This window comes from Solanum dulcamara, chromosome 4 (genome assembly GCF_947179165.1).
Source record: "Solanum dulcamara chromosome 4, daSolDulc1.2, whole genome shotgun sequence".
NCBI classification, from domain to species: Eukaryota; Viridiplantae; Streptophyta; class Magnoliopsida; order Solanales; family Solanaceae; genus Solanum; species Solanum dulcamara.
This window is the reverse complement of record NC_077240.1, coordinates 64,678,586-64,750,674: the sequence shown is the minus strand read 5'-3', so window position 1 is coordinate 64,750,674 and position 72,089 is coordinate 64,678,586. Positions and strand designations below refer to the sequence as shown.

The 72,089-nt window shown below is 37.8% G+C and overlaps 1 protein-coding gene across 1 annotated transcript; it reads right to left on the bottom strand.

Moving 5' to 3' along the window:
- Positions 1–15,564: 15,564 nt before the first annotated feature.
- Positions 15,565–31,535, bottom strand: LOC129884305 (agamous-like MADS-box protein AGL29). Its single transcript, XM_055958625.1, has 3 exons — positions 30,950–31,535; positions 24,194–24,291; positions 15,565–15,666 (listed from the first exon to the last, which is right to left on the bottom strand). Exons 1-3 carry the CDS (start codon positions 31,533–31,535, stop codon positions 15,565–15,567), a joined length of 786 nt encoding a protein of 261 aa, XP_055814600.1.
- Between the last annotated feature and the right edge of the window lie 40,554 nt (positions 31,536–72,089).

Here is a 72,089-nt window from a genome sequence, read left to right as displayed (position 1 = left end):
GAATTATGATGGAAGTGAAGTGTTAAATAGACAGCTTGTGAGATATTAAGGATAAGACTAGCTAAGAAGGGTAAGTAACCCATAGTAAGAATCGTGAGGAAAGTCAAGCAGCGTTATACTATGGGACTGAATGCGAATAGGATGCCATATGAATATAATGAAGGTCGTTATGAGAATAAGTAAAGCTTAGTAAGGAAGTTCTAATAGAGGCACCCAAGATAGACATAGGTAACTGAATATGAGGACGGAACGAAAGAAGAATGTATAGACATGGATTTAAAGGGGTAGTACAACAACATGGTGTTAAGGTAAACCTAGTATTGGGGCAAGCTCGATATGTTGTTGATAAAGTAAGCATCGGGTGTATAAAAAGGATGAAGGTTCATGAGGCATAAAGAAGTATTGTGTATACGTGACTCGAGTACCCACACTAAGACTGGATCGGCACCTCATGATTATGTTAAGATGTCGTACATGGGCAACCAAAGGTATGAGTGATATAAAAGAAGGCATAGATATGGTACAGTATACCAATGGTGTTGCAAAAGAATCATACGCATTGGAAAATTCGAAATAAGGGCGTAAGGTAGAACACAAACAGATAGTGACATAGGTACACCCTAAAGGGGGGAAGTGGATTCAAGTGAGATCCCATACTGGCACGTGTTGACAGGATTTAAAAGTTAATAATGAACGAATAGAAGCCATGGCACCGAAGATAGTGTTGAGAATTACTAGTAAGGACCTTGAATAGTATAACATCAAAGAATAGGTGCATATAAAGGGGATGAATACGACAAGGGAATCACAATGAGAACTTAAAGATATTGTAAGGGATAGCCAGGCTACACTTGACTAAAGGTCAGGATGTTGGTAACAGAGTTACTGGCCACCGGCATTATAAGATACAAGTAGCCAAAGAGAAGGGATACAGAAGCCTCTCCTATATTAGAATATGAGAAGACTTAAGAGTGAGTAAAAGAAGAGAAACAGGTATGACAAAAAAGGCTAGTATAGAGACGATAAGGAATTTTCTAGACTGCTCTAAGCACCTACACACGATTGTACAAAGATTAATATATGATGTGTGATAAAAGAACTAGAGAGAAGATCTGAGTAAAAGTACAGTATAACATGCCTAAAGTGTTACAAGCTGGGTTAAGAGGGATTGTACAATAGCCTTAAAAAGAACTGACCGTCAGAGGCTCAATAACCTATTACGGAGTATGGAAATCCCAACTCAGAAATGGAAAGTAGCTAATATGGATTATAGTGTAGGTTGACCTTGCATTCTAAGAAAGTATGAATTCATATGGGTGATGGTAAATAGGCTGATAGAATTAACCCAATCCCTTCCAGTTAAGAAGGCATATTCAGCTGAGGGTTATGCGAGATGACATAGGAAGGAAACAATAAGATCTCACGGAGTTCCCATACCTATTATTTGAGATAGGGAAATTTAAGTTATAGATAACCACTGGAGATTATTCTGGAAAAGATTGGGAACACATGTGAATCTTAGTACGACATTTCTCTCTTCGATTAATGGATAGGCCCAGAGAGGATCCAGTGAGTTATTGATGAAGTAAAGCTTATTTCGGAAAAACTACTAACAGCCCAGAGTTAACAAAAGTCATACGCAGATAATTGACGTCGATCTTTCAAGTTAAAGTAGATGAATGAGTATTTGTGAAAGCATCACCAAGGAAGGCTGTAATAAAATTCGGCAAGAAGGGGATACATTGCTCCTTACCGGATCATTTGTAGAATAGGCAAAGTTGCCTATGAGTTGGACCTACTATCCGACTGGAAGCAATATACTCAGGTTTTATGGATCAATGCTCCACAAATATATAAGCGACCCTCCCAGAATATTTTCTATGGATGAGGTCCAAACAATAGAGAAGTTATCCTATGAGTAGCGACCTATCACCATTTCGGGTTGGCAAATTAGAAAGTTGCAAACTAAGTACGTGACTCCCATAAAAGCATGTGATGAGACAAGGATAGAGAAGAAATATTCGTATGGGTTCCTTATATCTACAAGTAATCTAAACTCCTAAATCAATGGTATTGATGAGTAGGAGACCTATGGGGGACAACTGATATTGAGAATCCCCAAAGTCTCAGTAAGACCTTATAAGATTAAACAGCATTCGAGGACGAATATTCTAAAGGGGGAAAGGATGTTACACCCCACACTTTTAAACTTAGAATGTCTCTTAAGTTCCTTAGACATTATCATGTGAGTTGGATAATCTACGACACTATCAAATGACTCCAAGGAGGGGAGAATGTGATACCCTATAGTAGAGAAGGTTGGAAATAGAGTCATAAGAATACGGAAGGAATTGGAGGCCAAGTAATGAGTCGTAGGACTCGATTTACCTGCGTAATCCACTAATTTAAAAGTCTTACATACTTTATCTACTTTAGGACACACCGATCTTACATAGCATGGATTACATAGGCTCTTAAAATAGGACGAGATTACGAACCCAAGAGAAAGGGGAAAAGATGACACGTGATAGCCAATGAAGGAGTGACACATGGAAGCACCTCAAGCAAATAGGTGACCTACCTGCTTGGGGTCAAGTAGGTGAGGCACCTGCATGGGGGGAGGTGGGCCCCACTGCCACCATGGCAGCCCCTCCTTGAGTGCATGGATACGGTGGCCCAATAGGGGGCTGGACACGTGTTCCCTTTAGGGGATGACACGTGTCACCTCCTAGGACCACCTATATATGTATAATATGTGAATAATATTCAGGTCTTGATCCCAAAAACTTCAGCCAACAAAGAAAACAAAAACCCTAAAGTGAAGAGAAAGTAGCGACGGCTTGGAGAAAAAAATAAGGTAAGTCCCGATTTCGTTCTGTAAATTAATTATCTAGAGCATACCATAATTATATAGAGCTATTAGTAGTATAAATCATGGCTAGGTTCATAACAAATCATACAGTAAGCAGCCAAGGCATTTAAATCGAGCTAGAGAAATTCTGAGGTGCAATTTTGGCAAGTTTTGGCCAATTTCGGGAAAGGTAAGGTCTTTCCTTTCAATTTGAAGATTATGGTGTTTTTATGGGGTTTATTACACATATTTTGATACTTCTGGAAGTGTACGAACTTCGTAGAAATGCTCGACATTAGAAACAATTTAAATTAAATTCATCGTAGCTACATTAAAGTCGAATAGTGCGTTGTGTTGTGGTGCTGCAGCTGCTGGTTGTGTGGTGGTGTGTTGCAGGGACTAAAAGTATTCTAAAAGTGGTGTGGAGGATGCTGGTTTAATCCACATGACCCCTTGTTTCATATAGTTAAAGGTTTTGCAAAACGGAAACTAGAAACCTTATTTTTATATAGTAGTTTCGAGCGAGTCGTTTGGAGGTTATCTTGTATATTATTGATGTGAATTGTTAAAACGCATGCTGCAGGTTATTTTTGTTGGTTGTCTGTAGGTGTTACGAGTGTAATTAGAAATTTGGATAGGGCACATTATAGGGGAGATGCTGTCCGATTTTCGTTAACTCTTTAACTAGTTAAGGAAGTAGTTGAGAAGGTGAGCGAGGAGATGAGTTCTATAAATACTCGTGAGTAACCTAAGGTGCTGGAAAGCCAAGGGTTGTTAATATTCATATTACTTCCATGTTAAATAGGTTTGGAGGACGACGACGTGAACATGATTAAGAGAAGTCCGTAAAAGGTAGGTAAAGCTAACGTTTCCTTCTTTTGGCATGTTTTGGCATAAGTATGTAAAGCCTGTCTCTCTTTTTTTTGGGCATGTCTTAGATTTAAGTGGAAAATGATATGTGTATGAAGCCTGGGGTAATTCTATTCCTGAGCTCTGAACATGATTCATGATTCATAATTCGTGTTCACTGTTGAATGTTAAGACTCTTGAAGTAGTTAAGCTTCCATTCCTCAAGTCTTCTATATGCTGAAAAGTAGTGTATGAAAAGTTATTCTTCATCTCTTTTGGCATGACTTAGATATAAGTATTATGTATATGAAGTTTGAAGTTATTCCCCTCTTAAAACTCTGAGTGTGAGTTAAGGCTTTTGTTCACTTCCTACTTATTAGAACTTTTGTAACAAGTCGAGTCATTACTTTTCATGTCTTCCATGTGATAGGAAATGGTACATGTAGAGATTATCTTTTCCTACATCTAGAAAGACTAGATTATAGGTACTATAGAACATGGATTTGTATATAGCCCCATTTATAGATTCTAGATGTAACACATGACTTGTACCCACTTTTGAATGATAAGGGCCTTGAAGTAGTTGAACTACGACCCTTGAGCCTCCTATAGGTTAAATAGTGTTGGGTTGTGTAAGGTCCTATACCTAGGGGCTCTTGAACATACTTTATGGTGATACCTAAGGGATATTTGATATGTTATAGAGTTTTACGTGCACGTATATGCATTATGATATATATGGATCAGGCAGAATGTACCTCGACACATTTTGCTATGTAAGGATTGGGTCGTACATTCTGCGGCATGTTGTGCGGTTTATGGATCGAGCCGTCATACCTTAGTATTATTATACGATATATGGATCAGGCCATCGTACCTTAGCATTGTTACACAATATATGGATCGGGCCATCATTCCCCGGCATTATTACATGATATATGGATCGGGCCATCGTTCCTCGGCATTATTAAATAATATATATATCGAGCCATCGTTCCTCGGCGTGTACTTGGTATATACATGGATCGGGCTATACATTCCACAGTGCTAAGGGTATATATGTTTTTATGATGACAAAATGATGTAGTTATTACACAAGTCCCCGAATGGGCCGGATACAGTATGTGATGATAGCGTGTATGCCTTTATTTTATAAGATGCAGGTACGATATATGGATAAATGTTATACTTGCCCCCTGTATCCCCATTTCAGTTGTTGTCTCAGTTATGATATTTTATGCTTTATATACTCAGTACATATATCATACTGACCCTCTTTTCCTCGGGGGGGGGGGGGGGGGGTATGTTTCACGCCCGCAGGTACAGATGTTCATTTTAGAGATCCGCCAGCTTAGGGTTTCCACTCAGCGATGTTGGGAGTGCTCCATGGTTCTGGAGCCTAACTTTTGATACTAGTCATTTAATATGTATATATTTATTTATCCAAGGGTACGGTGGGGGCCCTATCCCGCCATGTGTTGCTGTTACTATTCTTAGAGTTCTGTAAACATATGTATGTGGGTTGCTTGTGTGTTTGTTTCAATTGTGCCTATATGGAATGTTGTAAATATTTTTATGTTTCGCAGTCTTTTTAGCTTGCATTCCCTTTTATGATATGGTACGAATGAAAGAGGCCACACGTACACGAAAAAGTTTTAACTCATTAGGGTTTTTGTGAGTAGTATCACTTTGCTCATAGGTCAATTTGACTACAATTGACAGGTATGTATACGGGGTCCAGGTCGGACCCCAGTCGCGGCCTACGGGATTGGGTTGTGACATTATCATCTGATCAATACCTCTGTTAAATAAATAAGGTTTATCCCATATATAAAACTTTGCTGCATACATTACCCTCTACTTTTGTTGGGAGTTTTGTAACATTCCCTAAATATTATTGATTCATGGATCCTTTCTTTCATGAAGTCCAAATAAATTATCAAAGTTTTCTATTTAATTCAAGCATGAAACTTTATGGATTTTTCATATCATGATTCCAAATGCATAGGTTATTAAATATTTGAAATTTAATTACCTATCTTATATTAACTTATATTGGCTTTTAAATGCATTAAATTGTTGATTTATCAAAAGTCCTTATATGAATGCATGAAAAGATTTTGATCATGTTCTAAAGTATTTTGATCATGTTCTAAAAGTATTTTGATCATGTTCTCTCATGCCTAAAGATTTTGATCATGTTCTAAAGTATTTTGATCATGTTCTAAAGTATTTTGATCATGTTCTCTCAAGCCTAAAGTAATTTGGGCATAACTTTTCATAGGATAGTCCAAATTAGGTAATTCAAATTTTTGAGTAACCATAACATCATTACCTACAATTTTCATGAGAACATATCTTAAGATTCGGAGTTTAAATAGATCAAATAAATTAATCTTTGTAAGACATAGTGCTGTGACGGAATGGAGTATTTGTAGAATAAAATGCATAGCTCGATGTAGAATGATTCAAATTAGATGATTCTTGAACTAACTGAAACTAGACTTCTATATCTACAATTCTTATGAAGACATCAAATCCTAATAAGGAATTTATCTTATTCAAACGCAGCTTCGAAAATGGATATTCCGTTAAAAGAGATTTTATCTCACCTACCATAGAAAGATCTAGAACCATTTGACATCATCCATGACATCAAAATTCTCCATTTAATTTTCAAGATCATCTTTTATGATTATGTTTATTTATTGTTAGGTCCCTCCTCCACACCTATAAATACCCACCTTATTTCCTCATTTTATTCACCAAGCTTTCTTAAGCAACTCTTCTCTCTATATACTTCTTTACTCCTTCTCAAATATAGTTTTAGTTTTACTAGTATAAAAATACTACTCTGGTGATTCTTATACTCCGGGTAGTATACAAAACAAACCGGCGAGAAGAAAAGGCTAGGGGTCCAAGAGTGTTCCAATTCGAAGTAAAGCTTTCGATTTAAGGTATGTAAGGCTTTCATAGAATTGGATTGAGTTCGTCCATGAGCCCAATATTTAAATTCATTATAATTGAGTTATAGTTGAGTTTTATCCAAATCTTGAATTCTAAATAAATTAATTCTTCTTCTATTGAGTTTGATATATTTATGCATTAATATTATTATTGTTATCTCTCATATTATTGGAATTATTATTCATGGCTACTTTCCCATGAATCCTAATTGATTTGATGTTCATGAATATTTTTATACATGTTTTGAGTAAAGATGTTGGCTTTTTATTATTTTCATTGATAAAAAGAAAGTTATATGAATTAATACTATATATGTATTTTATTGAGTTTTGAAAGAGCAAAAGAGTTGAGTTTGAATGAATTTGAGCAAATGATATTTTGAGCAGGATGTTTTGATGAGATGTAAATGATGTTTTTGGAAGTATAATGATTGATGAACATGAAATGAGATGAGTTTGATGATTTAAATTAAAGTCCAATGAGACTAGATGATGAGTTTAATATGAGCACATATTTTGGGAGTAGTATTGAGCACCGAGTTGGGTAAGAGTTTAATTGACTCAAACCCCAGAACTACGTAGCCAGCGTAGGATGGAGGCTATGCCTCTTAAGTCCCAAAAAGAGGACTTTGATGAGTTGATCCAAGATGGTGATGTCCTTTACCCTGGCAAGGTATTGGACGGATGTGGCAACGACATCGCTTCGTTGTATCATCGCTAGCTCATAAGTGATGGTTTTCGGTTAGAGAAACTCCCAATTGAGTAAGCATTGCTTGTTACTATTATTTTTATTATTATATTTTAAACTTGCATTACATATTGATGTTGAGATGATGTTGAGTTCTGAGCTGAGTTTTCTTGAGAGGAGTTTCTTGATATTTGTCCTTACCTTCCTGCCATTTTACATACTTGTACATTCCACGTACTGACGTCATTCGACCTGCATCATTTTATAATGCAGATACAGGTGTTAGAGATCCTCAACAGGCGCTTCGTTGAAGATTATTATTTTTCAGCTATTTGGTGAGTCCTTCTTATATTCGGAGGAACTCTTTATCCTTTAATTATTGTTAAGTATTATGTTTCTTTTAAGATAGCCATGGACATGTCATGGCACCATCTAAGAGTATTAGAGGCTTCATAGACAGAGTTTAATGATGTAATTGGAGTAGTTCTCCTTTGAAATTACTTCTTCTAAAAAAAAATTTCTTCTTTCATTAGATGTTGTTAATGGAGAGCCCATATAAGTATTATTATTAAGTCTTCCGCTGATGAATGAATAACTGATTAGACCAAGTGGTTCTCTCAGAGGCCAGAGATGGTTTCTGAGTGCCGGCCATGCCTAGGGTACTGTAACGGGGTTAATTTTCGCCTCCGAATTCAACACAAAAATCTTCTCCGCTAGGCAGTCTACTCCGCCAATAGACTTAAGCCTACTTTCTGCTTACTCGTTTGAACTTAGCAACAACAAAGAACAAACACGCACAGCAACAAACAACACACAAAGATACGGGCAAAATGACCCAACCTTTATTAATCTCTCCCTCAGATTATTACAAAGGAATACACTCAGAAAATCAGGCTAGACTACAAAACTTTGGCTCACAACACTTAGAATATTTTCCACTCGTGACTGCCTTCACAAGGCCTAGGCAGTCCTCTATTTATAGACAAGCAAATCAGCAGCTAGGGGGTAGGGACGTGCAGTCACGTGGCTGCAATACATGGGGGAAGTCATGGGGGAACAGCCTTCATCGTGCCCTGAAAATCCGGAGATCATGGGACGTGGTCGCTGAACAAGTCAACCGGCTCGCGTGCCTGGCACGCTGGTCGTCTGCGCGCATGCCTCGCCTGCGCGCCATGCCAGCGCCTCGCCCACGCCCATGCCATGCCAGTTCCCATGCCTTGCCAGTGTCGTGCCATGCCAACGCTATGCCAAGCCAGTGCCCTCATAGCCATGCCAGCTTCATGCCAACACCTTGCCATCTTCGTGCCACCACTTTGCCATGTCCCTCAGCCTTGGCCTCAGCTCGCCCATGCCATCCTGCATGCCAACTGATGCCTTGCCCTTTGCCTGCACGCATGCCCGCCTGGTGCCATGCGTCTGCCTGTGCCCTGTGCCATGCGCCTCGCGCATGCCTGTGCCTGTGCCATGTGCCATGCGCCTCGCGCATGCCTGCGCCTGTGCCATGTGCCATGCGCCTCGCGCATGTCTGCACCTGTGCCATGCGCCTATCTCGCGCATGCCCTGGTGCCATGTGCCTATCTCGCACATGCCCGTCGCCAAGCTGCTTGCCATCATCCAAGCACCTTGCCTTGCCGCATGCCTTGCCATCAACCTGCAGCCTTGTACATTGCTTGCCACTTCCATCTAGGCTCGTGCCAAGGGCCAATGTACAAACCCTTAGCACTGCCCTCGTCCACCATACGCCATGTCCAAGCTTAGGGGTCTAACAAACCACCCCCACCAGTTGAACTCGGCGTCCTCGTCGAGGCATTTTTGAGGTAGTCCTCCAATTGCTTGTCGAACTGCCACAATGACTTAGTTTTTTCCCACGTAGCGTCGGCTTCTTGCTTTCCCTTCCAATGAATTAGAAATTCTGTCCTTCTATTTTTCTGAGCACCAAGGATCCGATGGTCTAGAATCCTCTCAATCTCGGCGTCAAACTGTGTGCGCACCACAGCCGGTGCCCTCTTTGATTGACTCCTGCCTGGATCATCAGTGTCCTCAAAGAAAGGTTTCAGAAAACTTACATGGAATGTCGGATGCAGCTTCAACCTTTCAGGTAGCTTCAACCGATATGCAACCTCACCAACCTTCTGGACCACTTCAAACGGCCCATCATACTTTGGAATTAAGCCGCGATGTCTGAACTTACTTGTGATTTGCTTCCAAATCTGGGGAGTAAGCTTCAGCAACACTTTGTCGCCCACATTGAATTCTAGCGACCTTCTATGTTGATCCGCATATTTCTTCATGCGTTTCTGGGCCTTGCGCAGGCTGTCCTGCGCCTCAGCAAGCACCTCTTGCTTGTCCCTTGCAAACCTGTAAGCAGCTGGGCACCTGCCCTGTGCCTTCTGCCTAGCAACATCAAGCGGCGTCATAGGCTGCCTGCCTAGGACCAGCTCGAATGGACTCATCTCCGTTGCCGATGACTTGTGCAAATTGTAACAAAATTGTGCACTATCCAGCAGCTCCACCCAGTTCCTTTGACTGGCCGTCACGAAATGCCTGAGGTATTCCTCCACCAAGTAGTTAATTCTTTCCGTTTGCCCGTCAGTTTGAGGGTGGTTCGCCGTAGAAAACTTCAGGTCTGTCCCCATCATGTTGAATAGGGCAGTCCAAAATCTACCTGTGAACCTTGTATCCCTGTCGCTAATAATATCACCTGGCACACCAAAGAACTTAACAACATTTTTAAAGAATAGCTCAGCAGCAACATCCGACGAACATACCACTGGAGCGGCAATGAAGACAGCATACTTCGAGAATCTGTCCACCACAACCATGACACTTGCCATGCCGTCTACCTTTGGGAACCCACCAATGAAGTCCATAGAAACGGACATCCATGGCCTTTCTGGAATAGGAAGTGGCTGCAACAACCCAGCTTCCTTCTTGCGTTCAATCTTGTCTAATTGACACACTAGACAAGTCTTGACATACGCCTCAATATCGTCTTCCATGTTAGGCCAATAATAAGTACGAGACAGTAAGGCTAGCATCCTTGCAATACCTGGATGACCAGCCCAAGTGGTGTCATGCGCCTCCTTCATGAGCTCCTTCCGCAAGTCACCACCCTGAGGCACAACGATCCTCCCCCCCTTAAAATGGAGTAGGTCGTCCTCGATCCAATAACGTCTCACAGTGCCATCCCTCACTTGATTCATTAGCTTAGCATACATTGAATCATTGGCAGCACATATTTTGATTTTATCAAGAAAATCAGATTCAAGCCTTGAAATAGAATATACTGCAGCAAGTACCTCTTTTCGACTCAACGCGTCGGCGACTTGATTGCTTCTGCCCGGCTTGTGCTCCCATGTGAAATCATATTCAGCTAGGAACTCCTGCCATCGAGCTTGCTTGGGACTTAGCTTGCGTTGCGTTTTGAAATATGTGTTTGCAACATTGTCCGTCTGGACAACAAACTTAGTCCCTAGCAAGTACACACGCCATATTTGCAAGCAATGCACCACTGCCACCATCTCCTTCTCGTGAGTTGAATATCTTTGCTCAGCATCATTCAGCTTTCGACTCTCAAATGCTATTGGATGTCCTGCCTGCACCAAGACACCTCCAACAGCTTTGTCTGAAGCATCAGTGTGTACTTCAAACGGCAATTCAAAGTCTGGCAGCCTTAGTATAGGCTCAGACGCAATGGCACCCTTCAGCAACTTGAAGGCACCCTCCTGCTTGTCTGTCCATGCCCACACTGCCTCCTTCTTCAGCAAATCCGTCAAGGCTGCTGCCTTCTTCGAATAGCCCGCGATGAACTTGCGATAATAATTCGCCAGCCCCAAGAAAGACCTCAAGTCCTTCACGTTTTTAGGAGCTTGCCAACCCGCAATGGCCTGCACCTTGTTGGGATCCATCCGCACCTGATTCTGGCTCACCAAGTGCCCAAGAAATTTGATTTCTTGCTGGGCGAATTCGCACTTCTCCATCTTAACAAACAATTGATGTTCTCGCAGACGAGACAACACCAATTTCAAGTGGCTGATATGATCATCCAGTGATCGACTATACACAACAATGTCATCTAAGTAAACAACTACGAACTCGTCGAGATACTCAAATAAGACATCATTCATTAAGTTGCAAAAGGTTGCCGGGGCGTTTGTCAACCCAAACGGCATTACAAGAAATTCATATGCCCCGTACCTAGTTACACATGTTGTCTTAGGTTCATCACCCTCAGCTATCCTAACCTGCCAATAGCCTGACCTAAGATCCAACTTAGTAAACCAACACGCTTTGCTCAGCCTGTCCATCAAGTCTTGAATCAAGGGAACTGGATATTTGTTCTTGATTGTTACCTTGTTCAAGGCCCTGTAGTCCACGCACATCCGCAGCGATCCATCATGCTTCTTCTGAAAAAGAACTGGGGCGCCATAGGGAGCTTTTGATGGCTGAATCAGTCCAGCCTCAAGCAACTCGTTGAGCTGCTTCCTCAACTCCGCCAACTCCTTAGGGGCCATCCTGTATGGAGCCTGCGCTGGGGCGATAGAACCTGGCAGCAACTCGATTTTGTGGTCAATATCTCGCCTAGGCGGCAAGGTCTTGGGGAGTTCGGGAGGCATAACATCTTTGAACTCCTCCAACACGATGGCCACCTCTTCAGGCACATTGACCTGCACGTCAGGCTTCAACTCAATCAAGGCAGCAAGGTAAGTCATCTCGCCTTTCTTCAGTCCTCTCTCGACTGTCATGGCCGAGATCGTTGGGGTCTTGTACCTCTGCACTTTGTCCGCTTCACCAAAGGGATGAACACCCTTTATAAAACCAGCCATATGTTCCTGCATCACCATCACACCATCTAAGTGAGGCATAGGAACGAAACAATACCTTCTCAGAAAATCGATCCCAAGGATCATGTCAAAGTCTCCGAGCGGTATCACCATCAAGCTGTGCTTTCCAGCCCATGGCCCTGCGCTGATCTTCACATCATACGCCATGCCTTCAATGAGCTGTGCGACTTGGTTCACAGTCTTCATGTAGTTTGGGCTCTTCGTCAGCTTGAGCCCAAACTTCGCAGCAATCTTGACATCAACAAAAGTATGGGTGGCCCCCGTGTCCACCATGGCCACCAATACTTGCCCATTCACTTTCATCTCGATGTGGAGCAGTGAGGAATGCGGGTTCTTAGAAGACTCCCCCAAGGCATTTACTAGTGAAATATTGTTATTCAAAAGCAAACCCAACGGGTTGGCTAAGGCAGCCACAACACCGCCCTCTTCATTCCCATTCCCTCCAGCAATCATAGCATTCACTCGCTCCCTATTTGGACAGTTTCTGGCCATGTGGTTGCCACCACAAGTCCAGCACCCTTTGTCACTGGGCGACTTGTTCCTCGAACCGCCCGAATCAGCCACAGCTTTGCCCTTCTCACCACTGCGCTCCTTTCTTTCATCCTTCTTCCACTCTTTCTTCTTCTCCGTCTTTTTCTTAGACTTCGAAGATGTAGGAGTTTCAGAGGGTACTCTCAACGAACGAAAGTCCACAAGAGAATCTGCAGCAGCAATCGCGCTTGGGAGGTCCTTCACGTTCTGCCTCCTTAGCTCATTCTGGGCCCAAGCCTGCATCCCAGAGATGAAATTGTGTAACTTGTCCTCGTCGGACATGTTTTGGATATCAAGCATCAAAGAAGTGAATTCTTTGATATAGTCTCGAATAGAACCAGTGTGTTTCAAGCGCTTCAAACGATCCCTAGCAACCCATGAGGCGTTGCTAGGAAGAAATTGATCCCTCAATTCCTTCTTCAACTTTGCCCAAGAATCGATCCTAGGCCTGCCAGCACCTTCATCATCCGCATCTCTAGTCCTCCACCAGAGTTTCGCATCGCCCGACAAATACATTGTCGCAATGTTTAGTTTGTCCCCTTCCGCAATGCGAGCAGTTGTGAAGTATTGCTCCATGTCCCAGAGGAAGTTCTCCACGTCCTTTGCAGATCGTGAACCAATGAAACATTTTGGTTCAGGCACTCGAACTTTAGAGACTTCCACAGCCTGTACTCCGCTAGGGCCTGTAGCCATGGCCCTTCGCAAAACAGTGACCTCCAAGTTCAAATTCTCATTTGCCTTCCTCAAATCCTCGATTTGAGCCAACGAGCCAACAAGAAATTTATCATATTCAGTGTTTTTGAGAGCAACAATCTCTCTAAAACGAGCCAACTCAGCATGTAAGTCCTGAATTTGACTTACCAACGTTGATGTGTCTCCAACGTTTTCTGAAATTCCAACTAGTGTTTCTAGGGCCGCCACCCTATCTTTTGTGTTACCAGCGTTTGTCATAGCGTTTCCAGTCAAGCAAAGCTCTGATACCAGTTGTAACGGGGTTAATTTTCGCCTCCGAATTCAACACAAAAATCTTCTCCGCTAGGCAGTCTACTCCGCCAATAGACTTAAGCCTACTTTCTGCTTACTCGTTTGAACTTAGCAACAACAAAGAACAAACACGCACAGCAACAAACAACACACAAAGATACGGGCAAAATGACCCAACCTTTATTAATCTCTCCCTCAGATTATTACAAAGGAATACACTCAGAAAATCAGGCTAGACTACAAAACTTTGGCTCACAACACTTAGAATATTTTCCACTCGTGACTGCCTTCACAAGGCCTAGGCAGTCCTCTATTTATAGACAAGCAAATCAGCAGCTAGGGGGTAGGGACGTGCAGTCACGTGGCTGCAATACATGGGGGAAGTCATGGGGGAACAGCCTTCATCGTGCCCTGAAAATCCGGAGATCATGGGACGTGGTCGCTGAACAAGTCAACCGGCTCGCGTGCCTGGCACGCTGGTCGTCTGCGCACATGCCTCGCCTGCGCGCCATGCCAGCGCCTCGCCCACGCCCATGCCATGCCAGTTCCCATGCCTTGCCAGTGTCGTGCCATGCCAACGCTATGCCAAGCCAGTGCCCTCATAGCCATGCCAGCTTCATGCCAACACCTTGCCATCTTCGTGCCACCACTTTGCCATGTCCCTCAGCCTTGGCCTCAGCTCGCCCATGCCATCCTGCATGCCAACTGATGCCTTGCCCTTTGCCTGCACGCATGCCCGCCTGGTGCCATGCGTCTGCCTGTGCCCTGTGCCATGCGCCTCGCGCATGCCTGTGCCTGTGCCATGTGCCATGCGCCTCGCGCATGCCTGCGCCTGTGCCATGTGCCATGCGCCTCGCGCATGTCTGCACCTGTGCCCTGCGCCTTTGCCATGCGCCTATCTCGCGCATGCCCTGGTGCCATGTGCCTATCTCGCACATGCCCGTCGCCAAGCTGCTTGCCATCATCCAAGCACCTTGCCTTGCCGCATGCCTTGCCATCAACCTGCAGCCTTGTACATTGCTTGCCACTGCCATCTAGGCTCGTGCCAAGGGCCAATGTACAAACCCTTAGCACTGCCCTCGTCCACCATACGCCATGTCCAAGCTTAGGGGTCTAACAGGTACCCTCTTGGGGCGTGACAAGTTTGCTCTGGGGGAAATACTCAACTCAGAATGTAGTTCACAATATCTGCATAGCATGGGACTTCTTGTACCTCTATTGCCAATAGTTTCTAATCCAGAAACTCTTCCTTTATCGACTTTTGGTCAGCTACATGTGATGAATCCTCTAATCTTTCTAGGTGGCCTGCTATTTGATTTTCGCATCCTCTCCTATGTTTGATTTCAATATCGAATTCTTGTAGTAGTAAGATCCATCTGATTAATCTAGGTTCTGCATCATTCTGGTTGAAGAAGTACCTTAGGGCTATATGGTCAGTATAAACAATCACTTTTGTACCTACCATATAAGAGAGAAATTTATCAAATGCATAAACCAATGTCAGTATTTCCTTCTCTTTGACAACGTAGTTGGCCTGAGTAGAGTCAAGAGTCTTCCTGGCATAATAGATAGAGTGGAAATTGTTCTCCTTCCTTTTTCCCAGAACTGCTCCCACTACTTTGTCACTTGCAACGCACATCAGCACAAAAGGCAACTGCCAGTCAGGAGTTATTCGGATGGGGGCTTTAATCATCTTATTCTTCAATAATTTAAAACCCTATAAATATTTATCATCAAAAATAAATTTTACCTACTTTTCTAAGAAGCTACACATGGGTATGGAGATCTTTGAAAAATCTTTGATGAATCGTCGATAAAATTCAGCATGACCTAGAAAACTACGGACACCTTTCACTGAAACCGGTGGTGGAAGCTTCTCAACCACTTCAAATTCAGCTTACTTCTCTTGTTGGCCATAATATCTTTGACAAACTTGGCATATTTTGGAAAGCCCTGCAACACATCAATCAAAGGTAACTTAATTTGTACCTATTTAAATTTCCGTCTAACATCCTTTACTTTAGTTTCCAATGGGTTTTCGATTACTAATTTATAGGGTTGATTTACAATTATGATCTTACAACCTCTGAATGCCTACTCTTGTTGACAGCTTAACTACATCGTTGATCTGGGATAAGCATGAACCAATAAAAATGCCTTAATCATATCATCTTGTTTAGTAAGAAAAATAGTGTATAGTTATGTGTCACAGTCATTCTATACACGAATTATTCTAGCCAATTCTAGGACACACATGCTCCCTATATTCTAGTGTTCTATCCCTTTTTGTCTTCCGAGTTCCTGGTGGAAAACAAATTTGTACTAATGGTGATCAAGCATTAAAACAATCAAAACAGGAATATAAGAGTAATCACATACAAAAACCCATTTTCAATCAAAGAAAATAAGATTTAAACCTTCATCTTGTGACTATAACGAAAGAACTAGGTGATTTAGTTTGTAACATAATTACATAAATTATTACTAATATAAAAGATTGAATTCAATTGAGAGAAAAGAAGAAAATATCACCAAAAGATGTTCTTCCTTCGTCCTCTTCAATCCTTTTCCCGACAATCTAATCTACTTCTCAATAAAGTATGTAAAGGTGTTATTTATATCATAAAAATGCGTATTTAAAGTAGGTGCACTAAAGTCCACAATATTGACTTGATTTAGATCAGTGTAAATTTTCATTCTCTGTGTCGGTGAAAATTTATTCTATCCAGAACCAGGTCTGCGACGTGGACCTAGCGCGCACCACACTGTTGAGTCGAATAAATTCCATGTTTTGGAATTAAATCACTGAAGCTTAGTGCGCGATGTGGAGACACTTCTTTATAGTGTATTTTGTTCATTTGTTTTTCCCAACTTCACCTTTGCACTCAATTTTCAATCGATCATATTTTGAATGTCCATTCTTTCTCAATTAGCGCTAAAAGTATTTAATCATGTTGGTTGGTTATAAAAATACACAAATATTAAAAAATATGAGCTAAACTCTAGAAATTTTTTCTGAACTTGATTAATGAATTATGGATTTTATTTGTTATTAGAAAAATAAATTTAACCAAGATCAACTCCCCTGAAAACTAGTTTAAAAGAGTAATAGTGTAAAACGATGGTTTCTCAAAATAGTAGTGAAAATTCAATACATGAACCGAGATCGTACAACAAAACACATCAAAATTCTCAGCCAATGCAATGCATGCTATCACCAACATAAAACCAAGGCTTACGCAATCAAAAATACAATACTAATCCTATACCAAAGCGGAGGGAACTAACCTAGTATCCAACTTTTCCTCAAACATAGCCTTTGTCCCAATAGTATAATAATAACTCAATAGCAGTATAACATGCCCAATAAATTATAACAAGCCTACCACTAATCGACAAGCGAATGAATCAAGATGACCTCCATAATCTATAAGGGAAAAACAAATAGGTCAAGGGTCGACGCCCTACTCCGAACATATCATTCCTGCGTACAACCAAGAATAACTAAGCCAAACCTATAGCTACAACGAGCAACTAAGGTCTCAAGTACTAGAACAAGGCACACCATCCGAAATAAGCCCTACCGAAAGTTACGCCTAGCTACAAGGGCAAGAGAAAACATGCTAAGGCATTATTATACTACTTGTCTTAAATACACCTCAAAATTAATTAATTATCATCTCAGCTCAGTCTCTTCAATTTGAATTCTATGTTTGTTCCCATAAATCATATTAACCTTTCACTGGATTACATGTTTAGGTATAATTGCGAAGGACAAAATTTGTTCATCCGACATCAAAATTGACAAAGCCTATCATTTGGTAAGTAGACTGTGTTGAAAAGACTATCATACACAAGAAGATGCTATGAAGCTTTATATGGCTATACCAAAATCTAAGGCTAAGACAAATTAGTCCATATAAACAAGGAATTTAACTCATCAGCTCCACATCTTATCTTTCAGTATGATTTACTCCTTTCACTTTGATTTATTTGTACGTGTAATCGAATGAAAGATGTTTTCATATTCTAGTAAGTGATTAATGAATAAATACAATACGTTAGGTTCTAAGTAAGGAAAGAAATTGAGAGAAATTCCTATAAAAAAAATTCCTAAATATAGCTATGTACATTACTAACCACCTTATAGTTTCTTGTATTTAAGATTGATAGACATGCAAGAATATCAAAAAAAGATAATCATAACATTCATGAGATGATGGAGAGGAAAAGGATGTCTCTAGGACTAGTGCAGAAACATGTGATTGAACCTGTGAGTAAGAGAATGGACCAATGCCAATGTAATCTAGGCAAACATGGTTAGAAACTGACAGAGAGTATTCTTGATTCCGAATTTCGTCGACTTGATGAGATTCAGAATACTTGGGATAGGCTATGAGGAACTGAGCAAATAATTCTTGATATGAAGGAAGGTATTCATGGTAAGTAATAATGAGTATTTGGGAAGAAGGAGGAAGTTGTGGCTGCAAGCTGCAGTTCTGCTTTTGAGCCTCAAGAAATATAGGGAGAGGATTGGGGAAACCATCCATGAATACCTGATACTTTCTCAGCCCCCTCCCTCAAGCCCTTCTGATATTTTTTCTTATTTGTTTTCTAAATAATTTGTTGAATTATCTTCATTCAAATATTGCTTTGTACTTTTTGGTTGTTTTTGTCTATCAAGTCAGCTTTCATGTTTAAATAGTGATATGCTGAGTTTTCTTGAAAATGACTCATAATCATTGTCCTTAAGCGCGTTTTGGGCCAAGTTTCTGAATGTGTGACCTTAGATTATTACTTCTATAGATTTCTTCTAGCTACTGTATTTGACATTTTCACCCTATTCAATAAGGGAAAGTTTTTACTTTTTACCCTTTTCATACCGATTGTAGTCTTTGCTTGCAATATCAGCTAAAGTTGACTCAGCTTTGCCAAATTGTAAAAGAGAAACATATATCTCTCTGCTAACTCTGTTTCAATTTGTATTTTACTGTCCTCTTTAGTAAAAGGGAATGTTACTTTTTAATTTTTATACTTATTTATAACTCTATAATTTAACATCTCACATTAGGCCAAAAAATTCCAAAAGCATTTTGACAATATATACATCTTTAGGTAAAGATCACAAAATTCAAGACTTTTTCATTCTTTTACATTTTATGTCAATGTATCAACCCCCTATTTTAATCCTAACAATAGAGATCCTGCTAAAAATAATTCAAATATCTATAAGAAGAGTTATATATTTATCTTATGAGACATTATATGTAAAACTTATAAGATATTTAGAGGGAAAATATTGATCAATAGTAAAATGTCAGAAGATGTAAGGAATATGATTAACATAAAAATTTATATATACACAGAATATTTTATTTTATTCAATTTTACATTTGCTTTTGTTTTGATTAAAGAAATCATTGAATTTCAAAATATATAAATATATAACGAGTCCCAAAATTTGACCATGGAAACAAGACTGTCTTAAAAAGGTTAAAGACAAGTCAAATATATACGGATGGAAAAAGGAAGGTCCAAAAATACCAAGTGATCACCCTCATCTTTCGTGCAGACTACAGCTGGCCCGACTCAGCAATTGGTAATGAGTGCTTGGACCTGCATCACAAAAATAGATACAGAGTTTAGTATGAATACCCAATCAACAGGTACCCATTAGGCATCAAAGCTCGACTAAGCTTGAAAAGTAAAAGCAATAAGAAAATATAGAATTTTGAGATAAGTAACTGAATAAGATAGAAAATAAGGAAATGCACACGAGTTTAAGGAACTAAAAGAACTAAGTATAGCTAAATAAACCTAATTGGACTTCATAAGACCAGAAGGTACAATCGTGCGCAAGTTTAAGTAAAAACTCGAGAAGACGCCCATAATTCTAACAAAAACATAAAATTGCTAAAACTACTAAGAAAGAGAAACAGTGATTCCAGAGCTGAAGAGCGTAGCCTAGACCTCGAACCATGGTTAGCTTCCAAGTATCTAATACTACGTAGTAGTAATGGCCGATCTAAGATATCCAGCCCCGGACCTCCAATTGCAAATGGGTCTAAAAGGGTAAATTCAGAAGGAATCTTCAAAATAGACAATATGGACAGCCAAGTTAAGAAGTCCAGCATTTGGACCTCAAATCGCGGATGTGTCTCAAATGGTAAAGCGTCCATAACCTGGTAAGTCATTTTTGTAGAGGATAAGCGGACAGCATGTCTAGACCTTAAATCTGCGATGATAACAACTATCGAAATATATAATGTCATCTCGTCGTAATGAAATTACTGTGGAATTACTTCCACTTTTAGATAATCCATTCAATACTTCCAAGGTTGACCCAAAACCTGATCCTGAATTGCTAAATAAAGCCCCGAAGCTCAAATCGTCTATGAATAAGTCCTAAAAAGAGAGAGATTGGGTACAAGGTCTTCAAGCTAAGGTAACGCCTAATCTAAGGCTCAAACTACCTGATCCAAGTCTGTAATTTGAGTCTACAGGGATCTAAGTCATCCGAGTCGACGTCGGAGAAAATGCAAGGCCTAGGCCTCTAATCATCGCAAGTCTAAGCCAACATGCTCCAAATCAATAGAAAACAAGGCCACTAGGTATGGGTGATCAATGTAAAACTAACCACATGCTCACATGTTCCTCAAATTTTCCTAACATAAACCGAACATGATTTCTAAACACCTAATCATGGCTCAATAGCTATCCACCCCAAATTCGAATTAATCCATAGGTATTCATATAATCAAGTTCAATCTAAAGAATGGAAAGTCATAACCTACGTGTAGGCAGATCATACCTACTCTAAGTCACAGAACTAGAACTTTCCCCTTTCTATCAACCTCCATATGCTTCCATACTATCAAATATAGGTACACAATGTTAACACGTTCATTTTGATATAAAGATTACTAAAATCAAAGATGAATCAATTTTGGAGTCAAAAATAGGAACGCTAGACCTGCTCTATGAAAAGGTCCTAAATATCTCCCCAAACTAATATTCAAAAATGTAACACAATTCGGGGATCGAATTCACGAGAATTAAAACATACAAGACGTCATAATTAAAACCACAAAAATACAACTATAGTAGCAGGTCCTAGCCCAAATTTACCTCAAACAAAGACTCTATAACACATTCAGATCACTCTACTGAATTTTCCCACCAAATATCCAAAAGTTGGCCTTTGAATAACTCAATTCCACCAAGAAATGAGAGAGTTACAATAGTTTGAAATTTGGATAAATAACACAATTTCAAAATCAAAATAGACCTACAGGTCTCATAAAATTGACCTTGAAGATTGCTTAAGCGGACCCTATGAAGAGGCAGGCATCTTTTTCGTGAAACCCAATCTCTTAAGCAATCGATCAATTAAGTAACATCCACCCAAAGGGGCATGGTCACTTTAGTGATGCTAGAGATGGTGAAAAGGAGTTTTGGCATTGTCCAAGTCTCCAACAGGGTGCTTGGGATTCGATCGGAAGCCTCGGAAAGCGCATGAAGGGTTGTTCTAGATCAAACTTGACATTTCGGAAATAACAATGCATATGAAATTTTCATCCAAGAGCACTTTCTAAGAATGTTAACCAAATCAACCTTCATCCAAATTTCTAAGGCTACGACACCAAATGGCCCAAAATTCACATCAAATGCCTTAATATTCGTGTTGACCATGCGACTAGAATTATTTTGCCATTTTGAAGCATATTGAACCATCATAATTCTGTTCTAATATAATTTACTTGATGTTATCACCAAAATCTACTTTTAAAGTATTAAAAGATCCAAAACAGGAAAATGGGCCTAAAACACAAATGGATGACCAAGCTACCAAATAGTTAGTGTCATCAAAGAATAAATGACTTGGGGTCGCTATTAGAATGCTCTAAACAAAATAATGAATACTTTAACTAAAAAAATGACCTGGAGGATCATTACATGAATCTCTTCACCAAATTCAGTAAGAATCTCACATCCAGACCCATAGCCACATCCACACTCTTAGCTATACCCATATTATGTCAAAATAGATAGAATTCTTGAATTGAAGAATCCTAATAACTTAAAACTAGGCTTTACTATTAGGCAACAACTTGAATGCAGGGCTGGACCAAATAGCACTTTAGTGTGCACAAAAAAAGGCTTCATAACCCCATAGTATTAAGGAAAAATTCTATTAGAAAATGACCTCCAGATTTGTCTAAGGAACATGTATATTCTGCCTGTTCCTTTGCGGAATATAGGACTATGTTATGTAAAAAAGTAAAGTAATAACATAATAATTTATCATGGAATACCCCGACTCATAAAGGATAAAAAAACTAAGACCTACACCTCTGTAGGATTTAACTTCAACTTTACTAAACACCGAGCCTCAACAGTTTAAGATTCTAAACCTTTATAACCTAAGGAATTATAAACTCTAATTCCTATGAATCAATAATCAACATTGAATGTTGAATCTACTTCAAGTTATGGATTAAGATAACAACTCTTGCAATCCTAGAAACTAACTTTCATCCCTAACCTTCAACACAAACCTCTCAAGTTTTATATTCCTAAGTCTTCAAGTCACCCCCAAATTTAAAACTATATTCCTACTCCAGTTTATACCTCGTTGGATCTAGAAACCATTAAAGATACAACTCGATAAAATATAATACAACCAAACTTGACTTAAAAATTTATAAAGCATAAGCCAATAAATCAAGCTATTCTATCTTGTTTCCTTGCGTAGAATGCACTTGGATCTTCAATAAGATTTTTCTCAAATATGAACTCCTTCTATTTGATTGTGTTTTGGTAATAACTCTCTTTCAATGTAAGTATGAAAGGTTTGTTGTTAAGATCTTATTGCATTTATAGGCAAAATAGATGAGCCTGTATCACGAAAGTAGATGTACTCAAACCTAGTACTCAAACCTAGTACTCGAACCTGCATCACGAAAATAGATGTAAAGTGTAGTATAAGTACCAAAATAATAGGTACCTAGTAGGAATCATAGGTCGATTGAGCAAGGAAAACAAAATTAAATTTAAATGCTTGAAAATAAACACAACTAGACAAAGGAACAACAAATCAAATAGGCATATACATGAGCGTACTCACACACAAAGAGAAAGAGAGAAACTAGTTAAATCCATTGGACTCCCATAAACCTGATGTATACGTTCGTGCACAAGTCTAAAGTTAACAATCTGAATGGACTCCCATAAGCCCAATGGGAGAAAAGATAATTGAAATGAAATGGAGAAACCTAACATCATACCAACAGTGTCGCAATATCCCATGGACTTGAACCGAGCCCTTTTGAGAGCCTAAAGCTTGAACTAGAACCATGAAGAAGTTAAGAACTTGAACTGGATAAATATAAGAGGATCAGGATCTTGAACCAACATTTGGAATAACCAAGGACTTGAACTAAGGATAAAGATAATTATGGACTTGAACCACATATAAATAAGACCAATGACTTGAACCGAAGCAACAGTAGTTATGGACTTGAACCAAGGCTGATATGCAGCTAAGGACTTGAACCAAGGTTGTAGGCGGCGGTGTACTTGAACCACGACTATGCAAAGACAAAGACTTGAAATGAGGCTACAATACCAAGGCAAATACTTGAACCATGAGTAGCGGTAAATCGGTCAGAATTAGGATCAACAACCAATTGAGTATTATGGAGAGTACCCCCCAATCAGAGTACCATCAATAAATCACTCTAGCATGAACCATATCTAACCTGAATAGATGAATAGACTTTTAGAACAAAAAAATCAAGTGATACAGAATTGGTGAAATTAGGGAATTATGGACATACAATTCCAAAGGTGTGATACTTCCTAGTTAAGGCCTAGACTACTAGATTCAAGTCGGCTATATCGGTCTACAGGGTTTGAAGAGACTCTGGAGAAGTTTCAAGGCCTAACGACACCAAATTAATACACAAGTTTATGGCAATCACTAATTTAAGCCTATTCTAAGGCCAAACACGCTTGTCATGAAAAGTTCATATCAAAACCCCTGGTTCACTGGCCTCACTTGTACATAGCTAACTTCTAGTAGAGTTTTGTGGATCGGTGTGGAGATATTCATGACTTATCTTTGTGGGGCTAAAGGATGTCATTAGGAAGACTTCCTTTTTTGTTTCAATTTTGTTAAACGTGTTTCTTTTTGGTTCCTTGAAATCTTACTTGTTCCACTATTTTGTAAGATGGCTTGCATGTATTATGTAGAGGCCGAAAGTTATGTACCCGAGCTCATAGATTGAGCCCCAATTAGGGTTAAAGACTTATATAGAGGTCATGTAAGGGTTGCTGCACCACCTAGTTATACAGTAAAGACTCAAGAGCATGAGGAGGAGCCTAAGGTTGCATTTGTACCTTCACAGCTGATGAGGTTGGGACAAACGCAATAACCACCTACACCAGCTACATCTTTAGACCTTCATTCCAAGCTCACCCTAATTTTAGCTACTATATATGAGATGTAGCAAGCACCATCTCCAATTCCATCCCTAACACCAGCTCTATTTCCAGATCCAGCACCACAGGGTCTGCCTGCAGCATTATCCCCAAAGGTTCAGCCACTACAAATTCATGTGGCTGGATAGTTGGATTTAGAGGAAGAAGTTATGCCTTTCTTGGGACTGTTACTTTATGCCCAGAGTCTTTTGGTAATGACCTCTCTATCTCAATGAGGCAGTTGTAAGGTCTGCGTACACTCTACCCTCCCAAAACTCACTTGTGGGATTTCACTAGGTATGTCATTGTTTTTGTTTTTGGGTTATGCCACTATGCGAGAAGAAAATGCTTGGGGTATTTCAGAGATTGTCATCTCAATTATTTACTAGGATGATTGGGGAGGAATCTCATGAGTTCCTTACTATATACTAGGAACAACTTAAGTCATTAGTCCTTGTGGAGTCGAGAAGAAATGACTTTACTGCACATCAGCTCCGCATTCTAGCTAGGCAGTGATGGGGCTTGTACTTGTGGGTCAGTCCAGTTGGGTTGCCTCTTATATCTTGGGATGAGTACTCAGAGGCTTCCTTGTCCATTTCACACTATAGAGTATCACAAACAAGCTTCGTGATCAATTCTCCAGGTTAGAGCATAGCTCCATAACCATCTATAAGTATGAGGCGAGGTTCCATGAGTTATCTCACCACTCTACCATGATCTTACCCTTGGAGGAGGAGAGAGTCATTTGCATTGTGTGTAGGTTGCAGTACTAATTGAGGGTTGACACGAAGCGTCTAGTTTCTATAGGTCATTCATTTCTTAATGTGACCGATCATGCTCGGTCTATGGTGAATATTCATCACAAAGACCAAGGAGGAAGAGATCACAAGGATCACTACTAGGGCAGTTATAATGAGTCCCAAACTAGAGAGAGGGAATTTTATGATAGGCTCCACCATAGGTTCCAGCAGGGACAGTCCAACCATCTTGTTCAATTAGAATTACCTACTTCTGAGGGCATCCAACATCAGCAAAGTGGTCATAGTATGAGCCAGAGTTTGATGGGATCAGATGTAGGTTCTTTAGGTCATGGTGGTCGTATCTTTATGGGTCGATCTTCTCAGGGTTGTTATTATTATGGCAGTAGAGACCATTTGTCCAGAGAGTTCCCCTAGCTTGGGCGAGGGGCAATTTTACTAGCTCTACTTATAGCTAGACTGGTGATAATAATGTCCTATCGCTTTAGAGTCACTAGTCAGTATCAAGATCATCGGTACGGACGATAAGGTTCTAATGGTTGATCATGGGGAAAATGGTCAGGTGGTAGATTAGATATCTCGGGCAGAGGTTCTCACAGCCATTTATATGTAGCCCTAGTAGGGGCAGATATGGAGGCATCTAATGAGGTCATTGAATGTATGCTTCTATTATGAGACTAGCCTATTAAAGTTATATTTCAGTCAGGATCCATATTTTTATATGTATTTTATTATTATGCTCCCTGGTTAGATATGAGGTCAGAGTCCTTGGAAGAGTTAGTTCATGTTTCGACCCTAATTGATGAATCCTTAGTAGTGGATACGGTATTGTAATCTTGCTTAGTGACTATCAATCGTTATGATATTATAGTTGATATCATTCTTCTAGATATATTTTATTTTATGTGATTCTCGACATGGACTAGTTATCGCTTTACCATGCGGTCTTCGAATGCTATGCCAAGACCATTACCCTAGCCATGACTGGAATCTATCCTGTAATATCATAGGGTATTTATAGTCACACACAAATGTGGATTATACATTTTTTATGTAGGCTCGGTATTTGGTTTCTTTGGGTTGTGTATCTTATTTGTCCAATGTGTGAATGTAGTAGCCTATGCCTAGAGCTGGACGAAAGTGAGTGTTCAGCTTGAGTTCCTCTTAGTTAAGGTATTCTATTCCTAGTGTGTCACCGTGGAGGTTCTCCTATTCTGTTTGTGAAAAAGATGGATGGGACTTTAAGAATGTGCATTGACTATAGGTCGCCTAATAAAGTGACGATGAAGAACTATTACCCCATTCCTCACATTAATGACTTATTTGTTTAGCTTCATGGTGCTGTAATGTTTTCTAAGATTGAATTGAGATCTTATTACCATCATATTAGGATTGGGCAACGGACAACCCTAAGACTACATTTTGGAATCATTACGACCACTTTGAGTTTCTTGTGATGTATTTTGGGTTAACTAGTGCCCCTGCCACCTTTATGGACTTGATAAATTGGGTGTTTATACCATACCTTGATTCATTTTTCATTGTCTTCATTAATTACATATTGGTATACTCACAGAGCTGGAGTGACAACTAGCAACATTTAAGGAGAGTTCTCAAGAATTTTGAGAGATTACTAGCTTTATGTCAAGTTCTCAAAGTGCCAATTTTGGCTTGATTCTGTAGAATTCTCAAGGCGTGTGGTGTCCTAGGAGAGCATCATGGTTGATCCAGTGAAAATTGAGCCTCTTCATGATTAGGACATGCCCACTTCTGTTATTAAGGTTCGTACCTTCGTCACTTCTATTGAATAGATCAAAGCTAAAAGTTTGAAGATGAGAGTTTGAATGAGCTAAGAAAGTAGATAGTGTCAGTAAGGCACCATCTTTGGCTCTTGAGGAAGGTGGTATGCTCAAATTTAAGGGAAAAATTTATGTTCCCCGAATGGATGACTTGATATAGAAAGTGTTTTCCGAGTCTTATGATTTGAGATACTCTATTCATCCAGGTGTAACCAAAATGATTCAAGATTTGAAGCGGCATTATTTGTGGTGTGGAATGGAGAAAGACATAGCCGAGTTTTTGGCTAAGTATTAGAACTGTCAGCAGGTGATGTTTGAACAACAAAGGTCAGCCGATTTACATTAGATGATGCCCATTCCTGAATGGAAGTGGGAAAGGATAATTATGGACTTCATGGTAAGTCTTCCCAAGACATTGGAAAAGTTTGAATCCATTTAGGTTGTGCTTTAAAGTCAGATGAAGTCAACCTACTTCATTCATGTCAGAGTAGACTATAATGCACAAAAGTTGGCAAAGAGTTATGTGAAAGAGATAGGAAGGCTGCACGGGGTGCCCCTTTCTATTATCTCGGATCGTGGTATGCAGTGTACATCAATTTTTTGTGAAACATTAAATGAGGACTTGGGCACTCAACTCATTCAGCACAACGTTTTATCTACAGACTTATGGATAATCAAAGAGGACCATTCAAGTGTTAGAAGACATATTGAGAGTATGTGTAATTGACTTTGGGGGACATTGAGATAAATTCCTAGATTTGTGTGAGTTTTCCTACAATAATAACTTTTAGTCCAGCGTTGATATGGCACCATTTAAAGCACTCAATGGGAGATGATGTACAACATCCATAGGGTGGTTTGACTCTAGAGATGTAAAACCATTGGGGGTCGAATTGGTAAAGGATGTTAAAGATAAGGTAAGGAGAATCCAATCCAAGATTCTAGAAGGCCAGAGTCAACAAAAGGAGTATGCCGATCATAAGGTAAGGGGGTGATCCCAAGTAAACATGTCATTTCAGGCGGGTGAAAAAGTCATTTTGAAAGTGTAACCTATTAAGGAGGTGATGAGATTTAGAAAGAAGGGAGATTGGTAAATTGGTATCTACTGTAGCGACCTGTTCCCATCATTATGGATAAACCAAAGGGAAAGGAATTGAAGCCATAAGCTTATAAGTAGTGACTTGAAAATTTTGAGCCTAGGCTAGAGTTGGACAAAATCAGAATAAGTGAGGTATAGGGTAATCCGGTAATGGATGGGGGATTTAACATTGAGTTTAATTATTTGAGTTGATAGCCAATAAGATAAGAAGCATGTACGGCTTTTCAGAATCGAATTTGAGCGAGTAGAACATCTATAATTGATCTTGGCGTGAAGGGTTGAATTTAGAACATCATGTTTTTGGGGCCTATTGTAAAATGGGAGCTTGGGACACAAATATCGAGGTTTTGTTCCTATGCAACCTAGTTGGGCAAAATTAATCCTGTCAGGGCTGTATGGGGCCCGCCATGGCGGGATAGTCACGACTTAAATAGGGAAAGTCCCAAAAATATTTTTTTTTTGCAAACTTCGTTCTTGAGATATAAGGGACGAACTAGGGAAGTTTCTTACCAATTTTCTATGAATTCTTTCATCAAAGGTAAGTTAATTACTCCCCTAATTCATATTTTGATTCTTACAACCTTGATTCTTTGCTAGTAATCTTTGGGGGGGGGGGGGGGGTTGGCTTAACATTAATGGTGGAAAAACATCTAGTTGGTTATTAGGATCTTGAGTTTGGCCAAGAATTAGTATTTCGTTATTATCTGGGTAAATTAGGCCATAATTATTGATCATTTACATTAATTACTTGTTTTATCCAAGAACAACCTAAAAGATTCCAGAAAGGGAAGACTCAAATCTTGTAAGAGAATTTAGGCTTTGTTTCAAGGTAGTTGATGGTTTATTTTCCCGTCTGTGTCATATATGCCTGTTAACTGCTCCACTCTATAAATGTATGTATGTGAATAGGGAAATATGAAATGAACATAATGAAATGACTATTTTTGATCAATTGCATGCAATAAACCTATTACATGATTGTGATTTTGTGAGACTATTAGTTGTGATTGTGGTTGATTGGATTAGGTTTCATTTTCTGACACAAAATTGGATTGGATGTCACGTTCCAGCACATAATTGGAACGAGTGTCATATTTTGACATATAATTGGATTGGATATCACATTCAACCATAATATTGGACTGGGTGTCACATTCCGATATATTATTGAATCGTATGTCACGTTTCAATATACTAACACTTTGGGTGTAGGTTCCATGAGAGAATAATTCTTTGACTATTGCATTGAAATTGAGATTGTTAATCTGAGTATATGTATATGTACTGATTATGATATAATAAGTGGAATTGTGTTGTGGTTAGTTTTTTATATTTCACTTACTAGAATAGTCACATGATCATGCTTGTACATCGTGCTTTGTGTACTTATATTGCACTTGTTCTTTCTTTGTTTAGTACTAGGCATTTTCAGGAGCCTACTTAAAGATCTCAGTGAGGAGATCATTGATTTCCCGAGTTTAAGGATGAGCCAGCTCTTTCAGGATGCCATGATCTATCTTAGTTCATAGTCCATCCTTTCAGACTTAGACTTATTATGTTATGGCTTTCGGGGTTGTATCCCGTTTTCCTTATACTTGTTGGTTACTAGAGTTTTGGTACAGTGACTTTCAGATTCTAGGGGTTGAATTTCCACAGGTTTATGTTTTGTTTTGTTAACTTACTGAGTTTATGGAAACTCAGCTTTTAAACTGATATTTAAACATGTTTCCACATCTTTAAATGTTTGTCTCTTGTTAATATTTCTTAGTTGAATTGTACTAATGGTTGTCCCACCGGAGGGTTAAGCGTGGGTGTCAATTATGACGGATCAGGGTCATGACAGTTACGCTTCATCTTCTAGAACAGTGACAACTTAGTTTGATTCCCCTTTCCAAAGGCGCCACAACTCCTTCTATCACAACCTTAGAAATCAAGGCATTTGAAGCATCAGAATAAGGGGTGCAAGCAGTCTATGGGAAACTTAACTAAGAAAGACTTACGAACCACTTAGGAAGGATAAGAGCCGCAGCTACAAAGCAAAAGAAGTTGTCGGAGGCAGTGCAACGATATTAAACTCACCCTCTCTGACGACATTAGTTACCAGATTCATTAATTATATACACGAAAATTCTATTTATTTTACATTCCCATTCACCAAAATAAATAATAATATGAATATCCAAAGTGCGATGTCCATAATTCAAGTTTGATATAGACTAAATATTATTTTATTTTAGATACTGATATATTCCCTTTATTTTGCAGCATTTAGATGGGGGAATCTAATAAAATCAGAAGGATTATTACATTAAAGCTGTCATTTGAAAACTCTAACTAAAATACATTTATCGTACATGAATTTAAATATTTGATGATCTTTTAATTCTTTCTTTGGATTAAAGTTTATGACATATTTATATAATTTTATTTACCGCTAGATAATATGTCTAGTTGCCTTTTATTAACAATAAAAATAATAAATTTTCTATATGAGTAAGTTCGTACAATTAAAGAGGTCAGCCTGACTTTACTAATCATCATAATTTGATGTTTTTTTTTTATCACATGTGGATATAGATACACGTGATACTCCATAAGAACATAAATTTTTTAAAATTAGATGTTGCAATTCAAGACATCTGGCATTAGTTTCATTGTCTTATTTAATAGTCTTTTACTCCTTGTGCTTTCAACACTTATACATCAATTTCAATGTTAACAAATAACAAATTACCACATTCTCTCTTCATTTCAATTTATTTATTTAATTTTAACTTGGCATAAAATTTAAGAAAATAAAAAACATTTTTAAATTTTGTGCTTTTAAATTCAAGATATGTATTCATGTGTTTTAAAACATGACATATAAAATTAGAAAATAAGTGTTGCCAAAAAGAAAAGATACTATCTTTTTTAAATAGACCAAAAAGGAAAAACAAAGAAATTCAAACGATAAGTACTAAAATAAAAGCTTATTCCATTCCATGATAAAGATACTGAAAGATAAAATAGACTTAATCTTCCATAAGATATACTTAATTCTATAAGTACCAAATTATGTCATTGAATATTAAATAAAGCAAGAAAAATCTATTTACTAGATTCAGATGGCCCTTCATTGGAATCAGCCGAAGTGCTTTCCGTAACTCTTAAAGGAGCGAAAGCACTTCCAAGGGTCTGATATGGATATTCAATACCACACTCCTTATTTTGGCTCGCTACTCTTTCAAGTTCTTCACCCGCAGCTTCCAAGGCCTCACTCAAGCTTTTAAGGTCAAGAAAGCTGAGTGTTTCATGTGAAGGTTCTGTCCTCAATGCTTCAAGAGCTTCTCCATGTTTTCTTTCTTTTTCGAGTAAACTCTCCAAATTATTTAGCTTCCTATTGAGCTCACGAACATTGGCATTTTGATGAGCTACAATGATGGGATTTGGAGCATCACTGTCAGGTGGAGGATTCACTCCAAGAAATCTATCTATATTGAACTCGACCGAAGGGTGCCCACATGAATATACTTTGTTGCTAGGAGAATAAGTTATAAGAGTAACATGAGCACCACACAAAGTAGAGAGTTCACTTGCCTTTTTAAATATGCCAGTACGCCGTTTGGAAAATGTTACTTGTAAGTTCATTCGATTTTGCATCCTCACAATGTCAACTCTTCTGCGGCCATTAGGTCTTCTCATGGCTAAACTTCTTGTTTGAGAATATAAGAAAATGTGATGTTGGATATCTGTTCTAAATAAGTATTTATAGAGATAGAATCATCATATTATTTAATGAAAATAAACTCAAATAACAAGAAAGTAAAAATATTTATGATGATTCCTTATTCGGTAGGATTTGACAATCATCATAATTTAAACTATATTCCATTTTTGTTTGATCTTATCATTTTCAATTCGTAAAGATACGAATTACAAATGGATTATAAATCTAGTTATATTTATGATATTGAATTATTGGAAAAGTTTTTATCGTGTCATTCTTTTGTGACATATGTCTTAGTAAGTTGATATATAAATTGATGATAATTTCTAAGGTAATATTATTATTAATTTTTATAATATATGTATATTTTCTAAATTTACTCTTGTTCAAATATGTAATTTTCCTAATGTAGACATGCTTAATAAAATACTTTCCATTATAAGCTTTAACAGTATAAAAATATATTTTTTTCTAACCTATATTAACTTCCAAAAATATTTAAGCACTTCAATTTTAAATTATAAGTTATTTTTGTGTTTTCTAGAACATTTGCAAACTTGTAACTTATAAAAAGTGAGAATATCGTAATAGAAAAATCTAAATCCTAACACAATCTAATCTCGTCCACTTAATAATACATTTATAACTTTTTTAAATGATGCAAAAAGTTTTCTGTCTCTTTTTTATCAAACCACCTGATATTTGAATATGATATGATGCATTATAAAGCTTTGTAATAAAAATCAAAATAGATTATAAATTGCGAAGATCGTATGCTTTAACAACCCAAAAATATTTTTAAGCTAAAATTTGAACCGTACTATGTATGTGTATAGGTTCAGATCGGATTATTCCTACCTGTTCATGTGTGTTAAGATTCATTCTCAAGTATAGAAAGTGTATCGGAGATGGTTTAGGATAATTAGGGATCTCTAGCACTAAGTAGAGTTCAAAGTCTTTCGTACTCGCTATGTTTTTCCACGAAATCATGCAAGAGTCAAGTTCCATTGACGATATCTCTTAGAATTTGCATTGGTAGGTGACTCATGACCTACCAAATTAAAGGTCTACATGTTTTCTTGCTAACTCCACCAACCGTTCGCAAGTCCGAATCTTGAGTAAAACATTATAACCATTTTAAAAACAGACGCTCCAATCTGAAATACTGTTTTAGGTACCTCGAACTAACAATTTTAGACCACGAAATCATTTATAGGTAGTGGTTCCTTCTCGTAGAATTGGATCAGCTGCTCAAAATGTTCCTTGAATTCCATAGAACAAATACATGAGTCGTTGATCATTTTACGGGTCATATATGGTCCATAGATTATCTATATCACCCATATATCATGTATATCAACTCTATATCTGTCATGACCCTGATCCATCGTGAGTGGCTCCCAACTTACCCTCCGGTGGGAGAACCAATACCAACTCAACTACGAAATGCAATTAACAGGAAACAAGTAGTTAATAACTGGAAACAGTTTAAATTTAAAAATCTGAGTTCCCATAAACTCATTAGCATTATTAAAAATTTAGGGAAATTACCTCCCTAGAACCTGAAAGTCATTGTACCAAAAATCCATCGAAGGTCTAGAATAAGAGGATGCAACCTCAAAACTAGAAAATAATAAGTAAAAACCTAAAAGTTTGAGTTCGAGAATAAAGGACTAAGAACTAAGATGGATCCACGGCAGCCTGAAAGAACAGGCTCACCCTTGAACCCGAACAATCATTGATCTCCCAACTGAGATCTCTTAACGGCCGCCTCAATATACCCTGTACTAAATAAAGAATGAGCAAGTGCAGTATCGGTATACAGCCACAGTGTATTAGTAGGATCACGCGGCTATTTCCTGTAAATCAAATGTGAACAAGTAACTACAACATAATAAGACAACAAAATTCAATCAAATCACCATTATGTCAACTCTTGGATCGTTATAGAGTTAAACATTCTCAAGCACGATGCAAAAGTCAAACGATTGTCCTCTCATAGAACACATACCCAAATTATTAGTGTACCGGAGCAGTACCCATTCTAATAATCAGTGTACCGACGTGGTACCCATTCCAAATATACCGACATGGTACCTGATTCAATTGTATCGGCATGGTACCCAATCTAAAAGTACCAATGTGGTATCCATCCAACATGAATTCACACATCACAATCACAACGATAATGAATAAGCGCTCACATTTTTACAATTAAGTAATACATTTATTGCATGAAATATGATCATAAGATATCATTTCACTTCATGTTCTTTCCTTTTCCCTAATTCTTTTTCATGCATATAATACTAGTGAAGTAGTTAACATGCACATATAACACAAACAAGAAAAACACAACCATCACCTACCTCGAAACAAGCCTTGAAAACTTTTAAGAGCTCTAGCTTCCCTTTTTCCAATGATTTGGCTCGTTTTCGGTCTCAAAGAAACAAGGAATACAATTAATCAATGATCAATAGCCTACATTATGTGGATTATATAAAAATCCTAACCATTGGCCAATTTCATGATCATATCCCCAAACTAGTGCTTTTACCACTATTAATTTCAGGCAAAAATGTTCCCATAAGAAAATTCCTATAGATTCTAAGGTCTAATAATAGAATTACAAGTCATAGGAATGATCAACCTACCTTTACTGAAGAAATTGGTGGAAAATGAAAAGAAATAGCCCTAGGTCTTCTCTAGCCCTCCATGTACGAAGTTGTTTAAATAAAATAGTTTTGGGACTTTTCTGACTTAAAACCCCAAGTGTATCCCACTTAAATGAGACAAGCCCGCTATAGGGGCCCCTACCATGGTAGGATTCAGCTGGCTATGGAGGCTTGTTCGGATATGAAAACTCAAAATTTGTGTCCTTAGCTCCCATTTCACAACATAACATCAAATATTGACATTCTCAAATTACCCTTTCATGCCAAATCTTGTAAGTCCCTATGGATTTCTTAAAAACTTAGATACTAGCTCAACCAATTAAAACTCAGAAGGAACCACAATCCATTATAGGATTTCCCTAGACCTCATTTGTCTTAGATTTTATCCAAGTCTGGCCTAGTCTAAAAATTTCTAAGTTACTACTCAATAGTTTTCTGGCCCAAACTTATTCCTCATTAGCTTATCCATAATAATAGGAATGGTTTATTACAATAAATACCAATTTACCCGTCGCTCATCCCAAGTGATCAAACAGGAAAAACTGGGCTAAGGCAAGAGTAGAGTAGTATTTGAATCATCAAACAAGTGAGGGTACTTGTCCCATATATCCCTCTTGATTTCTCAGGTAGCTTCCTTAACTTGAATATGCTTGCATTTTACTTGTACATACTTGATCTCTTTAGTCCTCAACTTTCAAATATCATGATCAATGATTGCAATATTGAGTCCCACTTAATAACATAATCTGCATTCCTATAGTACTTTTTTAACATGGTTAAATCAAAATATGAGATGAACTCTAGATAGGCTAGGCAGTATAGCCAACCTATAATCCACCTGACATAAACAATGAAGAATCTCAAATGGGACAATATAGCGAGAGCTAAGTTTTCCTCTCTTGCTGAACCTCATAAATCCTTTTATAGGTGACACCTTCAGAAGTACATGTTCAGCAGGCTAGAATGTCATATCTCTTACCTTGTGATATACATATTCTTTATATTGACTTTGGGATGCTAAAAATTTAGCTTAGATACTCCTTACCTTATTCTGAGCATCCTTTACAAGATAAACTCCCAAATATTTTAAATCTCCAGCCTTAAATAGTCCAATCGGTGATCTAGATCCCCTCTCATAATGTGCTTCAAATACTGCCATGTTAATGTTTGAGTGAGTTGTTATTATAAGAGAACTCATAGAAGGGTAAGAACTTATCCCAATGGCCCCCAAAGTCGATCATGCATGCCCTCAACATGTCTTCTAATGCTTGAATTGTTCTCTCTAATTGAGCATATGTTTGTAGAGGAAAGGCTATGTTGAAAGTGAGTTGAGTTCCCAACTCCTCGTGAATTTTCCTATAACTTTGAAATAAATGGCATACCATAATCTAAGATGATAGATAACGGAACCCCGTACATGAAGGAGGCCCAAAAGTTGAAAATTTAGAATGTTGAGTTATAAATGAAAATTGAGGAAACGTTTAGCTTGAGGCTCGCCTAGTGGAATTGACGACTTGCCAATGGGCCTTGGCGAATCATCAGAAGGCAAGTAAGTGTAATATTTTCCCTTAATTCCTTCTTTTAATTGTGTAGAGGATTCTTACAGTGACTGTAAGTCATTTATGACTTATTGGCATTGACTATTTGGCCCGTTTATCTATTTTGAAACTTTTGAAACTTGAATAATTATCTTTAGTCAAAATGTTATTTAACTAGCCTCAAATTGAAATTATGATGGTTCCATCAGTTCTAAATTGCCCAAATTAGGCTAGTAGCATGGTAAACGCGAATCCCAAACTTTTAATGTGAGTTTGGATCAATTGACATTTTAGCCTTTGAAATTTGGTCTAGGGTTGAATTTTGTCAACATTCTTGGAAAACAGGCTTGGCTAAAAATTCCATCATCATGATTAGTTCTGAAATGTTGAGTTTGGTCTAGAACTGAATTTCGGGCGGCCCTTCTATTGACTTTGGGCTACACTTTATCTCATTTGATAAGTTTGAGGTGGGAATTTTAGGCGGTCCGTTGATACATTTTCCGGGTTATTATTTAGATGATTGATGAACTCTAGACATGAATCCAGTCGGTCCTTTTATTGATGAGCTCGAGGGTTATTCCGAGAGTTTCATGATACTTTTGGAGGATGTTAAGTCGTAACTACAATTCTAAATTTGTGCGTTCTTCCATTATTTTGTGAGTTGAGATTTTTGATGTGATGATATAATTTGTAGGAGTTACTTGATTATTGTATGATCTTCCCATACCCTTTTCCCCCGATATCATATATTTTATGCTTCTATGTTGTTATTAGTAGTATCATCATGTTGCTTATTATATATTTATTCCTTCTAATCTCGGTCGACTTATAATACTTACTAGTACCCCGTGTTTTGATACTCATATTTCACTTTTGCATATTTTTGATGCATCTCCCAGTTCGATCCACCCGAAGCACTCCTAATCATCCATAGCGGTGCAAGACTTGGATTGTGGTGAGATTATGGCATTTAGAGACTTGCTACTTTCCCTCTTTTGTACTGATTTATTTGTACTTTTGGATAGTCAGATTTGTATTGTATATATATATCTTGTCAGCTTTTGTACTTAGTAGCTCTTGTATAAGTGACACCAGGTTCGGGTTGGTCTAGTGTCAGTCTATTAAATTTTGTCACTTTCGAGCCTTTTTAGTATATTTTGTATCGTATTTACATATCTATACTTTGACCCGATTTCTTTTGTTATATTTGTCTTGCTTCCACCTTCTTTTGTTATTTATTATTTAATTAATTTGAGGTTTTACTTTCGCTTGATTTGTGTTTGGTTTGCCTACTCAGGGGTTATAGTAAGCGCCATCATGGCCTGAATTTGGGTCTTGAAAGAGAGGTAGAACTTAGATTCCCCAGTCTCACCATTACAGGAGCAAATGTCTAGTAGATTCCCGCTAATCGGTACGATGACATTCGTATCCAATCTTTGGGAGGCTATAGGACATTCTTAGGAATTAATTCACTATTCTTGTTTCTGATCGTGCACTGATGACGATGAACACCTCCAAATCCTATTTCTTTCACTCTTTCTTAGATGGAGAGGATGAGATCTACTCGGGGTGGATGGGAGTAATGACCCGAACTAGGGCTAAGCTGTGACACAATCATTGGGATGCGAGGGACCCCAACCAAGCCATCTTAGAATACATCGCATAAATAATGTAAAGAAACATAATAAGAAAAAAAGAAGAATAACCTCAAGTAATATGCCCAAACGGGCTACATTGACTCCTTGTCTACACATGCCTCTATCATACTTACATATATGGGAGTATAGAACAAGCTACTAGCTCCCCGAACAAGAAAATAACATCTCAAAATAGTAACATAGTCTAAAAGTAGCAAGGGAAGAAATAAGTTCTATAGGTAGTCTACGAAGCATGAGGACATACAAAATCAAATGAACACGTCTCCTATATAGCCACGAGAGTGTGTAGAGTGATCGCTAAACCCTACATTATAACATAATGTAGGCACAAAAGTATGTGTTAGTACTTTAAATGTACTAAATATGTGAGATATGCATGAACAATGAAATATGGAATAAACAATATGAACATAGGATGCATGACCAATGTAATGAAAAGTGTGAATAAGGCTTGGAAAACATTTCAAATCATATTAAAAACTTGTGATCAATGCATTATAAACATCATAGTAAAACCTATTTCATGTCATATAAATTGTGAGATAGGACCTTTAAACTTATGAGAGATCATTGACATATGGAAGATGTTAGTAGTCATAGTAAGAAATACCTTAGCATTGAGAGAAGGACCTCGTAACTTTGTGAGAGCGACTATTAACCGACATAAATCATGTGAGCTATAACATGGAGTCCCAATGTTTACCCATACATTGGAGGAAATGGGGAGACTACTTGCCAAGATAGACTTCTATATGCCTAAGTGGACCCCTAAGCTACATGAAGGATCGAGCCTCAACTATGGGCGACCCTCTAAGGAATCAAGCCTCTTCTATAGGTGATCCTCTAAGGAATCAAGCCTCTTTTACGGGTGATCCTTTATCCTACGGTGGCATGTAGTTATGGGACAATGGAATCTTTCTATTGGTCTCTTGCCTTTGCTATGGGAGAGAATTCCTATCCCAAGGTCCAATAGGTGCTAGGTAAACTCTCTATGGAATAGACAAACCATAAGACATAAACTCAATCATCATGTGGACTGGGCCATAGCTACTACCCATCCACTCTTCATAAGAATATAATCATAGAATAGCTCCTTAACTTTATCTCATGTAATGTGAGTGTAGACCTTTCATCATCACATATATTTATTCGTAAAACATCTTTAGGGACTTAACTCACCCTATCATTAACTTGCTTGAACATTATAGAATCATCATTCAAGAAGTTGCAAAAAGTACCTTTAAACTCCTTTGTAGACCTTTTCAAACATTCATAAAGCTTTCATTGAATATAACTTGGAACTCAAGATCATAGCTTATACATGTAACTTAAGGTAAACATGCATACATGACAGATGGACTTATCACACCATAATAACTTCTTTGACCTTAACTTTGATCATCATTATAACTTTAATCATAAAAATCATAATTTCAACTTTAAATCATGACAACTTTACTTGAAGATCATTGAACTCATAATCTATTCATGAAAATCATCTTTAACTTCATAATCTTAACTTGGAAATAGATTCATGCATGGACATTCATAACTCAACTTAAAATCATGCAATTCATATGAAAATATGTGTATAATGATCATTGATAATATTAAAAAAAGGAATTAAATCAGCCCAATGTAATTCATAAAAACTAGGATTCATAATCAATTGAAATTGAAAGAAACTTTGAGAAAACTTTGGGATTTCATGGGTGAAAGGAACTCATGAATCAATCCCATATATACCTTAATTGAATCTACTAAGAAATTGAAGAGAAACCTTGTTGAGCTTGAGACCATAGCATGAGTGTGGGGGATGAACTTGAGAGGATCCCTTGGGAGAGAAGACTTGTGATTTTTGTGAATTAATAAGAGAATGAGAGTTTAGGAATACTTAGGGTAGTCAATAGTTGAGAACTTAGTCAAAAAAATGTCCAAATACATTGAGTAACTTATAGGGAATAGACCAAACAACCCCTCATAAAATCTGATCAGAAGAACCTACGAATCACTCTATATGGGTTGTCAAAATATTTATGGGTCGTACACCCAATTAGTCCTATCAACTCATGGAAAAAGCAGAAAAAATGAGCCTCTGATCTTTGTTTATGACTCCTGTTTATGGGTCGTAAACATTTCTATGATTTGTAACTTGTTTCTATGGGTCGTAACTCAAGGTCATAATATTTTTGATTTGGCAGTCTTTAGTAAAACGGTCATAACGTTTTACTCCAACTCAAAATGAGGCAAAATTGGAGGCTTTGGAAAGAGGAATCAAAGAATTTTAATTCGCTAGATCAGGATCTACCTAATTCATTATATTCTAGAAGATATGATTATTTGAAGTTGACCCAACTAAAATCATTCACCAAAACTCAATCGAAGGAAGCTTTTAACTCAACTTTTTTCTAGAGGATTCTTGTGACATTAAGACCTCTCCAAATCTATTCCCACACTTAAGAATTGACTTTAAAATCTATGCACAATAAAGAATCACCCCTTTACGACAATACAAATGGCTTCTACGACTCGTTAGTCTATTGGTCGTCAATATGAGTCATCAAAGTAGTGCTCCAAAATCATAAGCTACTTGAATGAAATAGGTCCCTACGATTCATACTTATGAATCGTCAACTTTCCTATGAGTAGTACCAAAGACTCATCAATTTCCCTCATCAATTAGACAAAAGTCATAACTCAGGACCCAATCCTACGAGTCCATTCTACTACACATAACTCATCCTATTGAGTCATTCCAAAAGTACGAAGGCTCATTATTTTACCAAAATTAGACATTGATTCTACCACTCACTCTACGAGTTGCCACCATTCCTACGAGTCGTCAAGTTGACTCATAAACTCAATTCCAAACTTAGCCAATTATGCAACCTCAGTATCATTCCTATGAGCCTCTCCTATGACCCGTAGGAGTCCCTATGATTCGTAGGCAAAGTCGCAAACTCATGGACAGTCCCATTTCTTAGAATTTTCTTTTGTATCGACTTCTCAATTTTTTAGGATATACAATATTTCCCATTTGGGAACATTCATCCTCGAATGAGATTTGACTAGCATAGAACAGACACGAAAAGAGGACTAGAAACCCAACATAAATGCAATAATATATCAAAAATTAATAAACATTAGATTTTCAATTTCAACTTAAAACATAGCTTAAAATCAACTTCATGAACATGCATGTCTATGAAAAGACATGAGAATAATGAGAACTCGGGAATTTCTAAGGATAGACATAAGATGATATCACTTCTACTAGAAAAAAACTCAATCACTTGGTTATCAAGTCAAACACGGCACAATGAATAGGAACCTAATCCATACCAACCAATATCATGACCAAAGGAAAACTCGTAAAATACCGGATGAACTGAGGCTAACTCCAATAGTCATTCAAGTTCATCGGTCATCTCGCCAATATGCCTTAAGATCCTATACCATTCCTCACCACCACATTCAATCAACCTCGATACCTAATCAAGAAGCACCCAATGCACCACACATTACCCATATGCCATCAACACCATATTCAAGCCTGGTTCCATAACCACTCTAATACACTCACTTGAAACCCTTAACAAAAAGTCATCAATAACCTACTAAAATCACTCACATATCAACAACCACTCCCCTAGATGATTCTTACTGCACCAGTAGCATAAGGAGTAGGATTTTTCCTTTCCATCATTCTTACTCATATTCGAGCAGGATATTTCCCCTTTTGACATCTTCTGACGATTAAAGTCATTTCATCTATTAACATCCCTTTTGCTCAACCTTTTCCTTCCTTTGACATTCATACTTATAAGAGTTAAATTTTTTATTCAATTAAGTGGTCACAACTTGAGCCAATAACATGAGGACATATCGGAGCTCCATATTAGAGATATCGGTGCTTGAAGATGGGTCAATGGAAACAGAAAGTCTAGCATCTTGACCAAGCTCCTAGTTTCTTTCTCCTTGATGAGACATAATTTGAAACGTGTAGGACATGATCGAGAGATATACTCTGAAACATTTAGGACATGAGTTAGGATCACTTCCTATAGAGTTCAACTCTATAGCATGATAAAGCCATAAAAGAAGTGAAGATTTCTTAAATCACCTCATAGCCTCCTATTCATAGATGTGGCATGCTTCACACTGATGAACAAGACTGTACTCGACGCGTCATGTTAGACACCCTAGGATACTTTAACCTTATACTCTAATTCCAAGTTTATCACAACCCGAACTAGGGGCAAGCCACGACATAGCGATCGGGATGCTAGGGACCCCAACCAAGCCATCTTAGCGTACATCACATACATAAGGTAAAGAAACATAATAGGAAAAATGGATGAATAACCTCAAGTAATATGCCTAAACAAACTATATCAACTCCGTGTCTAAACTCGTCTCTATCATACTAATATATAGGGCGGCATAGAACAAGCCATTAGCTTGGCCCTAGTCTTTATCATAGAACATCTCAAAATAGAAACATACTCTAAGAGTAGAAAGGGAAGAAATAAGTTCTATAGGTAGTCCCCAAAGCATGAGGACTTACCAAATCAAGTGAACACATCTCCTATCTAGCCACAAGAGTGTGTAGGGTGATTGTCGAGCCCTACATTGTGAAAGGTATGTGTTAGTACTTTGAATGTACTAAGTATGCGAGATATGCATGAACAATGAAGTAAGACATAAATAATATGAACATAGGATGCATGACCAATGTAATAAAAAGTATGAATAAGGCTTGGAAAATATTTGAAATCATATTAAAAACTTGTGGTCAATGCATCATAAACATCATAGTAAAACTTACTTCATGTCATATAAATTATGAGATAGGACCTTTACCCTTATGAGAGATCATGGACATGTGAAAGATAGTAGTAGTCATAGTAAGAAATACCTTAACGTTGAGAGAAGGACCTTGTAACTTTGTGAGAGTGACCGTTAATCGACATAAACCATGTGAGCTATAACATAGAGTCTCATTGTTTACCCATAAAAGGGAGAGATTACATACCAATGTAGACTCTTATATGCCTAAGTGGATCTACTAAACTACATGAAGAATCGAGCCTCAACTATGGGCGATCCTCTAAAGAATCAAGTCTCTTCTACAGGTGATCCTCTAAGGAATCAAGCCTCTTCTATGGGTGATCCTTTACCCTATGGTGGAATGTAGTTATGGGATAATGGGATATTTCTATTGGTCTATTGCCTTTTCTACGGGAGAGAATGCCTATCCCAAGGTCCACTCAGTACTAGGTAAACTCTTAATGGAATAGACAAACCATAAAACATAAACTCAATCGTCATGTGGGAGGGGCCATATCTACTACCCGTCCACTATTCATAAGAATATAATCATAGAATAGCTCCTTAACTTTATTTCATGTAATGTGAGTGTAGACCTTTCATCATCACATATATTTATTTGTAAAACATCTTTAGGGCCTTAACACACCCTATCATTAACTTGCGTGAACATTATAGAATCGTCATTCATAAAACTTCTTCGCAAAAAAGCACCTTTAAACTCATTTGTAGACCTTGCAAATTATTCATAAAGCTTTCATTCAATATAACTTGGAACTCAAGATCATAGCTTATACTTATACCTTAGGGTAAAACATGCATACATGATAGATAGATGTATCACGCCATAATAACTTCTTTGATCTTAACTTTGATCATCATTAAAACTCTCATAATAAAAATCACAATCTCAACTTTAAATCATGAAAACTTTACTTGAAGATGATTGAACTCATAATCTATTCATGAAAATCTTCTTTAACTACATAATCTTAACTTGGAAATAGATTCATGCATGGGCATTCATAAATCAACTTAAAATCATACAATTCATATGAAAACATGCAAATAATGTTCATTGATAATATCAAAAAATGGAATTAAATTAGCCTAATGTAATTCATCAAAACTAGGGTTCATAATCAATTAAAATTGAAAGAAACTTTGAGAAAACCTTGGGACTTCAAGGGTTAAAGGAACCCATTAATCAATCCCCATATACCTAGATTGAATCCACTAAGAAGTTGAAGAGAGACCTTGGTAAGCTTGATATCCTAGCTTGAGTGTGGGAGAAGACCTTTCAGAGAAGCCCTTGGGAGAGAAGACTTATGATTTTTAAGAGTTAATAAGAGAATGAGAGTTTATGAATACTTAGGGTAATCAATAGCTGAGAACCTAGCCCTAGAAATGTCCAAATAAATTGAGTAACTTATAGGTAAAAGACCAAACAAACCCTCATCAAATCTAATAGGAAGACCCTATGAATAACTCTTTACAAGTCTTCAAAACATTTATAGGTCGTAGACACAATTTGTCCTGTCAACCCTTGGAAAAAGCTGAAAATAGTGGGCCTCTGATATTTATTTACGATGACTCATGTTTATGGGTCCTAAACATATTTATGGTTGGTAACTTATTTCCACGGGTTGTAACACAAGGTTGTAGTATTTTTGATTTGGCAGTCTTTAGTAAAATGGTCATAACTTTTTACTCTGAAGTTAAAATATCACGTTCCAACATCTTAAGCCGTGAGGGTACCTACCAACACCCACCAGAAGGTAAGCCTAACTCTTAATCCTTTGCCCAGAACCCAAGGCAACGGCTATCAAGCGAATGATGAATAAATAAAGTGGAAAATAAGTAACAATGAGAAAAACGAGAAAAGATTGAAATAACACAAGAAATCACCCAAGACCTGGCATCCGTCACTTATCGAGCATCTAAATAAAAAAGGAGTACAAGGCTTCTACAAATACATTAAGAGTACAGATAGTCTTCGAAAGAAAGTAAAGACTAGCCCTAATTCAACATGGATGGAAATAGGAAACTTCGAACACCAGGAGCTCACCAAATTACCTAATCAGAAGTTGCTCTGCACCAGTCCAAATCAAATGTGATAACCCATACTATGATCTGCAAGGGCAGAAGTATAGTATGAGCACCAAACAAATAGTACTTAGTAGGCATAGGCCGACTAAGCTCCACAGATAAAGAAACTATAATGAACATATAATCAGGTAAATATTACACAAGTAACTAATCAAGAATTATCATAATAACGACAGAAAATAAGATAAGGAGACCGGAGATACAGATAAAGGAACACAGTAAAAGAACGCATATGAAACGCAATCCAACAACCTATTAATAGGAAGAATACGTCATAGGAGTATACTAATAAAAATAAAGTGCTAACTAGCAACTCTAACCATATTATGACCTAGGAACTATTCCAATTTAGCCAAGCAGGAATGACCAACCCTAATCCAACTCAAATACCATGTCGACTAACTATCAAAACAACCCAAACGTACGAACTACAAGTGCAATAAGATATAAGAGCAAGTATAATCAGACAATAACTGACAGGACACCCATACCCTCAAAAGGAACAAATAATGACAAACATATCCTCGGATCCCATAAACCGAGGACCAAATAGCAAGCAAATATACTGGTGATAGGAAATGCTAATGAATGCAAGTTTGTAGTAAAAACTATTAACATCATCAATTTCTCTTAGCAATCAACAATGACAATAAATATATAGACCCACCATAGCCCTTGGCTAGCCAGGTGGGACCTATGCGACTCCCTCATCTAGTTTTATGGTGCACTGGCCATAGGGGCCTATATGGGGATGCGAGAAGTTCGTGTACACTACCTGGGCCCAAACTAGGTCTTACATAGACATATAGTATCCCCATAGTGATACGGAGAGTGAGTGGCCAAGACTATGTAGAAAAGGGTGATGCCGCGCCGGGTAATCAAGTATAGCCTAAGGGCCTCCTGGATGTAGCCAAAGTATAAAAGGTGACGTTATGCCAAATATCAATAAAAACTGAGCACATACTTAATGCCTCAAAACTGCCAATATAAAACAGAGCATGGCCTCGATGCCTCATAAAGTATAAAACAAAGCACATTCTCAATGCCTCATAAAGTATAAAATAGAGCACATCCTCGACGCCTCGTAAATCTCAAATCATTTTATCAAAATAGTCTAGGTGGTAGGAATCTTGCTAAAAACAAGTTTAAAAGTAGTAAAAGTGTGAGAACGCCTTCTCAAAATTAGTTGCAAAAATCTAGTGAAATACCAGGATCATACAATAAAATAAGTGAATATATTCAATTAATACAAGCATGCGAACACCAGCATCCAATCAAAAAAACACGCAATACAAACACTTACATCGAGCTAAAACCACACAGTGAGGGCAAGAAGGGACTAACATGGGATCCAATAGCCCCTAATGCACGGCCTCGGGCCCTATCAATAGATAATAGATATAGAGGCATCTGAAGCCTACCGCTGAACAAGAGTGAACAATCAAGACATGACTCAAAATCAGCTAGGGGGAGAAATATCTCTAGGATCGATGCCTTACCCAAAAATATGCCATCTTAACTCCCAACGAGCAAAGCTAAGCCAAACCTATCGGTACGACGAGCCTAGAGGTCTCAGGCATTAGCATAAATGGTATCCCATCCATTATAAGCCCTAGCGGAAGCTACGCCAAGCTTAGATGGAAATAAACACCTGATGAAGAACCTAAGGCTCAAACCTAGCCTAAGGCTATTAATATCGATCCCAAAAAGGATAATAATGCCAAGTCAACACAACAACCAAGGTCCACAACCTAATCTAAGGATTTCACGAGACTACTTTAGCCTAAAGCTCACTCGAGAACAAGAAAATGGAATCGGATGAGGAGAATGCTAATCTCAAAAATTACTCACCAAAGTTATATATAAGATATACTACACGATATCTAATAGAGTTCAGTCAAAAGGGGGAGACTGTAGCCTACATGTAAGCTGACCACGCATGCTCCAACCCATGGAATCTAAGCTTCACCTTTTCGAATGTCCTCGGAATGCTGCCATGCTAGAATTAAAATATTGTTATAGTCGTTTTGACACTAAATTCACCATTTTTGGAGATGGCCTAATTTTGGAGTCCAAAATAGAAAATATGGGACCAGCATCTAGAATTCCAGAATTGACCCCAAAAATTAGTTCAAGACAGCACCCAAGCTTAAAATCAAATTGATAAATAGCACAAGATTGGAAAACAACACAAATTGACCATGCAACGAATTTCCCATATTTCAATCCAAAAGACCGAATAACGCAACATCTATAAGCAATAAGTTTTTAAAAAATGACACCCCACGACCCAAACCAAGCATGCTACAATGTTCCTTGTGGAAAAGCTCACAAGTTAGCCTCAAGAATCACTAAAAATGGAGTTAAAATGATCAAGTTACAATCCTCCAAAATTTCCTTAAAATTCCAAATCCAAAAATGGTAAAGGGAGCAGCTAGATTAGTGAATTTACCTCACACGAAGCTCCTAATCAAGTTTCCAAATCCACCAATGGATTCCCACACAATTTGCTTAGACTTAGACCCTTGAATCACTAAAATTAGGTTATATAGATCAAGAAATAAATTCTCAAAGTTCTTTAAAAATTCACTCCAAAATGGAAATTGCAGTAACTAGACTCAAGATGTTTCCTCAATTGAATGGCCTAATTCGATTTCCAAGCTCCCCAATAGGTTCTCCTTGGAAAATCTCAAAAGTGTTTCTTTTGAATTACCCAATTTACAGCTCTAGAAATCAAGTTATTGAGTTTTAAAGTTGAGAGAAACACCCAAAAATGGGATTTTAAAGTTGCACCAGCACCTTACTGCAACATCTAATTTTGGAACAGTCCAAATCTCCGATGGGGTGTTCGAGATTCATTCAGAACCCCGTGCGCTCAAACAATATATGCTACCCCAAAAAAATTCAATAATTTGAACTCAATGGCGCATTCAAAATTCCCATACAAGGTCAGTTTAACTAAAAGTGGGTCTCATACCCAAGTGTCATTTTAAGACAAATTCCACAACAGGCCTCGAGATTAGACCGGAAGTCTCTGGAAGCGAACAAAGGGTCGTTCTAGACTAAATTCGACATTTTGGAAGAAATTGTGTTGTCAGAATTTTTATTCGAGCACATTTTCTAAGAATGTTGACCAAAGCCAACCATAGGCTAACTTTAAAAGTCAAAAGAGTCAAATCACCCCAAACTAGTATCGATTCCCTCGATACTCATGTTGACTATGCTTCTAGCCTAATTTGGCCATTTTGGAGCTGATGGAACCATCAAAATTTGAATTCGAGCTCTCCTTTACCCAAAACTCAAAAAATTGCAATTAAACCAACTTAGGCCTTCAAAATACCAAAATGGGTTCGGGGCCTCTAAAAATTCAACAAACTCTTCTTCTAGACCAAAAATCATCCCCCGAATCCAATGGAGTTATCGAAATTTCATTTTGAGCATCAGAACTCTAAAAGTTGATTATAGTCAAATCTTTGCATAAAATTCCTTAAATTCCAACTCAAGACCTCAAATGTTCTTTACAACTCCAAACCTAATTCTGTAAACTCTTCCAGATTAATTTCTACATTCTAGAGCTGTTGGAATCAATGGAATTCTGTTTTCATATCCGTAGCTTCGATTGATCTCGAATACCACATTTGAACATTTAAAGCCTTTTAAACTAGAAACTTTCCAAAAGTTATCTTTTCATGGGATTTTCTAAAAACCAATACCCGGTACCAATCAAAAATGACTCGGAGCAATTAAAGGACGAGGTAAAATGGTCATTTTATGAAAAATTTCAAAAATAATCTTTAGGTTCATGACATATCCCACTACTAAAAGAACTTTCATCTATGAAAGTAAAAGTACAGTCGCAGCCTAGAGGCATGAAAATACGAGTGTACCGGGCTTGTATGCTCCATCAGACCCTTAGACACCCTCTCATATTGAACAACGCCGTCATAAAAGTCGGGTTAAGAGGAAAATCCTCAAATTTCATTCAAACTCTCAAAATTCCTCCAAATCTCTTTTTAAGCTCCGATTCTCACTCGTTTTTTCCCGAACTTGACCAAAAACATTTGTTTTGAACTAAGGTCGACCAAACCAAAACCACTGATATAAGAAATACAAGGCCATGACAGATACAACTCGCTCAAAATTCCAGAGACAATTCATTCCAATTTTCTCAACTCAGACATAGCCATCTGACACCACATCACATAACCAGTTCAACATATAATTAATAATCAAACTTTCCATGAAGAGACAAACCAACCAATTCGAAGGGTAAATCTTAGCTTCGCCACCTTAGAAATTAAGAATATGAAATCGCACAAAGAAAGAATCAACGCACAATATCTACAATAGACCGCAAAGGCCACAACTACTAACACACCCTTCTCTTGGTAGCAATCTCATACCAGCTAAGCACACTAGGGGGAGAAACTAACTCAAGAGAACTATTTAATAGCTAAAAGAAGCCCCCCAAAGCAATCAACTAAGCTTAACATCAGTAAGGTATAACTCTACGACTACTACAACATAATAGTAAAATAAAAAAGATCCACTACTAAAAGAAATCACCTATATAAGATAAACACAAACACATAGTTTCAAGTAAAACTATCATAGCAATGAATATGAAAGTAATCAAGCTAATTAAGCACACCCACCTAAGACCAAGTAAAGAAACCATCAGACTTACAAGATGAAAATAATGGGTCAAGTAAGCAACAATAGGTACGAAAACCCCAACACCCAAGTACTACAAGCAAGGAAGGTCCTAGATATAAAATTTACGCAATCTAATTAATACCAGGATCCTCAGCCTTAAGTAGACTCATAAAAGCATGGAATGGAATGAAGCATCACCAACAACCCTTTGAGATCTACCTCTAACTAAAAGAGGCATAAAACCCTGATACTAACATGGCTGAGAAAAATGTGTATAGGCCCTACACCAAGGCTAATTTCTAGATCGATGGCCAAGCTCTCCACAGGTACGGCAAGACCCGGCAACTCTGGTCTGGAGAGTATGAGGAGTCTGAAATATCAAATCCCATTTGGGGCACTATCAAGACTAGTGGTCAAGTGAATCGCAGTCAAGACACCTTGATGCTAAAAGCCTTGTCATCAACCGACTGCGATAGGAAGGGAGCAAATTTGATATACTTGAGTGCTGGCCCACACCAAGACCATCCTGACAGGGCAGGCTATCGTATATGTCCCTTTCCCAAGTCGACTACACTGAGGCACTGCGATGCTCCCTAACAAAATGGCCTTCCTCACTAGCCTTATAGCAATAGTCACCGATTACATCCAGTTGAAGGACCCAAATAGGATAGGATAAGCTTTAACACATGAAGGCCTAATATGCTCATCCTGAGAAGTCTGACCTGAAACCTGTCTTCTATAAACCCCATATCCTACCCTAAAACCTCTTGAGACCTAAGATACTATCGTTGTGGGCTTGATGGGTCGATAAGGAAGATGACTCTTTCCAAACTGATACTCGCCCTAAAGTAGGATGTTATCACCACTGTGCTAATAGAGAGGTATGTTACCAATACCTATATACACCTAAAAGCATGCCTTCTTTGTTGCCCTCATGTGGTTGACAATTCGAGAAAAGGTAGACCCAGTTGTTATCAAATTCTCCAATATGAAACAGAGAGACAAAGATAATCCCCTGATGAATTATTGGTATGCATAGCAGATGATATGGGATTATTCCCAGCCCACTCAAGAAATTCAATGACATAGTCTAATACTGAAGAAGAACATTTTGAAGAACAACTAACCCATGTCTAGCCTAAGAACCACCTACCGAAACTCCAATAAAACCTATTGGCCCTTCGATCATGTCCATCGAGAAACTCGTGCTATCCATCTAAGAAAGAATAGATTCAAAATGATCAATTTAGATAAAATTCAAAACAAAGACACAAGATAAGGAGTCAAGAATAGAATTCTCTAAAAATGCCCCATAACCTATCAAAGATAGGATACGAAAGTCTCGGCACCGATCCGCAGGACTCTACTAGGAATTTCCCTCATATCAATGATGCTGATCAATGTAAAGATCTGATACCAACTTGTCACAACCCAACTTCTTAGGCCGTAAGGGCACCTGCTAACATCTATTGGAAGGTAAGCCTAACCCTTAATCCTTAGCCCAGAACCAAAGGCAACGACTATCAAGTGGAAGATGAATAAATAAAGTAAAAAATAATTAATAATGAGAAAAAAGAGAAAAAAACTGAAACAACATAAGAAACTACCTCAAGACCTGTCATCCGTCAGTAATCGAGTATCTAAATCAAAACAGGATTACAGGGCTTCTACAAATACATTAAGAGTACAGAAAGTCTTTGAAACTAAGTAAAGACCAATTTTAATTCAGCATGGATGGATATAGGCAACTCCAAACTCCAGGAGCTCACTAAATCTCCAAATCAGAAGCAACTCCGCACCAGTCCAAATTAACCGTGATAACCCATACTATTATTTGTTGGTGTAGAAGTGTAGTATAGGTGTTAAATGAATGGTACTCAGTAGGCATAGGCCAACTGAGCTCCATATATAAAAAAACTATAAAAACATATAATAAGGTAAATATTTCATAAGTAACTAATAAAAGATTATCATAATAATGATAGAAAATTAGATAAGGAGACAGGGGATATAGATAAAAGAGCAGAGTCAAAGAATGCACCTGAAATGCAATCCAACAACCTATGAATAGGAAGAATGCATCATAGGAGTTTACTAATAAAAATATAGTTCCAACTGGCAACTCTAACCACATAATCACCAAGGAACTATTTGAACTAAGCCTAGCAAGATTCACCAACCATAATCTAACTCAAATACCAGGTAGACCAACTATCAATACAACCAAAGGTACCAACAATAATTACTACAAGAGATAACATCAAGTATAATCAGATAATAACCTACCAGATGCCCATACCCTAGAAGGTACAAATAATAACAATAATACCCCTGGCTTCCATAAACCGGGGGACCAAATAGCAAACAAATATACCGTGATAGGCAATACTTATGAATGTAAGTTTGTAGTAAAAAATAGTAACATCATTGATGGATCTTAGAAATCAACAATGAAACCAAGTAGATAGACCCACCTCAGCCATCGGCCAGCCAGATGAGACCCATGTGACTCCCTCATCCAGTTCAATGGTGCACTGGCTAGAAGGGCCCATAGGGGATGCGCGAAGTCCGTATACACTACATGGGCCCCAACCAAGTCTTACACAAATATATCATATCCTCATAGTGGTACCAGAGAATGAGTACAGCCATGCTGGATAATCAAGTATAGCCTAAAGGCATACCGGATGTAGCCAAAGTATAAAAGGGAGATGCTATGCCAAATATCAATACAAACAGAGTGCCTTATCGATGACTCAAAACTATTAGTATAAGCCAGAGAACTTCCTCGACACCTGGTAAGATATAAAATAGAGCACATCTTTGACTCCTCATAAAGTATAAAATAGAGCACGTCCTTGATGCCTCATAATCTTAAATTATTTTATCAAAGTATTCTAGGTGGTATGGTCCCGTTAAAAAGTAGTTTAAAAGTAGTAAAAGTGTGAGAACGCCTTCTCAAAATTAGTTGTGAAAATCTAGTAAAATATCAGAATTGTACCACAAAATAAGTGAATATGCTCAATCAATGCAAGCATCTCATTACCAACATCCAATCAAGAATCACACAATACAAACAGTAACATCGAGCTAAAACCACACAGTCAGGGTGACAAGGGAATAACCTAGGTTTCAATATCTCCTCAAGCACGCCCTCAGGCCCAATCAATAGATAATAGATATAGAGTCATCCTAAGCCTACCGCTGAACAAGAGCGAATAATCGATATGTGGCTCAAAATCAGCTAGGAGGAGAAATATCTCTAAGATCAATGCCTTACCCAAAAATAGGCCACCTCATCTCCCAACAAGCACAACTAAGCCAAATATATGTCTACGATAAGTCCTAGAGGTATCTGGCACTAACATAAATGGTATCCCATTTATTATAAGCCCTATTAGAAGCTATGCTTAGCTAAGAGGGAAAATAAAAACCTAATAAATCACCTGAGGCTAAAACCTAGACTAAGGCTATCAATATAAATCCTAAACAAGATAATAATGCTAAGTCAACAGCAAAACCAAGGCCCACAACCTAATCTAAGAATTTCACAAGACTACCTTAGCCTAAAGTTCACTCGAGAACAAGAAAAAGGAATTGGATCAGGAGAATGCTAATTCGGCAATTACTCACCTAAGTCATATGTAAAACATAATAAATGAGATCTAATAGAGTTAAGTCAAAAGGGGGATACCATAACCTACCTAATTCATGAAATCTAAGCTTTCCCTTTCTAAATGGCCTAGGAATACTGCCACGCTGAAAAATTAGAATCACAATTTCATTACAATCATTTTGACACTAATTTCATAATTTTTGAATACAGGCCAATTTCGGAGGCCAAAATGGGAACTGTGGGACCTGCATTTGGAATACCAGAATTGACCTCAAAAACTTGTCCAAGAAAGCACCCCAACCTCACAAATCAAATTGATAAACAACACACAATTGGAAAACAACACGAATTGACCATGCAATGAATTTTCCACAATTTAAGACAAAAGACCAAAAAAATGCTGCATCTATATGTAGCAATTTTCTAAAAAATGAGATGCCCACAACCCAAACCAAGTACACCACAATGTTCCTTGTAGAAAAACTCATAAGTTAGCCTTAAGAATCACTAAAACAGAGTTAACATGATTAATTTACAATTCTCCAAAATTTCATTAAATTACAAATCTGAAAATTATAAAGTTAGCGGCTAGATTAGTGAATTTACCTAACACGAAGCTCCTAATCAGGTATTTGAACTCACCATTTCTCATGAACCAACCTAGAACCTAGTCGTAAAACGGCGATCAAAACCCTGATGGGTCTCCAACCAAGCCTCTTGTATATATCATAAACATACATAAGGTAAAATATAAAAGCAGAAATATCATAAGAGAGTCTAAACCATGAATAGAAATCTGAAAATATCTTATAACAACATAGACTCAAACATATGTCCAACTAGATGCCTCTAAACATGAGTATGGGCGGGGGGCTAAGACATATCCCTAGCTCACCCTCAGTATATAATGTAAACAAAAGTCTTTTGAAAGGAGAACAGTAACCATCTTGAAACTAGTCCTCGGTCAATGAGTACTTACCACAACACCTTCGGATAGGAAATGCCTACTAGTTACGTAGACAATTAGGATCTTCAACCTCAACCCTACATTATGAGACAATGTAGGCAAAAAGTATGCATTAATACATTATAATATACCAAGTATGAGGGCGTGACATGCAACGTAAATCATGGAATGCAAAGGTCAAGTAAATCACGTGATAAGTTAGAATACGTAAATTCATGAGAAAATCATATTGACCAAAGCATTTAAAAACATAAATTCAAAATCACAACATAATTAAGAGATCATACATATGTGGGATAGGAACCATAACCGACAATAAGACCATGCAAGCTATAACATGGAATCCGATGATCCCCACATCAAGAAGGAGGAGGCTACTTTGCCAAGGTAGACTCCTAATCATGAACATGTGCTATTTGTGCATCCACTAGCTGGGATAAAAAGGTAATCCTATGGTGCCACGTAGTTATGAGATAAGATACTTTATATAAGGACCCCTTATTTCGAGCCCCCACCTCAAGTCCACATTCAGTGCTAAGTCAAATTCCATGGAATACATACATAACATATAATCATAATTTCATATATCATAGTCATGATCATTGGCTTGATATCACAGAATAGCTCGTTTTCATAACATACTTGTAATGTGAGAATTGTCCTTTCATCATTATAATCATATTTTCATAATTCATATCGTTAGGCCTTGGGCTGTCTTACTTCATAACTTGCATGCAAACCATAATCTGAAACAGTCTTATAATTCATGATAATAATGGAAATACATAGTCATAATTCATACTTTAAAAATTCATGATCATAGCTTGTACTTAAAATTAGGGTATAACATGAATGCATGATCAATTGACTTGAAAATCATGAAATTAACTTAAAAATATGCATGATCATAAACTTTATATCAGCTCATACATAATTCATATAGATAATATCTTTTGGAAGTATAATTCAAAATGCTCATAATTTACCTCATGAACCCTAGAGATCAAAATAGGAGAATTAATGGAAAAACTCTTCAATTTAATTCAATAACCATCAATTTATATCAAAATAGACTAATGATCATACTTTAAATCATAATTAATGCTATAGGAATAGAGATCAAAAAATCCATAAAATACCATACTTTAATTTGATAAAACAAATCTTGAGAAATTGATTGGACTTCATGGATGAAAGGATCCATGAATCAATATCCACATACCTTGAGTGAGAACATCAATTAATTTGGAAGAACTTGAGATTTTTTATGGAGAGCTTGAGTGAATTTGCTTGAAGTCTTCAATAGAAACCCTTGAGAGCTTTTTTGTAGAGAGATAAATATTTGATAGATGAATTGTAGAAGAATGAATAGAATTAGAGGTTAGGTTAATCTATAGAGTTGAATTAGGTCCTAAAAACGTCTAGGTTCATTAACTAATAATTTTGGAAAATTCTAAAATGCCCTTAAAGAAACTCAACTCGGCCAGAAATCCTTCCCAGGTCCGTGACGCAGACCTATCGCAGACCCTACTGTTTTGTGAACATTTTTGAAAATAACTCTTTAGATCTACAGGTCCTAAAAATCCACCGAAACTATTTTCCCGCAGGTTTTGACCCCCTGATCGATATTTCAAACTTGGATTGTCCAAAAAGATTAAGGATATTGCATTACATGAGCCGCCTATTTCCAAGGCATTCTTAAGGTATTTTGTGAGCATTTTTTAGGGATGTTACAATATCTCCTCCTTGGGAACATTTGTTCTCGAATGAAATTCAACTAATATAGGAAAGACATGGAAAAAGGGTTTAGAAACCCAACATGGACATGAGGACACTTTGAAAAATGCATAAAACGTGTAAACTTCATACTTAAAATAAAACATAGTCCTTGAGAGAAATCATTTTCATGAATTATGCATGCATATGAATGATATATGGAACTGAAGCGTAGAAGTTTAATCAATTTAATCATGAGAAACTTAGTACCTTTAGTCTTGAGTGAAAAGAAAGAGATAAGGATATCGCTTCATCATGTCCGATTTCGCTTCCCACATAGCACTCTCTACTTGTTGATTCCTCCACAACATTTTGATAGATGCAACATCTTTATTTCTCAGCCTCTTCACTTGCCAATCTAAAATCTCAATCGGTACCTCCTCATAAGTCAAATTCTCTTCAATACTCACACTCTCCCTTGATACAATAGAACTTGGATCACCCACAAACTTCCTCAACATCGACACATAAAATACCGAATGAACCAAAGCCAACTCAAGTGGCAAGTCTAACTCATATGCTACCTTGCCAATGTGCTTCAATAACCTATAAGGTCCTACATATCTAAGTCTCAACTTCCCTTTCTTACCAAACCGCATTACCCCTTTTATAGGTGAAATCTTCAAATACACCATACTATCCACATCAAATTCAAGCTCTCTCCTCCTAGTGTCCGAATAGGACTTTTGATGAATTTGAGCCATTTTCAATCTTTCTCTTATGGTCCTTACTTTCTCCATTGAATTAATTACCAAATCTAGACCAATCAATGCCATCTCACAAACTTCCAACCACCCTATCGAAGACCTACATCTTCTCCCGTACAAGGCTTCAAAAGGAGCCATTTGGATGTTAGAGTGATAAATATTATTGTAGGCGAACTCAATCAATGGAAAATGGTCATCCCAACTTCCTCTAAGGTCAATCACACATGCCCTTAACATATCCTCCAAGGTTTGAATTGTTCTCTCGGCTTGGCCATCGGTTTGAGGATGTAAAGTGATACTTAGCTTGACTTTAGTACCAAGACCTTTTTGAAATGACTTCCAAAAATGTGAACTAAATTGAGTACCTCTATCCAATATAATCAAAAAAGGAACACCATGAAGTTTTACAAGTTCACGAATGTACAACTTAGCATAATCTTCGGCACTATAAGTTTTGACTGGTAGAAAATGCATCGATTTGGTCATGCGGTCTACAATGACCCAAATAGAATCATGTTGTCTTCTAGTACGAGGAAAACCCATGACAAAGTCCATATTCACATCTTTTCACTTCCATGTAGGAATTTTGATTTCTTGAGCTAGACCTCCCGGCTTTTGATGTTCAACTTTCACTTGTTGGCAATTAGGACACTTAGCCATGAACTCTACTATGTCCTTCTTATTTCCATTCTACCAATACACTTCCCTTAAGTCACGATACATCTTGGTGGATCCCGAATGAATTAAATACCGAGAACTATGGGCCTCATTCAATATGAACTCTCTTATTCCATCAATATTTGGAATACACATCCAACATTGGTAATGTAGTACCCAATCTTCTCCTAGGGAGAAAGCCTCAATGGATTTTTTGGCAACCGACTTCTTCAATTCGACCAAAATTGGATCATTGTCTTGTTTGGCCTTGACGTCTTCCACAAGAGATAATTCCAAACCATTATGTATAAGGACGCCTGCATCATTGGAATTAACCAAACGCACACCTAAAAGTGCCAATCTATGGACCTCTTTGACCAATTCCCTTTTACCTTCCTCAACATGTGTGATACTACCTATAGACAACCGACTAAGAGCATCGACTACAATATTTGCCTTACCCGGATGGTAGAATATGCTCATGTCATAGTCTTTTTGGAGTTCAAGCCACCTCATTTGCTTAAGGTTTAGGTCCTTTTGAATAAATACAAATTGTAAGCTTCTGTGGTCGGTAAACACATCAAACATGCACCCCATAAAGATAATGGCGCCAAATTTTCAATGCAAACATAACCGCCGCAAGTTCAAGATCATGGGTTGGATAGTTTCTTTCATGTACTTTAAGTTGCCTAGAGGCATAGGCTATAACCTTACCATGTTACATCACACAACCCAACCCAACACACAAAGCATCACAATAAACAACAAACCCATCTGAACCTTTGGGCAATGTTAAAATAGAAGCTGACGTAAGACGATCTTTCAATATTTGGAAACTTTTCTCACATTCTTCTGACCATTGGAATTTTTTCTTCTTTTGTGTCAACTTAGTTAAAGGCGAAGCAATAGATGAGAAACCTTCAACAAAACCTTCTGTAGTATCTGGCTAAGCCCAAAAAGCTTCTAATGTCCAAAGGAGATAATGGTCTAGGCCAATTTTTAACTGCCTCTATTTTCTTTGGGTCTACTTTAATCCCATCACCAGACACCACATGGCCAAGAAATATAACCTCTCTTAGCCAAAATTCGCACTTACTAAATTTAGCGAATAATTTCTTTTCCCTCAATGTTTGCAACACAATCTTCAAGTGACCCATATGATCTTCCTCATTTCAAGAGTAAATCAAGATGTCATCAATAAACACCACTACAAACATATCCCAATATGGCTTGAAAATGCGATTCATCAAATCCATAAATATAGTGGGAGAATTTGTCAACCCAAACAACATTACTACAAATTCAAAATGACCATACCTTATCCGAAAAGCTGTCTTGGGAATATCACACTCCCTTATACTTAATTGATGATAACCAAAACGGAGGTCAATCTTAGAAAAATAGCTTGCTCCTTGTAATTGATCAAATAAGTCATCCATCCTTGGGATTGGATATTTGTTTTTATGGTGACCTTATTCAATTGGCAGTAGTGTATACACATTCAGAGTGATCCATCTTTCTTCCTAACAAATAACACGGGAGCACCCCCAAGGTGAAATACTTGGTCTTATAAAACCCTTATCCAACAAATCCTTCAATTCTTCTTTCAACTCCTTAAGTTCCGCCGGAGCCATATGGTAAGGAGGAATAGAGATAGGTTGGGTAACAGAAAGGAGATCTATGCCAAATTCAATCTCCCTTTTGGGAGGAATATCGGGCAAATCACCGAGAAACACATCGAAGAACTCATTAACTATAGGGATCGACTCAAGAGTAGGAGTTTTAGAATCAATGTCCCTAACTCGTACATTATGATAAATGTACCCTTTAGAAATCATTTTTTCGGCCTTAATACATGAGATGAATTGACCTTTAACCACTGAATTATTACCCTTCCTTTCAAAAATAGGCTCATTAGGGAAGTGAAACTTAACCACATGAGTTCTAAAACATATAGATGCGTAAGCGGCATGTAACCAATCCATACCAAGAATGATGTCGAAATCAGTCATTTCAAGTTCAACAAGGTCACATGGAATAACTTTGTGCAAGACCTATACGGGACAATTTCTATAAGCTTTCTTTGCTAATATCAAACCACCAATGAGAGTATAAACCGAAAAAGGTTCTATTAACACTTCGGGGCACACACTAAATCTCATAGAAATGTAAGGAGTAACAAAAGATAAGTTGGTACCCGTATCAAGCAATGCATAAACATCAAAGTTAAAGACTCATAACATATCCGTGACCATATCGGGAGACTCATCAACCTCTTGACTAGCATGAAAAGCATAGAATTGATTATTGCGTTGGCCACCCTTAGATTGAGCTTGGGCGCCTTATTGCACTTGGCCTCCAATAGGATGATCATCTCCGCCCTTGTTGGATGCAAGAGGGAACTCGGATCACTTATGGCATACCTTGCCACATCTATACCAAGCATCCATTCCCATCAAGCACCTTCCTCTATGATGCTTTCCATATTTTTCACACTTTGGAATAGAAGGGTTACTCGCATTTTCATCTCCTTCTCCTTAAGCCTTAGGGTATTGCACCCTATCCTTAGCAAACTTCTTCCTTAATCTTTGGCCTTGATAAGAACGTCCACTGCTACCAATGGTCCTAGCATTGGAGAACCCACCTTCATACCGGGCCCTCTTAGAATCCCTCATCCTCATTACCTTGAGCTTTTCTCCTTTAATTTGTTCGGCAAAAGTCATGAGCCAGATATGCCCATCTCCTTAATAAGCATAGTGGTGCGATATTCCTTAGCAACCAAGTCAGACACCCCCGATATAAATTTACTCATTCAGGTACATAGATCGGCAACCATTGAAGAAGCATACTTGGATAGCTTAGTAAACTTGAGGGTATAGTCCCTCATCCCCATATTGTCTTGTCGAAGATTTATGAACTCCAATACTTTAGCCTCCATTAACTCAAGAGGGAAAAAGTGATCAAGGAAAGAAAGTTTGAAATCTTCCTATTCGACAGGACCTTCATCCACCCTCTCCAACTTCCATTGAGTGTGCCATATTTGATAAACACCTTTGAGTTGGTAGGCCGCCAACTCTGCTTTTTCTTTCAAAGTCACCCCCATAATACTCACTATCTTGTAGACCTCATCAATGAAATCTTAAGGATCCTCATCAACCTTTGAAACATGAAACTCCGGAGGATTTATTCGTGCAAAATCCCTTACTCTTGAGGCTGGAGTAGGAAAATTAGGAGGAGCCACAACACCTTGGTTGGTCACCACTCTAGCTAGCATAATAATAGCGGTTCGGAACTCTGCATTAGTCACTTAGTCCGGTAGAGGGCCATTGTCTTGAGGAGCCAAGGGAGCTTGGGCTTTATTGACATTATCTCTCCTTAGAAATTGTGGTCTTCTTCAAGCCATCTTTCTAAAAATTGCAAAGAAAGACTGTCATGCAAAAGAAGTCTTAACGTAAACTCTATAACATGACATGGATCATGAAAGAAGTGAGAATTCCTAAATGCCTCATATCCTCCTACTCATAAGTGTGGCGCACTTCACACCCATGAATAAGACTCTACTTGACACGACATGTTGGATATCCTATGACACTTGAAAAACCTTGTGCTTTGATACTAAATTTGTCACAACCCGACCTAGGGCCTAGTCATAAAACGGTGATTGAAACCCCGATAGGGCTCCAACCAAGCCTCTTATACATATCATAAGCATACATAAGGTAAAATATAAAAGAGAAAAAATCATAAGAGAGTTTAAACCATGAATAGAAATCTGAAAATGTCTTATGACAACATAGACTCAAACATATGTCCAACTAGATGCCTCTAAACATGAGTATGAGCGGGGGCTAAGACATGTCCCTAACTCACCCTTAGTATACAATGTAAATAAAAGTCTTTTGAAAGGAGAACAGTAACCATCTTGAAACTAGACCACGGTCAATGAGGACTTACACAACACCTTCGGATAAGGAATGCCTACTAGTTACATGGATTATTAGGATCTTCAACCTCAACCCCTACATTATGAGACAATGTAGACAAAAAGTATGCATTAGTACTTTGAAATATACTAAGTATGAGGGCGTGACATGCAACGTAAATCATAGAACGCAAAGGTCAAGTAAATCACATGATAAGTTAGAATATGTAAAGTCATAAGAAAATTATATTGACCAAAGCATTTAAAAATATAAATTCAAAATCATAACATACTTAAGGGATCATACATATGTGGGATAGGAACCATAACCGACAATAACACCATGCGAGCTATAACATAGAATTTGATAATCTCCACATCGAGAAGGAGGAGGCTACTTTGCCAAGGTAGACTCCTAATTATGAACATGTGCTATTTGTGCATCCACTAGCTGGGACAAAAAGGCAATCCTACGGTGGCATGTAGTTATGAGATAAGAGACTTTATATAAGGACCCCTTATTTCAAGCCCCCACCTCAAGTCCACATTCGGTACTAAGTCAAATTCTACGGAATACATACATAATATAAAATTATAATTTCATATACCATAGTCATGATCATTGGCCTGATATCATAGAGTAGCTCATTTTCATAACATACTTGTAATGTGAGAATTTTCCTGTCATCATTATAATCATATTTGCATACTTCATATCGTTAGGCCTTAGGCCGTCTTACTACATAACTTGCATGCAAACCATAATCTGAAATATACTTATAATTCATGATCATAATAGAAATACATAGTCATAATTCATACTTTAACAATTCATGATCATAGCTTGTACTTAAAATTAGGGTATGACATGAATGCATGATCAATTGACTTGAAAATTATGAAATTAACTTTAAAACATGCATGATCATACACTTTATATCAGCTCATACATAATTCATACAGATAATATCTTTTGAAAGTATAATTCAAAATACTCATAATTTACCTCATGAACCCTAGAGATCAAAATAGGAGAATTAATGGAAAAACTCTTCAATTTAATTCAATAACCATCAATTTATATCAAAATAGACTAATGATCATATTTTAAATCATAATTAATGCTATAGGAATAGAGATCAAAAAATTCATAAAATACCATACTTTAATTTGATAAAACAAATCTTGAGAAATTGATTGGGCTTCATGGATGAAAGGATCCATGAATCAATACCCACATACCTTGAGTGAGAACATCAATTAATTTGGAAGAACTTGAGATTTTTTATGGAGAGCTTGAGTGAATTTGCTTGAAGTCTTCAATAGAAACCCTTGAGAGCTTTTTTGTAGAGAGATAAATATTTGATAGATGAATTGTAAAAGAATGAATAGAATTAGAGGTTTAGGTTAATCTATAGAGTTGAATTAGGTCCTAAAAATGTCTAGGTTCATTAACTAATAATTTGGGAAAAGTCTAAAACACCCTTAAAAAAACTCAACTCGGCTAGAAGTCCTTCCCAGGTCCGCGACGCGGATATGTCACGGACCCTACTATTTTATGAACTTTTTTGAAAATTTATCTTCCGATCTACGGGTCCTAAAAATCCACTGATACCATTATCCCACAGGTTTTGATCACCTGATCGATATTCCAAACTCGAATTTTCCAAAATAATTAAGGATAATGTGTTACATGAGCGGCCTATTTCCAAGATATTCTTAAGGTATTTTGTGAGCATTTTTGAGGGATGTTACACATTAGGATTTCCCAAGCAATTTTCTTGAACTTAGACCCTTGAATTACCAAAATCGAGTTTATATAGGTCAAAAAATAAATTCTCAAAGTTTTTCAAAAATTGGCTACGAAAATGGACATTACAGCAACTAGAATCAAGATGTTTCCTCAATCGAATGGCCTAATTTAGTTTTCGACTATCCAATGCGTTCTCCTCAAAATATTTCACAAGTTTTTCTTTTGAATCACCCAATTTGGAGCTCTAGAACTCAAGTTACAGGATTTTAAAGTTGAGAGAAATACCAAAAAATGGATTTTAAAGTTGCACCAGCACCTTGATGCAACATCTAATTTTTGAAAAGTCCAAAATCTTCGATGGGTTCTCGGAATTTATTCGAAACCCCGTGCAAGCAAACGAGATATGCTAACCCATAAAATTTGATATTCCAGAATCAATAGCGCATTCAAAATTCTCATATGAGGTCATTTTCATGAAAAATGGGTCCCCACCCAAGTGTCATTCTAAACCAAATTCCACAACAAGACTCGAGATTAGATCGAAAGCCTTAGGAAGCGGACAAAGGGTCTTTCTAGACCAAATTTGACATTTTAGAACTAACTGTGCTGTCAGAATTTTCATTCGACCATGTTTTCCAAGAATATAGATAAAAGTCATCCATAGTCTAACATTCAAATTCAAAAGAGCGAAATGGCCTCAAACTCCTATCAATTGCCTCGATACTCACGTTCACCATTCTTCTAGCCTAATTTGGCCATTCCTAAGCTTATGGAACCCTTAGAATTTGAATTTAAGGTCTCCTTGACCCAAAATTCAAAAATTTTAACTAAACCAACATAGGCCTTCAAAATACCAAAACAAGCTCGGGACCTCTAAAAATTCAACCAACATTTCTTCTAGACTAAAAGTTATCTGTCGAATCCAACAGAGTCGTCAAAATTTGATTTCGAGAATCGAAACTCTGAAAGTTGACTAAAGTCAAACCTTGGCATAAAATTCCTTAAATTCCCAACTCAAGCCTCAAATCTTCGTTACAACTCCAAAACTAATTTCGTAAACTCTTCTAGACCAATTTCCATATTTCAGAGGTAATGGAATTGACGTAGTTCTTTTTCAAGACCTGTAGCTCCATTTTGTCCCAACTACCACTTTTGAATAGTTAAAGCCTTTTAAACTCAAAACTTTCCAAAACTCATCTTTTCATAGGATTTTCTCAACACCAACACCCGATACCAATTAGAAACGACTCAAGGAAACTAAAAAGAGGGGTAAATGGCCATTTTGTGAAATATTTCAAAAATCACCTTTAGGGTCATTACACGAAATAAGGCAAAATACATGGCTTTCAAAAGAGGACTCAAAGACCTTTAATTTTATAGGTTAGGAGCTACCGAATTCATTATATTTAGGAGATATGATCATTTGAAGTTGACCCATGTAAAATCTTTCACCAAAACTTAATCGGTCAGGAAGATTTCAACTCAACTTTGTACTAGAGGATTCTTGTGACCTTAAGACCTCTCCAAATCTATCCCACACTTAAGAATTGACCTTAAAATCTATGCACAATAAAGAATCATCCCTACAACTCATCCTTATGAGTCGTCAACTTTCCTGCGAGTAGTATAAATAACTCATCAATTTTCCTCTTCACTTAGCCAAAAGTCAGGACTCAGGACCCAATCCTACGAGTCCATTCTACGATTCGTAACTCATCCTACAACTCATCTTATTGACTCATTCCAAAAGTACTAAGGCTCATTATTTTACCAAACTCAGACATTGAATCTACGACTCACTCTACGAGTCGTCAACTTGAATCGTAAACTCAATTTCAAACTTAGTCTATTTTCCAACCTCAATATCATTCCTATGAGCTACTCCTATGACCCATAGAAGTCCCTATGACTCGTAGGCTAAGTTATAAACTCTGGAACAGTCCTTTTTCTTGGAATTTTCTTTTGTTTTGACTTTTCAAATTTTAGAGGTTTACAACAAGGACCCATGCGCCTACAGATAGAGCCAAAATCAGTGTAAGGATTGAGGTTGACAGAGAGGCCAAAGAAGAGGTCAGTACACAACACTAGTGTCAAAGATGGATATAGAGGTTGAGTTATTCGAGCCTTAGCCGGAGGAGGAGCATCCAACCCAACCTCCACCTGGATTCATGGCAAAGCTAGTGTTACAAGATACTCTAGCCTGAATCCTCAGCTTTATGTAGGGTATGTCCCAAATAGGGACACTGCCTAACACTTCAGCCGGATGCTAGGTCCGAGAGTAGGCTCAGACTTTATGGCAGGCAGGGGCCTAGAATAATCTAGCCCCAGTTCTACATCATACTACTACAGCTCCTAAACTGGTGATTTATCCTATTCTCATAGTTATTCAATACATGAAAGCTAGATCGGTTATAACAATAGAGGAGTAGAAGATATTGGGTGGGTTTATTAGATTGGCCTCTCCTAGGTTCTCGAGTGCTATGGGAGAGGATGCCCATGACTTTTTGGTTAGCTTCCAGAAGAGGTTGCATAACCTTGGGTTGGTGGAGTCTCACGGAGTTGATTACACTGCTTTCCAGATGCATATAATAATAAAGAAGTGATGGAGATCTTATCTTAGCTGCAGACCCACGAGATCACCGCCGATGTCATGGACTAAGTTCTCTAAGGCTTTCTTAGAGAAGTATGTACCCCACAATTTGAGGGAGAGGTTAAGAGAAGAATTCATAGTACTGGTATAGGGATCAATGATAATCACAGAGTATGAGTATTGATTCCATGAATTGTCTAGACACGCTACCATAATTATGCAGATGGAGGAGGAATAGGTGCACCAATTGTTAGAGGGTTGACTGTTCTCTTGAGGTTGGCTATAGAGCAGATGACTGCATCGGCCTATTCATTTTTACAAATAGTAGACCATACCTATACTATTGAGTCTATACATCTTGGGGACTTTGGAGGTAACGACAAGAAGCCTTACTTTCATGGCAGTTTATGTGGATAGACGGAAGGGGTTCTTTTGGCAGAGACCATCTACTATAGTACCCACTTAGTAGACTGGTCCAGAAAGCCTTACATCTTATTGAAGGTGGATCAGTAGGTGTCGGCGGCTAGACTTTGGGTCAGTCCTCTTAAGGTTATATTTTTGGGTATTCAGGTTGTGGTAGCTATTTAAGTTCAACTGGAAAATCCCAGGGAGGTTCAGTTAGAGGGTTGTGCTATGAATGTGGAGTGACACACCACTTTTTTAGGGAATGTCCTACTAACAGCCACTGTAGATACTAGAATCAGTAGGGTCTACAGGGTCAGCAAGTTTAGGCCCTCATGGCCCTAGTTCATCCACCTATAGAAAATATGTAGGGTGGTAGAGGTCACTCCCAGGGTACTAGGGGTGGTCCCTAGGAAATCCAGACAAGTGGTAGAGGTGGGTGCAGACACATGTATTCTTTTTCGGGTAGGCCTGAAGCAAAGATATCAGATATCGTCATCACAAGTATGATCTCTATCTCTCATCACCCTGCCTATGCTTTATTTGATCTAGGGTCCACTTAATCATATGTTTCTACTTGTTATGATACTCAATGGGATATTTTATGTAAGTCATTGTATGTGACTATATATGTAGCTACCTTGTAGGTAATTCTTTAGTAGTCGATCGAATATATCGATCCTATGTGGTGACTATCGTAGGGTATAATACTATAGAAGATGATTGTGCTAAATATGGTGGACTTTGACTTGATTCTAGGCATGAATTGGTTTTCTACTCATCATATAGTTTTGGATGGCTTCTCCAAGACCATTACCTTGTGTATGCATTATATTCCTCTGGTCGTGTGGGCAGGTGAAGTTAGTCATGTAATGTATGGCTTGATATCCTTCCTTAGGGCCTAGCAGTTAGTGAGAAATAGATGTCTAGCCTATCTTACTTACATTTGTAACACTAGTGTCAATAGTGCTTCTATTGATTTTGTTCCAATAGTCCAAGAGTTCTCTGATGTATTTCCCACCAATCTATCTAGCCTTCCTCCTAAGCGTGATATTGATTTTGGCTTTAATGTTGAATTGGGTACCCATCCAGTCTCTATTCCTCCGTATTGGATAGCTCTAATTGAGTTTAGAGAAATTAAGGTACAGCTCCAAGACCTTTAGCGTAAGGGGTTTATTACGCCTAATGTGTCTCCCTAGGGTGCTCCTATTTTATTCGTGAAAAAAAGAATGGTACCTTATGTATGTGTATTGATTATAGGCAACTGAATAAGGTAACCATCAAGAATAAGTACCCAATGCCACAAATTGATGACTTATTTGACTAGTTCTAGGGTGCAGCAGTGTTCTCTAAGATAGACTTGAGGTCACGCTATCACCAGTTGAGGATTAGGGAGTCAGATATCCCTAAGACTACTTTCAGGACTCGATACGGGCATTATAAGTTCATAGTCATGTCTTTCAAGTCGACTAATGCTCCTGCAGTATTCATGAATTTGATGAACCATGTATTCTGGACCTATTTGGACTCCTATGTCATTGTATTCATTGATGACATTCTAGTCTACTCTGGGAGCAGAGAGCAGCATAAGCAGCACCTGAAGATAGTACTTCAGACTTTGCGAGATCAGAAGTTGTATGACAAATTCACTTAAGTGTGAATTTTTACTTGATTTTGTGGTATTCCTAGAGAATGTGTGTCCAAGGATGGGATTATGGTAGATCCGACAAAGATAGCGGCAGTTTGTGATTGGGTAAGGCCCATTTCTCCTATTGAGGTTCGCAGTTTCTTTGGGTTGGTAGGATATTACCAATGGTTTGTAAAGGGGTTCTTTTTTTTATTACAATTCCTTTGACCAGATTGACTCTGAAGAATGTCCCTTTCTAATGGTCTGATGAGTGTGAGGCAATTTTTTTGAAGATTAAAGCCTTGTTGAATTTAGCTTTGATTCTTACTCTTCCTATTTGGGACCAGGGATTTACAGTGTATTATGATGCTTCAGGTGTTATCTTAGGTTGCATTTTAATGTAATAGGGTAGAGTTATTACATATGCTTCTAGGCAACTAAAGGTGCATGAGCACAACTACGCCACACACGATTTAAAGTTGGCAGTTATATCTTCGCATTGAAGATTTAGAGGCATTACTTGTATAGAGCCCATTATGATATCTACACTGATCACCATAGTCTTCAGTACATATTCAACCAAAAAGACCTTAATTTGAGACAGTGTAGGCGATAGGAGTTATTAAAGGACTATAAAGTCATTATTCTCTATCGCTCGAGCAAGGCAAATGTAGTAGAGATGCTTTCAGTCAGAAGGCGAAGAGTATGGGAGTTTGGCATTATTATCAATTGAGGAGAGGCCTTTAGCTTCAGATATGCAGTCCTTAGCTAACCAGATAGTTCATCCTAATATTTTTGAGTTGGGTAGGGTACTTGCTTATGTAGAGGCTAGGTATTCCTTGATTGGGCAGATTCGGGCACAAAAGTTTAAAGACCCACAACTGAGGGTGATTCATGATAAGGTACTCAATGGAGATGTTAGGAAGGTGACCTTAGATCCGGAGGCAATTTTGAGGATTGAGGGTCATATTTGTGTACCTAAAGTTGGAGATTTAGTCAGGATCATCCTTGATGAGGCCCATTGTTCTAGATATTCCATTTATCCCTATACAACGAAGATGTATTGTGACCTACAATATCATTACTATTGGTGTGGGATAAAGTGAGATATTGCAGCTTTTGTGGCTAGGTGCTTGAACTATCAGCAGGTCAAGTTCGAGCATCAGAGGCCAAGTAGAAGTGGGAGTGGATAGCTATGGAATTTGTAATGGGTTTACCATATACATCTTAAGGTTCTAATTCTTTTTAGGTCATCATAGATGGATTGACCAAGTTTTCTCACTTCTTACCGATCCAAACTACTTATATTTTACAGAAGTTGGCTCAGACTTATATCAGAGAGGTGGTCCGATTGCATGGGGAGCTAGTATCTATCATTTTAGACCATGGTACTAAGTTCACCTCGCATTTTGAGGGATCTATTAAGCGAGAGTTAGGTACCTGAGTTGAGCTTAGCATAACTTTCCACTCTAATACTGACGGTTAGTCAGAGAGGCCCATTCAGGTCTTGGAGGACATGATACGGGCCTATGTTATTGATTTTGGAGGTCAGTGGGACTAGTCCTTGGCTTTAGCAGAGTTTGCCTATAATAATACCTACCATTCGAGGGTTAAGATGGCAACTTTTGGGATGGTTTGATGCCTTTGAGGTTAGGCCTTGGAGTATCAATTTCCTGCATGATGTGATAGACAATTCATTTGATTCAGGAGAGACTCCATACTATCCAGAGTAGAAAGAAGAGTTATTCTAATTGGAGTGTGCGACCTTTGGGGTTTATGGTTGGAGACTGAGTATTCCTATGAGTGTCGCCCATGAACAGCGTGATGAGATTTGGGAGAAAGGGTAAGTTTAGTTGCTTATGAGTTGTCCTTGACTCCAACACTTTCAGGTATTCACCCTATGTTATATGTTTCTATATTGCGGTACATTCCAGATAAGTCTCACATGCTTCAGTGGTATTTGGTTCATTTTGATGAGTCTTTAGCCTTTGAGGAGGAGCCTGTGGCTATTTTTGCTAGGCAGGTTAAGTAGTTATGGTCTAAGGAGATTCTATTAGTGAATGTCCAGTAGAGGCATCGTCCAGTCAAGAAGGCTACTTGGGAGACCGAGCAGGACATACAGACTTAATATCCTCACCTTTTTAATCTACCAACTACATTTCTTCCTTGACTTTTGAGGATAAAAGTCCTTTTAGTAGTGGATGTTGTAATGATCTCCAAGGTCATTTTTGTGCTTTTGCATATTTTTACAATTTTACCCCTCCTTGTAGCTTCTTTATAGCTCTTATATGATGTTGGGATAGGTGGCACACTCCCCAAAAAGGTTTGGTTGAGATTTTTAGAAGGTTTGGCCATTCTTGAAGCTTAAGTCTTGAAAGAGTGAACTAGAGTCAACCTTCAAAGATTCTGATGTTGGATGACGATTCTTTCAGTTCCATCAGCTTTGAAAGGGTTATTTTGTTCTAAAAGAAAGGTTGGTTTGGGTATTAGAGTTTTCATTTTGAGTTTCTGCGATTAAGCGTTTTAACTTAGAAGTTTTGGCCAAGTTTGACTTCAATCAACATTTTCAGCAAACACGCTCGGATGAAAGTTCCATCAACACGGTAAGCTCCAGAATGCCATTTTGGTTTAGAATGACCTTTCATTTGGTTCCTGAGGTTCTCAAAATAGTTTTAGGCCAGTTTCCTTATTTTAGAACCTTTATAACTTAAAAAGGTGACTTCGGTCATAACTTATGGTAAACGACCTCAAAATGGAATTCTGATGGTTTAGTCAGCTACGGGACGGTCAAACTAGGCTAGTAGCATGGTCAACTAGTATCGAGGAAATCGGTATGAGTTTGGAGCCATTTAGTACTTTTGACTTTAAAAATTAGCCTATGGTTGACTTTGGTTAACATTACTGGAAATCGCACCCAGATGGAAATTCTAATAGTGGGGTTAGTTTTAGAATATCGAGTTTGGTCTAGAATGGCCCTTCGTTCTCCTTTTGAGGCTTTCGGTCTAATCCCAAGACCCATTGTAGAAAATAACATTTGGGGTGTGGTACCCACTTTTCGATAAAATGACCTCATATGGGAATTTCAAATGCACTATTGAGTCCACAACAACAAATTTGGTGGGGTAGCATATCTCATTTTCACTCACGGTGTTTTGAACGAATACAAAACACCCTATCGGAGAATATGGCTTGTCAAGCTATTTTTGCACCACCAAGCAGCTGATGTCATCGCTAAAGTATCTCATAATCACTAAACCGACTAGAACTTGGGGTCGGGTGTATCTAAAGCGACTTGGCATTGCTAAAGAAAGTAGTAGCTTAAGCGACCTGGTGTCGCTAAAGCCATGCCCGCCTCTTTGAGGTGGTCGCTTAAGCAAACACTGGGTTTGCTTATGTGACAACAGAAGCCTATTTTTGGCCTCATTTTCAGATTTGAGCCCTAACTTCCAAACTCAATTTTTTTCTATATATTTGGGCAATTTGGGTGATTCAAAAGACTAAGTTGCATGGATATTCGAGGGGAATCCATTAGTACGTTCATAGTTAGGAGCAAAGGCTTGCTTTGAGGTAAATTTCCCTTTTTCCTTGCATTATTTTTGCTATTCTAGGGCTTGAATTTGGTGGGGTTGTTTGAGCTCTTTCGGTGCTAGGAATGTGCCCATTTGGGGCACAAATTCTTTGAGTTATTTGGGACCTTGTGACAGAGTTGGTTTCTTGATTTTGTGCATGGGTATCAATGTCAAATTTTGATTTGATTTTTTAAGTTTCGTTTTAATTCTAGTAATATAGATTTCGTTGGCCTTTTTTTAATGTGTTCTTTGATAATTTGATAGAGTGGTTGCTTCATTCGGAGGCAGCCCGGAAGGAAAAATCTTGGGTTTAGTGATTCGTGTGTAGTTTTGGATTTGAGGTAGGTTATGGTCTCTTCTTGTTAGACTAATCTTTGTTGGAATTAAGATATTTTGAGTGGCAACAAGTGATTAGGTCGGTCATTTAGGGTTTTTATCCTATTTAGCATTTGGAGTCGATAATCATCGTTAGTATCAAGTTTTGTGATATTAACCATTGGAGCCTTTGTCTAGTGTTAGTATTAAGTAGCTCTTGTATAGGTGACACTAGGTCCGGGTTGGTCTAGTGTCAATCCGTTAGATTTGGTCACTTTTGGGCCTTTTTGGTATATTTTGTGTCATATATACATATTTATACCTTGGACTAGATTCGTTTATTATATTTTTCTTGCTTTCGCTTTCTTATGTTATTTATTATTTAATTAATTTGATGTTTGACTTCCGCTTGATTTGGGTTTGGCTTGCCTACTCGGGTTATAGTAGGTGTCATCATGGCCCGAATTCAAGTCAAACATGCGGGTTTGTAGTTGTTATGAATTCATCGGTGCACAGTCAGAGAGTGTAGGAGAGGCTTTGTTTGAGGTAATTTCGCATTTATATCTACTACCATTTCTCTTTAATAGTAATTAAATGTTATAAATTTTGCATGTTTAAGTTTGGTCTATTCCTAGCCCCGAATTATTTTCCATTTTAGAACACAACTTCGGAGAAGTATTTAGGACCTTTTCAAAGAGTTAATTCCAAAATTACCAAAGTGGGTCCCACATTCCTATTATTGACTATGAAATCAGTTCGTCACTGATTTTAGTAATTTTTGTGTTAAAACAACCGGGTATTAACATTGGGTTCCTAGTTTTTGTAGCGTGCCAGTGTTTGGAGGTGATTCAAAAAGGAAAATCTTTGGTTCTATGATTTTAGAGCACGCGAGATCGGCCTACAGGTAGGCTACGACTTCCCTCTCTTTAAATTGAGATCGAGAATTTGAAATGCTTGTTGATTAGTTAGAATTTGGGTTGGGTGACTATTGAATCATGCTTAGGCATTTAGAAATCATGTTTTAAGCCTTTTCCAGGAATTATCGGGAACTTCTGAGCATGTTATTCGCCATTTTTTATCATCATTAACTTGTGATATATTTGAATACTTGGTTTCATGTTTATTTAGAGCATGTTTTACCTTAGTCTAGGTTTTCCTAGTG

Excerpts from the sequence above, each read along its gene's own strand:
- LOC129884305 (XM_055958625.1), bottom strand. The coding sequence starts at position 31,535 with ATGAGAAGACCTAATGGCCGCAGAAGAGTTGACATTGTGAGGATGCAA. Across the intron at positions 24,292-30,949 it reads TGAAGGGCCATCTGAATCTA|GCAGACCCTGTGGTGCTGGA; the intron begins GTAAATAGATTT and ends ATAATGCTGCAG. Across the intron at positions 15,667-24,193 it reads ATATAGTAGCTAAAATTAGG|GGCTTTCCAAAATATGCCAA; the intron begins GTGAGCTTGGAA and ends GATGTGTTGCAG.